The 67965-nt window shown below is 44.9% G+C and overlaps 1 protein-coding gene across 3 annotated transcripts; it reads right to left on the bottom strand.

Annotated features, from left to right (window-relative positions):
• Positions 1 to 9912: 9912 nt before the first annotated feature.
• PELI1 (pellino E3 ubiquitin protein ligase 1) lies at positions 9913 to 53732 on the bottom strand. Of its 3 annotated transcripts, XM_082757920.1 has the most exons (8): positions 53599 to 53732; positions 41096 to 41260; positions 18722 to 18866; positions 17520 to 17649; positions 15838 to 15939; positions 13643 to 13840; positions 13347 to 13535; positions 9913 to 12381 (listed from the first exon to the last, which is right to left on the bottom strand). In XM_082757920.1, the coding sequence occupies exons 2-8, from the start codon at positions 41148 to 41150 to the stop codon at positions 11815 to 11817; spliced, it is 1386 nt and encodes a 461-aa protein (XP_082614046.1). In that variant the 5' UTR covers positions 41151 to 41260; positions 53599 to 53732; the 3' UTR covers positions 9913 to 11814. The 3 variants fall into 3 exon arrangements, with proteins under 3 accessions (XP_082614046.1, XP_082614047.1, XP_082614048.1); XM_082757921.1 differs by lacking the exon at positions 41096 to 41260 and having other exon boundaries at positions 53599 to 53729; XM_082757922.1 differs by lacking the exons at positions 41096 to 41260; positions 53599 to 53732 and adding an exon at positions 27874 to 28024.
• Between the last annotated feature and the right edge of the window lie 14233 nt (positions 53733 to 67965).

Raw genomic sequence — 67965 nt, 5'->3', positions numbered from 1 at the left:
CAGCTGTTGTGCCACTTCTTTATTTATCTAGGACAACGTTTCCCTTCCAACTCATATCAGAGTTCAAGATCAAAGTCATTAAAAATCCACGCTAATTCCTTTTCTCACCTTGACAACAACACGTAGCAGAAAACACCTCGTATTTTGCGGGTAGCATGTCAAAATCAAAGCGCCATTTTTCAGCGCTTGATTTAATAAGCTGTTAGCGCCATATTAAAGAGCACCTCTGTGAAGCGACCTACAGCAGCTGGCTCAATCAACTGTGGTGTGGGCGAGGCCTCAAATTACTTCATCTGTTGGTGACTGTTCAAAAGAGCCTCAGATATGCTCTGTGGATTCACCCAGCCCTGAAAAGCAAAGAGAGAAGCGATCAGTGCTCCTCTGTCCTGCCTCCTTTTATTCCCTGCTCTGAGAGCCCCAGAACAGGAACGCTTACTGGGACAGGGCTTTTTTTTTTGAGAAGGCCACGGGCGGTTTTCTGCCACACCAAGCTCTCTGATACCCTCTAGACCATAAATTTCTTCTGACCGAGTGCCAACTCCCCTGTCCACATTGTCTCTATACCTACCTGACTGGGACACATCAATCCTAGGGGGCTGTTTCTCCAGGACAAGGAAGAGCTGCAAAGATGTCTTGTTCTGCAAGGTAATTCGTGGTGCAAACATAAAAGAACATAGATTTACCCCTGCTTAGGCTCTGCCTTCAATTTCTACTATTTATCCTGCTTCTGTTCTCACAAAATATGTTAATGTCATCCAGATGCTTATTAACACATTTCATCCTAACAACCAGAGACAGGAAATACAGGCCAGATGAGGAAAAGAACAGCTCAAACAATAGTTAGGAGAGATCAGAGGAATTCAGAGTCAGCAGGGCCAAGTAAAATTTACTTTGGAGCCTTCAAGAAGCTACTCAAATGGTTGTAAGCCAATGGCTTTATAAACTCTGAGGGACAGGGAGCCCATTATCAATATCCAGGGGGACATCCAAACACGGCACCACGGGCTTACAAAAACAAGTCACATCGGACCATTCCTCTCTTTGATAAGACAGCTGGCCTGGCAGCTAGGAAAGGGAAGTCACAGATGTGCCATATCTCCCCTTGAATAATGCTGGCTCATGCAGCCACCAAAGGAAACAGTCTAGACAACATTACTACGAGCCCAACAGACGAGTGAGTTGTTTATGCTCAAGGTGTAACGCTCATCACATCGTCCTGCCCTAGCTCGCTGTGCCCCTGACAGCCACCACCATGCCTGTCCTGGGCCCTGCCATGTGCCCAAAGAGGCAGAAGGCTGTATTTCTGCACGGGAGAGGTGGGAGATGCAGGGAGAAAGAGTTAATTTCACACAGGAAATCACTGTCAGTGAGGAAATGACCCCAGTTCCATATGTTAGATTCAAGGTCTCAGCATTCACAATCGTCTTTTCCTTAAAAGCCATGCGCGCCACCCACCCCCCAGTTCAGCTTTTAATGAAAGAAACACGAAAAATACCCTTCCACCAAGCTCCCCAGCCCGCAGAGACTGTTGCAGACTGCTTCTTCCCTCTGTCCCTCGGAGGAGTCTTTTCATCCTTTTGAAAGCTGCCCTCTTCCTTCCCAGCTCTGTAGAGAAATCTGGCTAAATAGAAATCTCGAGGCCATTATACTGCAGTTCTCCCATCTTCCTGCCTGCATTCATTATTAATAGCTCGCCATTAAATTTTAATAAATCGAATATCAGAGGTTTAAGGCTTCTTAGGCACCTTTCCTCCCCTTCTCCTTCCAGGTCCATTTGTTGGATGAGTTCATTCGGTGCCACGCAGGGGAGGCTGCCGGTCGATGGCAGGCAGACCTCTCGCAGAAAGTTGTGATGTCTTTATTTCCAAACTCCGCACGACTGCTTACAACACAAAAGCTTTTGCTTTGGGTTGCTTTTTTTTTTTTTTTTTTCTTTCTTCTTTTAAAAACAAACTACAAGAAAACCCCCAAACAGCAGGTAAGGCTTTGGTTTCAACTTGCTTTTCAGCCTACCTTATTAGAGCAGGAGCTGACAAACTCCAGCTTTGTTCATTAAGGAGTTGGTTTCTCGGGGAAGACAGGAGCAGCGTGGCTGTGTGAGACTGCTGCTCCACGTCAGAGAGATCCTAACGCAGGATCCGTCCCCTGGAGAGGGGTGAATCGTGGATGCTTCAGGAGAGGCACAGAAAACAAACACAGCTGATGGTTAAGGAGAAGTCCACGTAAGGAGGGAGCTTCTACGTGGTGTTTTTCAGGGTGAAACTTGCTCTGTCCCCATCCCAGGAGCGCACAGCCTGGGTGCAGCAGTGACATGGAAAGCAGCACTACTATTTATTTACTCCGAGTTGGTTTGGTGTGGGTAACCCTGCCACCTTGTCCTTAAAACCCCAAAGGAGGACACTGTAAGAGATCTGGATTGCTTTGGAGTTTGGGACTCAGGGAAGCCAAACTGAATGCCTCTCAGTGGGCAGAAATGCACTGAAACAAAAAATTGGGATGTTTGTCCCCACAGGAAGGAGTTTTCTGAGGGACATGCAGCATGCAGGATATGGGCAGGGACCTTCTCGCTTCACTTAGCGAGTCGAGGGCCTCAGGGGGGATGTGCTGAAGTTGAAGACAGAGTTCAGGAAACAGAAGCAAGAACCAGGACAGTCTGGCAAGCACAACCTATGAGGAAAGATCAAAGGACTCCTTTAGCGTAGAGAAGAAAAGGCTGAGAAGAGACATGCTAACAGCTTTCAAATACGTAAAAAGGCTGCTAGAAGCAGAGAGCAAAACCCCACTGCCTCCATGTCCTCTGGGGAGGGAACCAGCAAAACGTGCTAAATCTCACCTTCTGGGGAGATCTAGGCTCAAGATGAGGCGCAATTTCTCGCTGCAGGGATAGCTGAGCTGCGAAACAAAACACCTGGAGAGGCTGTGGGGTCTCCCCTACTGCAGATTTTGGACGTGTAAGTCAGATGAACACTTGGCAAGCAGAACATGGGTAGGGCTGACCCCGCCATGGGGCTGACTAACACAGGAGAGGACTTCCACGGATTCTTTGTTAGGTTGCGAACAAAGCTTTTAAAAACGTCTGAAGCAAAGAAGCTTGCATCTGAAATTCTGGAAAGAATGTGTTGGTGCAATCTGGGAGCCCTTGCTGGTTTCCTTTCCCCTCTCCCCCTTGGAGCACTAGGGAAATTCCAGCGAATGGATGAGCTGGTTCTCAACAGAGCGCCAGGACTATAATTTTAGAGTAGCTCAGCTGACATCCATAGCGAGCAGAATAAAGCCAGTCAGAGCTCGTCCGTAAAGGACAATAACAGAGTGCCAGTCAGCGTGTCACAGTGTCTTTTTTTTTGTTTTGAAAGAAAAACTCACATCTGGCAAACCTGCTTTCCTTCTCCGAGGTGACAAGAGTGGCAGAGAAGAGGCAGCGGTACTGGAATTTTGTGAGACATCTGACTCAGGACGGAGCGACGTCGCGATGAACAGATTAACACCTCCACCATCAGCGGAGCCCACATCAGATGGATCGGCGCTGCCAGGAAGGGGACAGCATCGCCTGGGAGGCGCCGGGACCTGGCACCTTTTGCATCGCAGCGACTCCCACAGTCGCTCGTCTCTCCCCACGTCAGAAAAGGTTTTGCCCTGCCCCAGCTGTGGCCTGGGGAAGCCGGTGTCTGACATCCCGCGTTTACACTTCTGTAATCTGAATCGGTCCCTAAATTGCACTCTGATTCAGAGTGTTTGGGGCCAGCGGAGCCTAAGCCTCTTGCGTGATACTCTTCAACGTGTTTTCACCACAGAAACATAAATACAGCCTGGCTTTATTAACTATTAGCCTATAAAGATAAAAATATATCAAAATGCAGACACGCACGGCCTATAAATATATTCATGCTGTCATGAGGAACGCTAATCCCAGGCCTCCACGGCATGAAAAACACTCCACTGTATAAATACGGCGCATTTGGCAATATTATTTTAATGACACAGGGGCTGTGGTGTTTTTCCTTGGGGCCTGGCAGGGCACGGCCCCTCGCCAGCCCCTTTTGCGGAGGCGTTTGCCCCAGCTTTTGGCGACGGCTTCCCCGGGCCGGCAGCTGCCAGGAGCTGCCCGTGTGCGACGTGAGCGCTGATTCATCAACGCCCCAAGGCGCTCGCGCACACCTTCTGCTTCCCCTGCTCCAGAACAGGCGGCGTGAGATTTCCAAGCGATAAGGAGTGACGCTGGCAGGAGTGCTGAGTAACACTGAAAGCACCGGGAGCCGTGGTGGAGCCGAGGGCTTCGCTTCGGCATCACTCGCCCTGCCTCTCTCAGGAAAGCTGCTCTGAATCCACTTTTAACACGAGTTAAGTCAGAAAGTGCTAAACACCCGTGCTCAGCGCTGTTATTTGTCACTTAAAAGAGCTTCTGTTTCATTTTGCTCCTCCTTAGAAGCAAACCAAGCTTAATGAAATGAGGCTGGGGCCCTGGCAGCTTTGCTCTGCAGAGCCTGGGTGCAGCTTGCCCAGCCTTGCCGTGACCACGGGCTGCGGGGAAGGGGCAGCAGCTGGGAGGTGCTGTGTCCCTGCAGCCCACCTCGCACATCCTTTGCCCTCCAGCAGCGCTGGTGGCACGGGCTCAGCGCGCCGTGGGACACACGGACACGTCCCCATCCCTCCCTGCAAGCAGACAGCTGAGACCCAACCTCTCAACCCCCTGAAATTCGGGGCCTTTCGCCTGCTTTGAACATCACATTTTACATGATTGCCCAGGCAAAATGAAAGCGGGCACGTCTTCATCTCAGTCCTACGGAGGTTTTGAAAATGCCAGCCACCATGCCAACTGGAAGCACAGGCCAGGAAGAAAGAGGCCAATTAAAAGCCAGGTTGTGTCCGTTTTGCTCAGGGCTAACAGAACAGATGATAGCATTGCTGGAAGCTGCGTTTGCTTTTAATTGTCCTCGTTCCACTGAATAACTAATTCTCTCCTCCTCCCACACAACAGAAAAAAAAAAAAAAAGCATGTTTTTTGGAAAAGATGAGTTGACTCAATTCCTCTCCTACAGCGCATGACAGCAAGCTGCAGTTTTTAGCTTTGCATCTAGGCAAGCTTAGAATATTGCTGCATGCATTTGTTTTGTTTCAAATCTTCTGGGATCAGCTAAAAATATTATTTTGGAGAGATGAGAGAATGGAAGCACATCAGGCTTCGCGTTCATTCAGCTCTCAGACTTCAGCCAACCAAACAGAACGGCACAGGTAGGAGCCAGCTGTGAGGTGGTCACATTAGAAGGTTATTTTAAAGGTGTCAGAGGCCTGAGATGTGTTAGGTGCTGGGACAGACCCTGTGAGGTCTGAGCAGGAAAGAAGCAGATCCCCTCGGCCCAGAGAGGCAACAGCAGCTCCCCACGAGACATCCTTCAGGTGGCTGTTTCCCAGGAGCACAGCAAAACGATCGCTCTTACCTTATCCTTTGCCAGCTCCCGTTTCCAGCATTATCCAGGAGAGACTGAAGGGAAACCCTGTCTGGGCTGAAGAAGAGATAACGAAAACCAAAAACACAAAGCACGTTTTGCAGAGCCCAAATCTGGCCGAGGCTGTTTAGCGCATTAAAAGAAATCTTGTACTTCAATTAAAAAATTATAACCACAGTGACTGCGAACTTGTAAGACGAAGCAGCTGCGGAGAAAAGTGTAACTGAATTTTTCTTTAGCTGAAGCAGAAACAAATGCAAGGACAAAGACAATGTCTTATAAATAAGATAAGCAGGCGGGATGATCTTGGGAATTGCTCGTAAAGAATACACACAAGGAAGCTTTTCCCCAGGTGATTTAACTCTGTACTGCGCTTTCATCCACTGTCTGAATAAGTGAATTATTTCCTCTCTCCCCTCCCTGTGCTGCTCATGCTTAATGCAAGCACGCTCCCAGGGAATCCCTAGGAGTAAGTCGTGTGCTGTGCAAGTGCTTTGGAGTGAAGCCTTTTAATGAAACCTTTCCACTAGGAAGAGGAAAAATAGACAATCCTGGTGCGCGGACAAGTTACGACTCCAAAGGGTTCAACTCGTCGTGTTTCTGAGGACGGCAGCCCTCCAGTAGCGATCGCAGCGCAGAGCTGGTGCTGTATACGCAGCCACGGCAGAGGAAGGAAATCAGAGCAGATTAATAATTCACTCCTGCCTCAGAGCTGTTTAGTTTCCACAGAAGTGACACTAAATCAGCAAAAGCATTCAAAATAAAAACATCACAGCATCGCAGGCGTTGCCAGCTCACGAAGGAGGTTGCCTCTGCCAGCAGCAAAGCGCCTCGCCGCCTGCTCCGTGAGCTCCTTCGCGCCCACGCAGAGGCTGCGAGGGGGCTCAGGCCCTGCCTTCCCCTCTGCGTGGTGGCACCGGCCCCTGGCAGGGAGGGCAGAAGTTTGCTGGTGCCTTCACTGCCTCTGCTCGCAGCCCCCTGCCTTGCCCCAGACTCGCCCTTGGCAGGTAAAAAGGAGGGGACAGAAATTGGGGTGCTGCTGGTGCCCGTCTGCAAGGACGGCTGGGCATGCTGGGGGGGAATTATGAGCGGTGCGTACAAGGTGGATGGGAAATGGTTATTCACTGCAGCCTGTCATACGAGGAACTGGGTTTTAAGCAAAGTGATCATGCTATGAGGTCTAAAACAAACAGAAGGCACTCCGTAGCGTGCAGCTGAGCCACTGGACTCCTTGCCACAAGAGCTGCAGGCCCTGGGAGCCTGCATGAGCCGAGATGTCCTGAGCTGCTTTTCCAACCCACACGTTGAGGCCCATTCCCCTGCTCTCCCTGGACTCACCTGACTTTTGTTCCCGTTCTCCCTCCACTTTTTAACCCCATTTGTGGTTTCCCAGTGCTCCCCTCCACCAGACCCCTCCCCAGCTGCCCGCCACCGTCTATTTTTGCCCTGTGATTCCTCCCCCCACACACCCTGTGACCGTTCCCCCGCTGCTCTGCGTGGCAGCAGCCGAGATGCTCAGCTCAGCGATCCCGGGGGCGGCTGGGGCCAGGGAGTGGGCAGGGAGCTGCTGGCTGCCAGCGCTGGCACCTCGCCTCCGGTTACTCATCTCCCCCCAGCTCAGCCTCAGGTGATACAGCCTGAGCTGGTGCCGCAGCTGATCCCACACAAGCTCGTGCCCAGAAAGCCGAGCAGGCTTCTGCTGCGAAGTCACCTGCTCTAAAGGACCGCATCACAGCACCGCGGGGAGAGCAGGCAGCAGCTCCCACGGGGACCCAGGCAGGGACGTGAACATTCAGGCATGGGATTAGGGTACAAATGCGCATCCCCAGCCGCCTCCGAGAGCTTTGCTGCTACCCAGCTCGTCCAGAGCACCGGGTTGCTTCTCGTGCAATGAGCACAGGCAGCGTTTCCCTGGCTCAGCTCGAGTGGCTGGGTCTGTTTCCATGGGATACCGCCTCCGAAGCTGGTTCCACGCGCTGCTGTTCGCGGCAAGGGCAAGGAACCAGGGCCCGAGCTCCTGCTGCCACCTGGGAAGGGCAGCAGGAAGGGGCAGGCTCGCTGCTGACTCCAGCAGACATCTCCCCGAAGAGCCCCCAGCACTCGCTGCTCCTGCAGATCTTTCGCAGGATGCAGGGCTGCGTGTCTAAGTGATCTCCTCCAGCCACAAAAGAGCCTTCAAAGCCGCATTTCCAGGGTGATCACGGCCCTTATGTTAAAGCCAAGTGCTACAATTAAAACTAGAGAACTTTCACCATTTTTTTTTGTTTTGTTTTTATAACAGAAAATGAAGCAGGGATTGCACAAGCTAAGACTACGGCCAGGAAATCTGCCAGGAAATTCAACAGCAGCCGCGCTTAATCCATTTTGAAAGACGGAGTGCAGGCAGATAACTGCAGGCATCCCAATAGCTTCTTATTGCAAACACTATTGCTAGAATGGGACCTGGAAAGCATCTCTCTGTTTGGAAAGGGAGAAAGCACGCCACAGGAGGGTCACGACAAGATTTGCAGAGCACTTTCAAGTGCAGCAGGACCGCCAGGGTGACTTCACATCGTGAAACCCTTTGGGAGGCAGGCCTCATTCCTGCAGGTATAACAAGCCTGGCGCAGACGGGATTAGAAAGCCTCCTCCCCAGCCCACACCACGTGTCTCGGCCACACCACGCACCCGTTGTGCTGCTCGAAACTGGTGGCTGAGTCAGCCGAGGGAACAGCTCTCCGGAGGTGCCCAACTACGCGCAGCCTTCCCAGGGAAAGCCCCCAGCCACCTCCCAGCCACCGTGCTTCTCCCTGCCCTGAGTCAACGCGCCGAGGGCTGCCCCGCTTCTGCTTTGGAAACAAAAGGCCTTCCGTGGCCAGCTGCTGCACCAAGCTGCTGCCTTTTACCATATATTAAATCCACGCAACTTCCTACAGCTGAAAGCAAACCAGCTCCTTAGGTAACCCACGTTACACAGCGCACAGAGAACTGCGCAGAGCACAGTGCAGCTGCACAAACCAACTGCAGAGCTACTTGCCGCTTTCCAGTTGCGCTTCTGCAGATTTCCACAAAGCTCCAAGGCCGGAGAAAGGCCTGCATTCACCTCCTTTCCACGGGCATTCCTCCACCAGCGCCACACAGCTGCAGTGATCGCCCAGGGAACAGTCGCATCCCATTTGCCAGTTGCATCGTCGACGCCTCTTCCCATTTGAGCACATCTCTGAAAGCGGGTTAAGGCCACAGATTTCATTTGGGGCTGGTTATTGAGTACAAGGGCCTGGTTTTGGCTAAGCAAGCAGAGTTGTAATCATCTCACAGCCAGCAGCGGCTCATCCCCTCGCACTTCTCTCAGCTCCACATCTGTCCAGAACAAAAGGCCTTAAAGTTCAAGGTGATTTAGTCAGTTGTTTGCGTTAAAGGGATGATTTTACTTCTAATCTGGCATTCATTTTGGAGTTTATAGAGCATGAGACCTTCTGTTTAAATTGTTTATTAAAGAACAGAAGCCCAGAGGGGAGCCCCAATAGGGAAGCACGGTCAAAGCCACTGCTTTTAGTTAGCTTGCATGTTTTATGGAAATTGTTCCTCAGCCTACTCAACCGCTGCTGTCCTGCTTTCGGCAGTGGGGTTTCCGTGTCTCGGGCTTCTGAACGCCCGCGTTCTGCCCATTTAAAGACAGAATTAACCAGCCCACCTCGGGTCAGGGAAAACATACAACAGGCAGCGTGTGGCAGAGCACAGGGCTCTGGGTAGCGACACCTTAGCATAATGCTACCCAGAGGAACAGCTGGCTCTGCTGAGACCACGCTGTTTTCTGTAGTCTCCCTTTTTTAGGGAAGGGGTGAAGTATAATGGAAGCATGAAAACATCTCAACAGGGTGCAGGCTTAGTGATGGTTGTGTGTTGGGCACAAGCTGCCCTTCTTTCCTTCTCCAGCTGAAGGTTTGTGTTCCCAACCACCACAGCACCGCTGGCTCCATGCTGTGCCTCCAACTCAGGCTGCGTACGCTGCTTTTGGTGCTTACTACAGTCCAATTCTCAACCTGTTTTCACCGTTCATCTCTACATTACTCATCCTGCTTTGTTGCTTTCATCATTTCCTTTCCTGGCTTTTCACATCCCTACATTCAGCAAGATCACAAGCAGAGAAGATGTGTCAATCTGATTGTGTGGACGATGAAATCAAGAGCTCCTGAAGTTTTGTAAGAGTCCAGCCATCTGGCTGAAGTTTTTGCTTACATTTCACTAATTGCAACCTACCCAGGGAAAAGATCATTTAATGACATCCATTTGAAAAACTGCTTTTTGCCTTTGCCAGTGTAGAGTTGAACAGAAAACACGGTATAATGGTCACATCCAATGAGCAGGACAACATACGAACTCTTCAGTTAATTTTTGTGAACTTAATCCACGTGTGCAGAACACACCTCAAGTGATGGGAGAGTCATCTCCAGCCACCTCTCTCATCTCTTGGAAACAAAGCAACAGACAATCCCAGAATCTCTATTTTTGAAAAGTGTTTACTCACATAGTTTGAATAAATTAATTTGCAAATAAAAATTAAACTACAGTATAATATAGTTTGAATAAAATGATTAGAACAACTACAATACAGGGGTTTCTTGCTGCATAAGTTTCATTACTTAATGCATATAATCTGGAAAATGTCAAAATCAGTTATATTTCTATGAAAAGGGAGTAACAGCAGTTACTTGTACATGACAGCTAACTGAAATTATAATACAGATTTCCTGACACATGCATTTCCTGAGTGAACCAAACAATATATATAATTTCTTTTTTAAAAATGGAGAAACAATTGACAGTCAAAGCAAATAATTCATGACATCTAAGCAACATAGGTCTCTTTTTAAACCAAGAAGTTTAGAACAGCTTTGAAAAGGAAAATTAAAGCTACGCTATAAAGTACAGAAATCTGCTACTGTCAATTATACAGTACATATTAAAAAAAAGTATGAAGCTGGCCCAAAAAAAGCTCAACTCAATCCTAAAAAAAAAAAAAAAAAGTCAGATTGTGTATTTGCCATGAAGCACGGTGGGTTAGCAGCAAAGCTGGATGTAGTGCACTGGCCTTTTCTGGTGGATACAGAAGGGAAAGGAAGGGCAGGGAAAGGAGAGCCAGAGACCACCAGCCAGAGCCTGCCACCCCGAGTCCAGCCTAGGCCCAGCTCCAGCTCTTCCCTAACAGATTGCCAATTGTGTCAAGTGCATGGAGGTGCCAGGATGCAGGGGCGCATCCAGGAGGTACCGGGCTTCTGCTTTGTTCCAGAGGAGGCCGAGGTGAGCGTCTGCACCCAGCTCCTTCCTCGGAGCAGCGTAAAGGCAAGCACGTGAAGCCTGTGGCTCCCCCGTGCCAGTGTGCAGCAGGCCAGATGAAGGCAGGAGGTGTGACTGACAAGCCTTGCAAAGCTGTGAAATCGCCCTGGCCGGTCCACAAACCGCTCGCCACACACACGGCACGGGCACATCCACCTCTCCCCGCCTCCCCAACCAGCAAGGAACAAGGCGAGCCTCATCTTTCTGGTTTGTTAATGGTTAAACATCGGAAAACCCTCACAAATGTCACTAATGCTAAATAAAGATGTGTTAGCATGAAGGGAGGAAAAAACCCTTAATCTAGACTAAGTTGCATATTCAAAGAGTCTGGTAAATATCTTCTTCATAACCAGATCGTAAGTACAGTCCTACCAAAAAGACATTTTAAGAAGTCCTTCTTAGCTACCTTTCACATGGTTAAAGCACACCTTTATGCCATCATAATTTGCATTAGCTTTGTTTAAAAAGCATTTTAACTATTCTAAGAACTCAGTACTGTAGATTAAAAAAGATTTTTCTACCATTTCCATCTCACATCCTTCTCCATCCAGAGCTACTCTACACATCCAATTGCTGGATGTAACACACTATGACCATGCTACTCTACACATCCTACATATTTTCAATAATAAAGATAAATAGAAAAGAGTTAATATACACATTATATTTTACAATGTTTGCATCCAAGCTGTAAACTAATGTTTTTTTTTGAACTATTTACCCTCCATATACAAAAAGAAACAACTTTCAAACACTGTGGGCATGTGATTCAAAACCATTGAACGGAAGGCATTTAAATTCACTCTGTAACACTTCTTTCAGCTCTTCAGAAGCAGTTATTAACTAAAGAAGCAGGACTTCTCCCCTCCTACCCCTGTCTCTTCCATTTCCAGACTTTTCTCAATAGAGAGGGATTTAGCTGTCATAACAAAAAACCAAAAAATTCTTCATCGTAATGCAAACCAGCAAAGCCCAGAGAATACGAAAAACAGTTGGTTTAAAAATCAGAATCGCTTAGCTTATTAGATTACTGCAGTCCTCGGTTACACGTGTGTTAGTCGAGAGGTCCTTGGAAAATGAGTCTGATGTAGCCTTGCTCACCAGCCAGCTGATGCGCGCAGAACGGACAGGCTGCATGAAAAGTGTGAGTACCATGAGGAAGAGGAATTTGGGACCAATAAGCAGTTGTCTTTTCTGAGCACACGTGTCCACACGGGCTGAAGGCGTGCGTTGGAGGTCCTGCATCCACATAAAACCCAGCTTCACATCCAAGCCACAGAGGCACGTAGGGGCCGACAGAGCGGCACATGGGACACTCGCGATCCTTGCCGTCTCTCTCCTCTTTGTTGCCCCAGTTGTGATAGCCGTGGACATGGCCACAGTTCAGGTACACCCACGGCTGCTTTTCGTCTACAACATCCTTTCTCTTCATGCTGGGAAACGCCAAGGTGTTAAACCCCACAGGACACTGGGGCCTCGCCGCGTTTATTTCCTGCCTCAGCGCCTCCAGGTGCTTGACAGTGGGAGTGCGTGAAAGGCCCTCGGCGGTGCGCCACAGCAACGTTGCTCCACACAGGTCGATTAGAGAGCCATCCTGGAGCTGGTTCGTTTCATTTTCAACCTTGTGATGGACAGAGGAAGAGAAAGAGGGGCCACCTGACATTATCTGAAGAGTAACATATGGCACTTTCATAATACAAATTTGCCTGGAAGATCCAGTTTCAAGCAACTACCAAGTGTGCCGTAGAAGACAGCCACAGAACCCAGTGCTTCCTCTTTTAAATAAAACTTCTGAGGAGATTGACATAAGAAAGATTAAGACCATGAAAAGATCCCATCCAACCTTAATTTCTCTTCTCAGCTCCTTCCCTATAACGCTGCCAGATATGCTACGTGAAATGCATCAAGGAAGAATGGCACAGCACAAGGCCTGTTGAGTTCCCCTTCGTACTGTAGAGTATTTTATTCACACACACACCCCTCTACACAAGGCTTTCTTCTCCTGAAGAGAAATGAGCTCCTGGCATTCCTAGCTAACTGCACCAGTACACAAGTATTCCTGCTGTGTTTCCTTTTGCTAAGAGACCCCAAGTCATACCAAAATGAATCATCTCAAAGCGTCACCAGTGCTTTGGAAACAAAAGGAAGGGGAAAACTCAGGATATCAACAGAGAGATGGATATCCAGGTGTATAGGCAGGTGTTAATAAAACTAGTTATTCTTTTAAAAAAGTAAAAGTGGGAGAACTTTAAAAGCATAAACTCAAAAGGTAGAATCAGGAAAACGTTCTTTAAATCATCCACGTAACTATCACATCTTTCAGAAGAGCATACTAGACTGGCAACTCAATTTAGGAGAGCAGCCCAGATCTGCAGTTAAATGCTACGGAGACAACCTGTCAGTTATTCAGGTTGAGCAAGAACCTTTCATCTACAAACACAGATACTTAAGTCGGTGCAGCTAATTACAGAGGTGACAAATGCACTGAATGAGGCAGATTCTGGCCTCTGTTTATGCCCAAGCTGTATCACTGGTGGCTGTAGCCATTTTAAACATGGTACATAAAACGTTGGTCCTCACTCTTACCATTTTTCCCCTCTGCTGAGCCGATCTGGTTTCACGGAGGCTGAACACGTTCCCACACACAGATATCTCTCTCCACACCCCTGGCTTGGAGTCCTCTGTAAATCCATTACGGGGATGCATAACAAGAACTCCATTTGTGGTTAGTCCATCCATTTGCCCATCCGACGTCTTCCACTTCGCAGCCTTCTCCTAAGAAGAATGACAACAATGACAAGTTCTAATTTTGCTCAAGTAGAGATACAAATTAGTTGTAAAACAAGCCTGCATCGATCTGGGAGAACAAAGAGTTCCCTTACCCCAAGGAAGATGTTCTTCGAGGAGTCAAATCCTGCAGCATATATTCTTGCAGTAAAAGGAGGGTTACGTTCACATATGATTCTGCAGGCAAACCTTGATATAGTGCTCTGCACAGACTGCGTATCTGAATTACTCTGACTTCCAGGAACCGTATCTGTCACAACAAAGTCTATAGGACTCTCTGTTGATCGACCAATCTGCAAAAAGGGATGCAAAATATGTTTAGAAGTTTGCCTCTGGGTCTAGCAATGTTCAAGCCTAAAGCATTTAAAAATGATCAAGAAAACATCATGACATTCCAGTCTGAAGCATTTCCCTCCACCAATCTAAATTTAGTTTTCTAAAGCCTAATCTGAATTGATGAGTTATTCCACCTCCATGTGATCAAAGTTATTCTGAAGGCTGAGTACAGCCAAGCAAAGGAAGGAGAAATGAAAAGATGTAATTAAGTCAATTTGGAGAAGATTTCCCATTGAAGGTCTTCTCATCAGAAAGGTTAGAACGAGGTCAGCTGGACTGGCTGCAGCAGTGCCAAAACAGCTGGGAACAGCAGTTAGATGGGAAAAAAAGTGGTATTCAGTCACTTTGCATGCCCAGAATATTCTGAGCAACACCAGACTAGGGAAAGACTGTCCAGAGAGAGATTACATGAGCTGACTTTCCAGCTCCAGTGGGGCACCAAGAAACAGCACATCTGTCAGGACAGACCAGGTACAAGATGCTTGCAGCAGGGGTGAGGGTGGTGTTACATTGATACGCACAACACACAAAAAATCCAGTTGTAAGCAGATGTTGCATTCTGTTCTTTGAAATAACAAGCTGCAAAATAGCTGTGCCTTCTTTTCTGGTTGTATGGAAAAGAACGAGCTTTGCAGTCCCGTGCAACTCCACTGGTTCTAATGAAGTTGCATGCATTTGACTGCTTTTCCAATCATCTTGACTTTCTCTTTACAAAATAAGAATTTAAATCCCTGTCCCAAACATCCTCACAGCCAGGTTTAAAGCACACTTGTATATTTTTACCTTTCACTCATTTCCAGAGGTCTCAATAAGCTCTTAAAACTTAGATGTTTTAACATATTAAGACTGACTAACTGCTAGGAAGAAGAACCAGGGCCCGAGGTGGTTTTTGGTGAAGGCTAGAGAGCTCTCATGAGACTGAAACTGCTTTGTCAGAATATGTTGTTCTGTTTTCTTTTTTTCTTAGGCAGGATAACCCATCAGTACACATGGATTGCCACTGGCAGTTTTAGAGCAGCATACATGCCATAGCTTGCCTGAAGAGAGAACACTTACACAAGCAATAGCTTACGCTGCAGTTAGTTTGTTACAGCCCTTTTGCTCTGCTGTAGATATCTGCAGTTGCACAGCAGCTTCCTCGCCACATACCAACACCTCCTAGCTCCTGAAATCCTGCCATGTCGTCACAGCTAAATGCTGTGACAGCAAAATTCCTTTCCATAAATTAGGTATAATGAAAAAAATCAATGCAGCATCAGTCCAGGAATCAGAAGAAAGAAAACACAAGAAAACCCATAACAAAACCCTTCCTTTTGAGAAAAACAGGAAATAATAAGTACAAGATATGAGTGAACATCACAGCTGTACATGTATTTGTGGTTCCTTTGCTAACATACAGGAACTCCAGCAAAGTTCTTCTGAAGTGACAGCACATCTGAACTGGGCCTCCTCTCTCAGTATTACCAACACCTTTAACCTATTTCTGGGTTTGCTTAAAGGAGTCAGAGGGTCATATCAGCTATGTTAAAAGCTTTTCTATATTTTCACATTGCATTTCTTCTACCCTGTCTCCTACTGGCTGATCCCAAATCCCTTCATAAATGCTGGAAGCAAAGCTCCAAATACTTCAGAGAACTGTGTACTTTAGTCCCTCCTTGCAAAATGAATAATAGAGACAGGTTCAGAGACTTGCAGTCAAAGACAAAACCATAATCCTGTACATTAGTCACAAAAACAACTTTCGTCTGACCAAATAAGCCTAGGAAGAGATGCACAGATATGCAGCTTTGTTCATGTGACGGCCTTGGGAACAAACAGAATTAAACATCTCCGAAAAGTGAAGTGCAGAAAGTGACACGTGAACTTCTGCATCTGAGAAAAGTGTGTTCAGAGAATGTCTCATTAGAAACCACCACCAGCGCAAATACTTTCGGATGTCAGTTACTTCACATACCTGGAACATATCCGTGTTGCTGTCATGGGTATATTCAACTACTACTGTCTGGGCCCGAGACAAAGTGTAAGAGATGCTGTGTTGGTCCTTATTACTTATTGCCTATGGGAAAAAAACACAAATTATTGAACCAGTGAACAACAGATTTACTCAACACAGCAGCGAAGCAGACAGCATAACCAGGCTCTTGTTCTGCTCAATGAACACATTAAGTCAGATGCTCATTAGTGACACACCTGTAGTTAAACTTCACCAAAACCAGTCCTGGCCATTAAAAAAAAGCTGCACGATTGATTCAGCAACAGACCGAACTGGTCTCTTTACCGCACGCTGCAACAAAGTACACGTAACCAAGGCAGATGATTAGTCATGCTTGGTATTAAAGCACAGCTGGCCTTGACACAAAGAATAAAACAACCCAGGGCAAAGGCTAAAACTGATTGGAACACCTTCGTAGCCTTCTCAGCCTGAACTTCTCAACAGCAAAATGACAACAAAAACTTAGGGACTTCATTCTAAAGGAAAGATCTGAGTACATACCCAAATCACTGATTAATAAGCTACGTGGACAAAAATGTAACGAGCAGTGCTGGTAAACAGGGTAATAGGGAGAAACTCAGCACAGGTTGCACAAGTTGCAGCAAAGTTAATCTCAATTTTCATTCTAGAGACTTATGCCGTGCCTCACATGCGAAACTAAATCCACCTGCTAGGAACTGAACAAAAAACCCTTTATGAAGTGCTTCTAAATAGCACTTATTATTTGAATACGATAAAGAATTAACAAAAGTTAGTGTTCTTTTCACAGATGTCCTATAGGTATAATGTTAAGTACATAATGCTAGAGTAGCTTCAGTCAACAAAATGCACGATTTGAAAATATTTATGTCGTTTCCTGAGTTTAGAAATCAATGTTCCTATGTGTCTGAGTATTTAGAGTCAAACACTTAACAGTACTGTATTTGTTGAAGGGCCTAGACATTTTTGAATTCCATTGGTTTTAGTAGAAGTGACCCACTTCTTACTGAATATTATTGCACACACATGAATCGCTACAATACAGAAGTATTTCATAGTAATACCTTACCTACAATAGCCTTAGCTTTGACATGAAATACAACTCAGCTTCAAGATTTAAACCCTTCCTTCATTGCTTCTTACTGGGAACCCTGAATTTGATTACAAACCATTCAAAACATGCCGTGCCAAACCCACCTGTACTCATCTCTGGGGAACTCCTACCCACTGGGCTGAGTAGCAAGTGCAGGCAGCTTTGATAAAACTATTTCAAAGTCAGCTTCAAGTGAAGCAAGCTTAGTCCTAAAGCATGAATGAATGTGAAAACAGGAAGTCTAGAACAGATGTTTGTAGCAAATTTGGAAGGAAAAAAAAGTGTTTTACATGACTAACCTGTACCCTTGAAAATCTATGTTTCACAAAATAAACATTTTGTTTTCTGGACATGACAAGGGCTGGGCACTGGATTTGTTTTGCTGAATGGTTTCTTGCTAACCCTGACTGTTACCAAAAATCCTTGAATAAATATGAACAATTCTTTTCACAGCCAGAACTTGTGCTTTTTATATAACTTCATCTCAGCATAACAGCATTGATTTCACTGCACCTGCACTTTTTAGACAGCACCAAGAGAAGTAAGACTGAACTACACAAATCAAGCTTACCTTTGCTGCTTGAGGGGTACAGGCAATATGCACAGTGCTAGGTTTCACCCCATTTGCCTTGGGCCTTTTAAATAAAGCAAACCTACTTTTTCTTCTTCCTCTATCTCCATTTGGGAGAGACCCATTGTACCTATCAAAAAGGACAGAAAAAGAATAAAGTCCATCTTCCTGTGTTACCTAGCTTCTCACAAGGTACAGACCCCCCCATGAAAAAAAATTCTAAGTACAAAGCCTTCGTAATCAGTACAATATTGAAAAGTTACATACTTCCTATTGGTTGCATCTATTGAAATGTAATAATTGGTAAACAATTTTGAAACATGCCCACAGAACTACAGCATATACGCCCAAAGCTTGCAGAGCAAGGAATACTATCTAGATTAATCTCAAAGCTACTATCAACAAGCAGAAGAGACTTGGGCTACAAAGAAGAAAACAAGTAAGGTTATACACTTATCTGTAGTTTTATCTCTAAATTGTGTGTTCACACTGTAAATGAAAGACCATAAATACTCACCAAACCTGGTGGAGAACTACCATTTCAGAGAATTGTAGTTGAAATGAAAACCCAGAAAAAACAGATATGCTGTCCTCTGAGACTTCAATTTAATCCATCAGAAAACCCCCGGACTCTCACTTTGAACATGTCAACATAAACAGACCAGCCAGAAAATCTGCTTTCTTAGCATTTTCTGTTTGAACTTTGGTATTAGAGTCAGCTACCACGTTCTTAAACACTATCATACTAGTCATCTGCCTAGGCCCAACCTGGAGGAAATTCACAAAGTGGCTCCCTTTGTCACGAAACAATTACCTGGGATGAACACAAGAGTTGAAAATAAACTTACATCTGACTCTGCTGTTTACAGCCCTACCTCCGTGCTCACAAAAAGGTACGCAGACAGCAGTGCAGTTTTCCAGTGTATCACATTACGTGTGTCACCTGGTTGCTGCTGAAAAAGATAACCATGCTCCGTCCTCCTCCCTCAGCCAGGCAGTCTAGCCCCTTCCTTAAATAAGACCAGCTACCAAAGAAAAGCTGAACAACTCACTTTCAGCTGTATGCTTGCAAGATACAATGCAAAAGGAGTTCAAATGAGAGCATGGCCACCTCTCACAGCAACCTGCAGTTTAACTGCTCTAAGCGCACTCTGAAATTCTACCTTCATTCTCACTGCCAACACACACACACAAGCACTTACCCTAATACGATCAATTCACCATACTTCACTGGTGCTTTTGATGGATGATTTTCTTGATCAGGAGAAAACATGAGCTTAGCTAATGACTTCTTCTCAAATTTCAGGTCTCTGATCAAGAGTTGTGGCACGCTTTTTTCATTATTTCCTGTAAAAACAAAGTGACATGTAAGAGGCACTGAAATACATCAATTATACAAACCTGCACGTTTATCTTTTCTTCTTCCTGACCTGACAGAGTAGATAGAATATTTTCTACCTGGTGCTTTTCTAAATTTTGGTTTTACTTGAAATAATTTTAAACAGATCACACATATAAAGGCACATAAGTTCTGGCTGAATTGCCAGCAACAACTACAAGAGCACACAAAAAATACAAGTACATTTAGAAAATTCCTATACAGCCTTGATAAAACATCCAGTTTTCCTTCATGCTAGTTTTTACTATAAATGGTATATAGCTTCTCTTATCATCGTTCGTTCATCTATCAAAAAATAGAGCCTGACGGGTATTAAATTTAAAGAAAAAACAAGACTAGCACATTATAACCAAAGAGGTAGAAGTTTTCACAGAATGTATGTGATTCAGAGCTTTCCAAAAATGGTCTGGATCCGCAGGTTGGAGGAATTTGTATGACAACTGTATATCGAGTGCACTGTACAAGTCTGGGCCATGCCATGTGATCTCTGTTTAACCAGACAGAAGTGATACAAGCAGCTGTTTGAACCAGATGTCCTGTAGGAATTGCCAGTAATTCTTACTGAGAATGGTCTTTCGGAATGCAACTTTTGGTCCTCCTTTTGCTCCGAGGAGCAGTTTCCACTAGTATTCTGTATAGCTTCTCATTAGTAACACTTCCAGATTCTGACCCACCCAACCCATTTCCGACCTTCCTGCAGCACCTACCCAATTCAGCACATGCTTCGTAAAGAACAAAGCTGATGCCAGCCTGTTTGAGCTTGCCTTTAACAGAAACAAGGCCGTTCCCTTGGTTCTTCCAGATAAGTTTTCATACTGACTCAGAAAACCATTCAGCTTTTTAGTTCTGTACTTTCAGTACCGATTGTTAATATTCTGCCTTCTGCTCAAATAAACATTTTTGGCCCACATAACATTTCTTGTAATCTGTCATCGACTTTGATCACAAATACAATGTAGTATCTCTGTTTACTTCTACCTAGAAATAGATATTAAGCGGAAAAGACATCACTGTGCAGATTTTATCTACCCCTCATATATACCCTTACAGAGAAAAGGATGCAGCAGTCTGACATCCTGCTCACATTTGCTCAGAAGCTGGTACAAAAATACTTTTACTGACCTGATCCCTACCCTCTCAGTTCTCTTTGTTTCACCACAGAGAAGCTTGGCCCTCAACAACCCTTCTCAATCCATCAGATTCTTATTCAGCATGGATATGTTGATCCACACCTGCAGTCAGCTGACAATGTTATCTTCATATGTTCCTTCATGCCTTCTTGCTGCCCCATGTATTTAGGAGAGCTTCATGCAAATACACTTGAGGACATCTTACTGTCCTTCAAACTTTAGCTGTGATGACCATACAACACAGCCAGGGGACTGAACTGAAACCTTTCTTTTCATCCTTCATTCTTCTCTCCATTTTTTTTTCTGCTTTGCTCTCAAGTCTCAATACTACGGATTTTTAAAGTTGCCTGAAATAAGAAAGTAAGCAAAGACTGTCCTTCTGTTTGGCACATGTGATGTTATCATAAGCATGTCCTGATTGCTTGTTTTTACCTGTTCCAGGTAAAGCCCAAAGTTTTGCCCCTAAAAGCATAAAATTGAAAAACAAACAAAAATTAAAAAAAAAAAATTTGGCCTTAAAACTTCTATTCATGCCTGTAGACATAACACCATGAAGTAGAGATTGTCCCATTTGATTTCTTTGTTAAGGTGCACGAAGGTTGTTCTTTAAATTGGCATTCAAAGAATGATAAAAACTGCTATGAAATCTGTACCACCACCTATGAGGAAATTGCATGGGAGTAGTAAATACCATTACATTGTAAAAGATTTGAGTAACACCCACCCTACACTATGACGTTTGAAATAAGAGCTAATCGGTTCACTCAGAGAAGGGGGGAAGGCAAGCATCAAAAATAACTAAGCTTTGCCATTAGTACAAAAAAGGCTTGGCATAACTTCCCCTCTCATCATCCAAGTGAATGTTGTCACGGAAAGCTAAAAAAAAATAGGATAGAAAAATACATCTAGTCAGCTTCTGATCCTCTTCAAAACTAATTACACATGAACAATTAAGGGAGACTCTACTTTAAAGCATCACCTGAACAGGTGGCCAGCAACCTCTTAAGAGATGACTGAGCAGAAACCAAAAAAGAAGCCAACAGTTTCATGTGACAGACTTCAGCAGTACATGTTAACTAGAAAGTCTTAATACAAGAAAAAGTGTCCCCCATCTACTGCTCAGCTCCTCTGTAATACTTTTGTTGCTGTTGTTAAATAAATCCAGACAAGTTTATTTTGGGAGCAGCACACATGATGCAAGCCCACTTCTTATTTGACTTAATGAAGGTTCAAGAAATAGAAGTCTAGAGCTACCACTCGTAAAACAGCTTGCTTCTACGTTTTCAGAAGCATGGCTTTAATGTCTGAACTTGATTTTTTTAAACACATCTCAGAACCTTTATGAGATGCACACATCACTTTTACAACCATTAACACCCAGAAGCTTCAGTTCAAGCACGTATCAAATTCAGAGCCCCTAAAAAATGCAGTGTTGTACGTGCTTTTTCTCACACATTATGATCTCCCTAATGTACCATACCCAAAAGGAAGAGACTTCTTTTTCCCCCCCTCAAAGGAAATAAATGCTGATCGTATTCTTCCAACAAGGTTCCAAAGACTACTCCGAGCAAAACTTCACGTCTGAAAATAAAACTTACTGGAGAGGAGTCTTCTAGGCCATGGATAACATCCCCATTGCTGAAACAGAGTGGGCAAGCAGATCTTTTAAAGCTGGATGTAGTATGTAAGAACTTATGGAAGGAAATACTGAGTGGTTCTTCCCTATCAACTCAGAGTTACAGAATGGGCCTTTTCTTGTTACAGAATGACCTGCCTGATTTTTATTTCTAGCGTACTACAGTAGAATTCTTCCAAGTGTGAGGAAAGGCTGATAAAATATATTAAAAAGTCAACTAGGTGCTGTAGAGCCAGCGTACAACCGAGCAACTGGCCACTTGAACCGAACACTTCTAAGTCAGCTTTTTGCCACGACCATTCCTTTTGCAGGAGCATCTCAGGCCATCAGTGGATTGGGCTTCATGGATGTAGTCTCAGAACAACAGACTATTCTGAAATACTCTAGACAGAGTATTCTGAAAGTCCTTCCATACCCTTAAACACTGATGAGGAATAAGGTGCTAACTACAAGATCCCACCCCATCCTATATTCTTTCAAAATCGCATAACCGGTAGCAAAAAAATTTCACCTCAAGATCTCTGCTTCGGCTACAAAGAGGAGACTAAAGCCTGAAAACCCCTCTCTGTGAACAGTCCTGTATTATATAACTGAGCAGATCTTGTGAGTAAAGCAACTGGCACACAGAGAAAACTGTTTCAGAAAGGCATTACTCGAGTTGGTAAGAGGTGCTGCTCATTGAGCACAACTTTGCTGTTAGCACAAAAACACAATGGGTACCAGTTAGCGTCTTGCAGTCTCAAAATAAGAAACTGGAAAAGGAAGAAGTCATGAACAATACTGTTTTGTTCTTACAACTGGTTCCTCTGGAGCCAGGAGAAAGATCATGGAAGGTAACTTGCACAATACCCTCATGTGTAACTGTTTCGAGGGAGCGGAAAGAGATGACATTTAAACTGAAGAACTATTTTAAATTCTATTTAGGAATGAAAACCCGGTTTCCTACAAGCCTTCTTGTTCTTAAATACTCAGTTGAGTCACGGAAGGCAAAGATTGCGATGGCAGAAAGAAAGCTCCAGATTTCTGAGTAGATTCGTGTAGGATTGCCCCCTCTCCTGTCACATTCGCACACTAGTCAGAATCCGGAGGCAGACGATTCTCTGGGAAGACCTAGCAAGCCATGTGTTGCTGCAGCATGTAATAATGAATGGACTCACTCACGGAGCACTGCAAATCTGACATGCTTTCAGTCGCTTCATGACATACATTAGCTCTAGTCAAACCCAACATCAGGATCTGACCTATTTGTCTTCCTTCACTTCCTATCCGCCAAGGTTTAAGTCTTTGAGGACATAAAAACAGTGTTTCCATGCTTCACGGCAAATGTAAGTTTAAGAGGCTGGGCGCTTTCACTAACATACTATTTCCAGTGGGGGACCCAGAGATATAATGAATTTTGGCTGAATTATCAGCTTTAGTTTAGCAGCCATCCTCAATTGTTGCACTGTCTTTCCTGATCATGAGACTACATTCACGACAAGTCTTTACTGGCTCCTATAGAAAGGCTTCAGGTCTTGTTTGCACTGGGGCACAGCACCTAGTGAATAAGCTTGCTATTTAGAAGACTAAGTGCAGCTTTCAGAATTGAAGCGAGAATAGCAGTATCTTAATGGTTAAAATAGGGCAGGGGGAGGGGAGAACATAAATTCAATGAGCCCAAGCAGAGATTCATTAAACACTCTGCTGTGAGCTAAAAATACTAGAATAAAAGTCTCTTTGTAATAAATTACCATCATTTTCTAAACACAGAGCCAGCATTATAGGCTGTTAGCAACTGTAGCTAGTGCCAGACTAGCCCTTTTCTAAAATACTGCATTAAAAAAACACTTTCACTGTATAAAAAGAAGTCCTCTGTCAATGAGTAAATTAAAATAAAAATATGCTGATTCAGATGCAGAAAAGGGATATTTTTCCATTTTTATAATATTACTTTATGTTCTATATCTACATATTCTAGGGTTTGGATTTTTATTTATTTTTTTGCTTACAGAAATAAAGCACAAGATAGCTTGCCTACCGACGTTTTTATACAGTTTGCTATTTGCAGTTCTCCATTTACAACCCTTGCAACATCTCGTCTCTTCACTCAGCAATTCTGCTTTAAGTCAGGGAGGATATGGACAAAATAGACCCCAGCTCTTCTCACAGGTATGCAGGGACAGAATAGGGCAACAAACAAGCTGCAACACAGAAAATCCTGATTAGCTCTTAGGGGAAAAAATCCAGAGCAGCTGTGGGATCTCCATTCCTGGAGATGTTCAGACCTCAGCTGCACGTAGCCCTGAACACCCTGATCTAAGCCTGTCCCAGTGAGCAGAGGGACTGGACCAGGCAGCCTCCCAACCCAAATTATTCTAGGACTAGAATTCATTTTCAGGAAGCCCAACACCATTTTAGGAATAAACTGAAATACATACCTGAGGTGCACTTTTGATCAGCTAGATGTACATCATGAGCTTTATTTAGATGTGAAGCACCACACTGTTCTTCAAAAGAAGACTTCACATTGAATAGTGCCATTACCTGACTAAACACAATTAGCACCCAAGTTCATCAGCATCCATTTACACGTTTAAGTTCTTTAGCATTCGTACCAATTTCACTAGGCAATCTTGTGACTGCAAGATTGGAAAGCAAACCCTTCTGAGCACATACACAATATTTAAGTACTGCATACTCTCTCCTATGGTTACATCTTATTCCTTCAGAGATGAAATCTTCACTTTCAGATTTAAAGGACTAGAATATCAAAGTTAAGGTAACCACGAGCCAAAAATCTGTGTGGAATACTAGTCTCTCAAGATGAAGGTATTTGCAAGTGTGGAAGAAGGGAGAAGCAATAAACAAGCAGAGAGAAGTTAAAAATAAATGTAATTCCCAGCAGACTACCTCCTTGCTTGATTAGAAGTCCTGATCAAGCTCAGGTTGCTGGATTTAGGAACACGGTAAACATGAGCACAGCAGTTTACAGCACTGCACACATATGAAGTACCTGGAGTGGCAGCACGTTGTGGAAGATGGACTGTCATGTAAGACCCACTCAAAGATATTCTTTCTCAGTCTTGAAACGTTGGTACCTTCACAGGTTGTCATGTTTCAAAGTGCCTGCTTTCTGCGGGGATGTACTTGTCATTTGCATTAGTGTCACTCGGTTGATACTGATAATGTTACTGCTGATCCACACTGGTGTAAGCAACAAGGAATCAGCTCCTTGCATCACCGCGGTTTTGAAGGCAAAGATTGGGAAATCACTTTCTTCTACTTGATGGTTAAACCAGCACTGGAAAGTTATTCTCCTTTAACTGTCTTCCTTCTGAAAGCTTCTTCTGTTAAAATGGTTTTACTGGAGTGATTGCCTGGGAGAACATGCAAGTCACAGAAGAGTGTTGCGTGTTTTCATCTTTCACCCAGTTTCTAGTTAAAAATAAGCTCATGTTTCCTTCACACACATACCTGGAACTTTAGGTTCAGCATGTTTTTATCTTTCACTTTTGAGATTAGTCAGATTCTGTCTACAGCTTACATCCTTCACCGCAGATGCATGGGAAAGGTATAGCAAAACAGCTGTTAAGTATTCAAGTCGTGCCGTCCCTTCAGATCAGTAGTGCTACTTTTCCTCCTCTACAGGAGGATAATTAATTTTCCCCTCCTTTCTAGAAAAGGGAATTATTTCAGCATCTAAAAAAGTACAGAATTAGCCTTGGGAATGTGGAAATTTATCTCAGCTTTTAGGTTTTGTATGGCTTATTCTTTCCTTAGTCTATACTGTTTGCCTTTTCTTTTATAACCTCTGAATAAGCTTAGTCATCTGCTATATACACGAGAGTGTCTTATGATATGAAAGTACTGAAAATAAGACAACAAGGCCAAACTCTGAAATGAGCAGCCTCTCCCTCACAGGATACCAAGCACAAAACAATGCAAACAACTATCTGCTGCTGTGCCTTGAGAACATCTGTAAGATCCCAATAGAGGGGTTTTTCATTCTCAAACAGAATGAAAGCATCTTTTTATTGGGGACATCTGCCATTGGTAGGCTGGTAAGCCTGGAAACATATCATGCAAGAATCTTAGCAGGAAAAAAAAAAGCATGTTGCCTATAAACACTTCCACAGGGGCATTAACTTGATGCGCATGAGCAAGTCTACTGCTTTGCACCAAGACTACAGCTAACCTTTTCCAGTGTAAGAAGTAGCAGTTTTAGTTGGGTTGGCATCCAGCGTGCTGCTTCAAGTCCGGTTTCAGTCGCAGAAGCAAATCTGAGCAGCTCTTAGCAATTTTATGAAGCTTGGGAACAATGCCGTGAGGACAAGCATCTTTGTTCAGGAAAACAGTTTAGAGGAAGACTTATAATAGAAGTGCCTACATGAAAACTTGTACTTTATGGCAGTACTCAAAAATAGCATTCCTTTTCAGAAGATGGAAAATCCTTCTACGCACAGGGCTTGATTCCAATCAGAATTCTGCTGCCTTCACTTCTGTAATTCTGAATTGCCATTGATGGGATCAGAGCAGGGCCAGGCATATTAAAACTGAAAGAGTTATGTAACAGCTAATGATCCACCCTAGCAGATTGACAAAAATCAATTCTGAAAATATTCTCTTTTTTAAAAAAAAAAAGAAATCCAACATTTTCAGTTACGAAAAGTAACAGCTGATCCTCCCCTGAGGAAACCACGATATCCTCCTACAGATTATAAATGATGTAATTCAGACTGTGTGTGGGAAGCCGAAAACATTTGTCTTTTAGCACAGGGTGGCTATTTTAAAGCTGTCACTGCAATATTATCCATAACCTTAATTAGCTGAGAAAAAAGTTCTTCACCAGTTAAACTGCCACATTTCCACGCACACTTACCACCCATGCCCACCAAGTCAGCTTTCAGATATATCAGTGACAAAACGTACAACCTCATACAAGGTAAAGGAAAGTTTAAAAGCAACCAATAAGCTTTAAAAAAAAAAAAACAAACAACCTGCAGCACTAGAGCAAGTAACTACAGTTTGCATTTGTTGAATTAGCTAAACTACGAGGCCAGTGGAAGTAATTCAAACAAGCTACTTATGAAGATTAATTTGCAACTTTATATGCCAGTTTTTGGTTGTATTTGCACTGAGACTGTTACTACAAACTATTTAAGAGCTTTTATTTCATACTCAAATTTTCAACTAAAGATTATTTATGGCTTCATAATTACGGCTTATATAAAAAAGTATAACAGGCATACTGATAACAACATTATCTGTTCATTAAACATGGCACTACCTTTTTATATCTTTATGGAGTGCCTTGTGAAAGCAGAATCAGGAAAACAAACTTGTACAATGGTGGTACAAAGTGGCAAAAGGAAGGTCTAATTTTCTGACAGAGAACTCTGCAGTCACGATCCTTTTAAATTATACTCTTGCTGCCTTCAGACAAATTACACGGTATTACCTCAAAAATAAGCAATCCCAACATTCACTGCAATTCAGTGAGAGAATCACAACTTCCATATACAGATGGAGAGTATATACCAAAATACAGGCATTTTATTTTTAAAAGGGCCATTACACAAATAGATGGAGCTTTTTATGCTTTGATTACCGAGCACAGGGAAATCTGCTGTATGATGCACCTGAAGTAGAATACATAGCTGAGAACCCTGTACTTGCAGGAAACCACAATGACTTCTTGTTCTGCAGACCTGAACATTACCGTTTTGTTTTCTGAGCTTCTGACTTCCTGACGAGGCAGTTTATGTACCAAAGTATCAACTGAACAGATGTCTCTATTACGCTCAAGCTTTTTCACACAGTGTCTTATATCATCTTGCACAAATAAGAGTTATAATTACATTTAAACCGCTTTTGGTTCAGACAACAGTAATATTTAACAGCTCTGTGAGAAATTCCCCTCGGTATGATTTATTAGATAACACCGACAGTTTCAAGGCATCTTGCTCCGCACACTAAAAATGAGAAGCGACTGACTTCTTGTGAACAAGATGCATTTAGTACATTGTGCACTTTAAATGTCTCTTCTTGTTTGAGGTGGGAAAGCAGCCTGCAAACATGCTGCCTGTTCTCAGATTTCCCTTCAGCCATATCACTGAACTTCTTAAAAAATATCGTGGCTGAGAAGGCTTTTATAAAGACTGAAACAGTGCAACACTAGAACGTAAAAACGATGGCATGCAGAGCACTTACCAGTATCTTTCTGTTCTCTCAGTATTTCTACACTGTAGAGAAAAGCCTTCAGTCTTGTTTAAGAGACACAAAATCCACCAACTCCTTTAAATCCCAGCAACTGCCAGACTGAGTGCCTCTGCCGTGTGCTTTTACTTAAGCAGTGGGGAACGCATTCTGACTAACCGGGGGCTGGCTCTGCCTTACGTAAGCTAGGTAAACACCACCACACTGCACACCATTGGCTGAAGTCACAGCCTGCATCCTGCTTGCTGTGCCATAAATTCATCAATCTCTGGCCCCAAAAAGGGAAAAAGGAAGTAGAGGGTGTGTTAAAAGCTATCCTGCAGCCCAGATCCCCAGCAGTTCTTCGGTTTAGGCTCACAGAGAGACACTGTTCTATTTCCTTGTCAGCTCCTCTTACATAACTGTACCCATGCAGGCTATACCTTTTTTTTCTTTTTATTTAAATCATCACTTATTAGCCCAGCTAGCCTTTCTCACCTCCCACACAAAAAGTGATTTCTTAATGCAGTAAGAATTAAAACTGCAGAAAGCCTTCAGGTATTGCTAGCCCTGTTTTCACTAATACTGTAGAGCTGGACACAACACACCTGCAGACACCACCTGAGTAGAGCTGCTTTTAGATACTGGAATCACTTGGCCAGAGATGCTACAGCATCTTATTTCTACAGGATGCACATTTGGAAAGGTAACTCTGCATGTGCCAGGCGAGGTTCTCATTTTGTATTCCCCTACAGCTGAAATAATCTAACCCACTGGCCTGATGCAGTTGTTTAAATGCCTGAGCCATAAAATGGTGATCGAGTTACCACAGTGTCCAAGTTACCGCCTTGTGGAACTGATCATGCAAATGTTTGTCTGCTGCAAGCGAGATACAATGCAGTAGCTTAACATTTACATCAGGTCTCACACTGCAATTGTAATGGGCCAAGCAGTCGCACATGGTTTCCCTGGCTCAAGTGACACACGCTCAGACTGACATCCGACATCCCCAAATTCTGCACTTGGCTGTACAGCTGCCATTTCTGCTGCTCTTTCCTGCAGATAGCACTGCTTGCCACCTCAGCTTTACAAGCACAGCTTCCTGGCTTGGTTTCCTTGATCTGGTTCAGAGTGAGGCTGTCCATGCTTTTAAAAGTGGTTTTACCTGCTCAGTTGTTTTTCGGCCGGATCTGTTTCCCAACTGGGCTCGCAGCATGGCTGTGCAAACAGCTGTACCAGCAGAACTGAAGGCTCCTGATTACACAGGAGCACTCAAAGCTAAGCACTGGCAAACTGGCTTCTTGTTCATAATGCTGTAACACAGCATAAGTTGCGACTCCACATCAGTAAGCTTCACTGCTGAGAATGAGGTTAATGCTTACCTTTTTTTCCTCTCTCCTCAAACTGTACTCCACAGCTAATCTTCTCCAAAGTAATACTGTCAGGCTGTGCTGTTACATCACCTCGTCACCTGAAAGACTGAACTACAGAACTCCTTGCCATAGGATATTCTTGATCATAAAACTGCATAGAGGCTAAAAGACACTTACCACTCACCCTGTCATAGTTTACTAAGCACACTTTGCTCCACAGAAGTGACTGAGCTGCATCCACTAAGCACTGAGGAGCACTTTGGAGAAGCACTGATGTGCAAATTCCATCATTCCACTCCTCGCCACCATGCTACTCAATATCGATCTGAAATGGTATGGTCATTATCACAGCTGTCAGATTACTCAGCTGAGAAGGTGGTTAGAAAAAAAGATACCAAACCAACATACACAAACCCCAACTATTTTAACCCAAATCATTTTTTAAATCTGTTTGTGGGTTTATTCTCTAAACCTGCTGCACCAAAGCTAGTGAGATCAGAACCTTCCGAATGAACCTCATCAAGCCACATCTTGAGACTCAAGTTTGGCCCTCCTCCCTGCCAAAATCAACACCCTCACTCTGCTATCACACAAGCCTCACTTTTCCACTGATTGGTATGGCACCTTTCAGTGTGGTGGAAGAGTTGCCTAATCCCTCTTCCCCCATCACCTTCAAGTCTTCTACATTTTGCCCTCTGGCCTATACAAGGTTAATAGTTTTAATTTTGTCTTAATCAGGACTTGAAAAGGAAAAAAAGTAAGCATCAGGACTGTGTTAGTATCACTTAACATACAGGTACAGCAATAAAAGTACAAAAGGTGCTCTGTATCGGTGTATATCCCGAGTTGGAAGGGACCCACAAGGATCAAGTCAAACTCCTGGCTCTCTGTGCACAGGAGCACCCCAAACTGGCACAGTGCTAAGTGACATTGGCATTGACACTCTGCGGCTGCAATACTTTTCTCACAGCAGTCGTAACGCTCGAGTTGCACTGTTTAAAAAGCGTTCAGTCTAGAAAGCAAATTTAAGATTAATTGGCTTCTAAGAGTTTCTTCTTCTAAGAGCTTTGTTTTATTTCTTTGTTTTACAGCTGTTTAGAACCCAGGTCAATAAGCCTGTGGATTGCTGTGTTCTGCAGTCACATAAGAAGTTGCAGAATGAGCAGCTGCTTGGATGTACCATGCCCCCATCTAAAAGCAGAGTTTATTTGGGTTTACTTTAGACCTAGCACACGAAGTGGCTGCATCAGATGAAATACTATTTCCCTGCCTGTGCTTATCCACAGCCATGTCCTACTCTGTTCTTGACTTTAATTAAGAGGAAGGTTTAAGGATTTCTACTCCACATAAGAAGGGCGGTCTGCCTCAAGGAGTAGAAGCAAATGCCTTGAGTGTGCTCTCCCTAGGCAAGCTACCTGACTTTTCCCTGATCAGAGATGCTGTCAACCCTGCTAGACTAAAACAATGAAATCTGTAGCCCAAGATATCGCTGCTAATTTCAAGAAGTGATGCTTAGCTGCAGGGGAGGTTCTTTCCTTGAAGTTGTTAAAGAAATAAAGGGCTGTATCGTCATGTTCTTCTATCTGACTCACAAGCAGATGCTGTACAGTTTGATATAATTACGTGATTCCACATGACATTCAAAACGAGCTTTTAAGAGGAATGCATTTCTAGCTGTATCAGTTAAAAAGACAGACTCACGGATATGGACAAAGGGTGATGTTATATCCTCTTCTGTGTGGACAGCTGAGAAATTCAAGTGGCAAATTCCTCATCCTAGAGTTCCCCTGATGAGTATGCTAATGCTAAGCTTCAAGAGACATTTTAAAGATGTGCCTGTTGATAATTTTATTTAATGAAACAGGCAGGGAATGGAATAAAGACCCAAACACAGGATAAGTGTTTAAAACCACTGCGCATAGGGTGTGGTAGAAGAGACTAAAGAACATGAATAGCAAAACCTTAGAAGAACAGGATCTGTAATAGTCCCAAGGGGAAATACACTCAATGCTGAATGCCAAACATGCACTGTACGCCACCTTGACTCCATTTCCCACCAGGTCAGTGGCAGAACTCTGATCAAAGCCAATGATACCCAGGAAAAGGCAAATCTCATGCATCAGGAAGTGCTGATTCTATTATGGGGTTCCCAGAGGTCTATCTAGCCCAGGGTGCACACGGGGAGAAGAAAGGATGGCAGATTACCGACTTGCCAGCCCCATTAATCTTTCATTGTGTTACATCGCGTGTAATCTCTGCGCAAGGAGTTCCCATGTTATACAGTTAATAAAGTCATACTACAGTGTTTTAAGGAGATTATGGGGGGAAAGCAGCCTGAAGCCAAGAACATGCTAATTAGAGTATACAATAGAAATGTTAATCGAGTCATCTGCAGGAAGAGGAGGAGGGAAGGAAATGACCTAATTCCCTGCACCACTGTGTGGTGCCTAATAGCAAGAAGAAAATTCTTGTAAGGGCCAAGCAAACAAAAGGTCCATTGTTGTAGTTAGAGCTTTCAGAGAAGAATGCTTTGCTGTATCTCAAGTTGCTGTAACATGAAGAGTAGATGGTACAACTTCATGAACTCTTCTACACTGACCACTTCTGGAAGGGGTTGGAGAAGCTAACTCGATTTGCAGGACAGCCGAGTAAAAGAACAAAGCAGACTCTCAATTTCTTAAGGCACAGCAAACTTTCCTTCAAAAGGTTTCGCCAACTCTACAACATCTGTCATCCAACAACCATGGCAAGCCTTAGGCAACTGTGGAGCAATTCATCACTGAAGCTGCACTAGCCTAGTCACAGAGAGGCAACAACTCATCATACTGCAGCAAGGTATTTCCCATGACTCGAGTCATCCTTTGCCATTAAATGAGCCTAACGAGCACTTCTTACCATGTCCTATTCCACTCTTAGATCTCTGAATGTGTTGTCCTGCGGTACGCCAGGGAAGTCCTTCTTTGGTTCAAGGACAGCCTGTTGCCATTGATGTGCATCCCACCTGGCAGACTGAAAACACAACTGGCCCTCTGAGTGCAGGCTGGTTTCTGCTTTAGTAGGCACGAGGCTTTTGGCACTGGATTAACTCAGTATTTTCAAACTCCTATTGAGAAGAGACCCCACCAAAAAAAGAGCATGCAAAATCACTCGTCTTTGGACCGCGAAAGAAGCTCATAGTAAACCTTACTAGAAGCTGAAGGAATCTCAGACAAGACTAAAAAAGTATCTACACGACAGCAGGACTATTGATACTCAATAGAACTAGTCAAGAATTAATCCTGGATCTAATTCTAAAGTGATTCTAGATGGAGCAATATGATGCTGCTTAGGAACATGGTTTAGTGGGTGACAGTAGTAGTAGGGTGATGGTTGGACCAGATGATGTTGGAGGTCTTTTCCAACCTTAATGATTCTATGATGTAAGATATAAAAATAGAAGTTACCTTGAAAAGTCTCCAGTGATATTAACAACAATACCTGTTTGATATTCAAAATAAAAGAATCAAAAGGCTTTTAAATGCAGGTCACCTTCAAACAAGCCACCTATGTTACAGGTTTGACACCTTTGCCCTTCTGTCGTGCACCAGAATTAGAATGCTCCTTACATGTTTCCAGAAGGCTGAGTCAACTTCTTATAGAGAACTCCACAGAATCAAAGAGCACTCCAGGATCTTAGGAGGTCATTTAGTCCAACCTCCTGCTCAGAGCAGGAGTTGGCTTACCAGATGTCACGTTATTACTGCAAGAGACTCAGCTTTAGGCATGAAGAGGCCTCTCAAGACATGCCTTCCCTTAGGAAATAGGGAAGGTACATTGAATGCTGGAGAACTGCAAACGACAAGCAGTTTTTCAGATCGACCTGGAGCTTCTTGTTTGTTGATAGCCTTCCTATGACAGTTTGTTTCAACGTTTACTTAAAACAAAATGATTAGCAAGAATTACTGCAGAGAGCTTGCTGTACACACACTGGAGATCGTTTGGGCCGATTAAGACTTTGAAAGGTTAAGACACAGCATCCCCTGTGTTTCACAACAGCTTCACAAACACATTGCCCCCTTTAATAGTGCAGCAATGGCATTACAGAACTGTATTGACAGCAATCATTGTCAATTTCTGAGTATCTTATTTGGGCATTCTCTTTAGATAGTCCTATGTCTGGCTTCCCAAGAATGGTCTGAGGAGGCATAAGAAGTGCTGGATTCCCAAAAAACAGGACTGGAAAGATAAGTAAGGCATCATCTGAATAAAACTAATTTTCCCAAAAGGTCAATCTGATGTAAGCCATCTACTAAGTCAGAAACATGCAGATGCAGTTGCACTGGGCTTCTTTCCAAGACAGCAAGCTTGAATTTCTCAGGTGCCTGGACACAGCTATTGTCAAAGTACTTTTTTTGTTGTTGATGATTTTTTTTTTTTTTAGTTTAAGTCTTCCAGGAACATTTCTGGATCTTGAAAACACAACAAGTCACATGCCATATCTGCAAGTTCAATTAACATACGCCATGCTCAAGTACTTCCTCAAAGAATTTTTCAGCTGTAGTTTTAAGTTCTTTGAAGAGCAGAGCTCAGATTCGCTGAGCTTCAGGTATTATGGTTTCCCTAAATTAAGGAACAGAGGCCCAATTCAAATTCATTTCCAAGTCATATTTTTCCTGCTTGCAAAACTTTTAAGGTACCTGCTAGTAGAACTAGCTGAACCTGCAATACCTGAAAGTTTTCATTCCCACAAAGTTAGATTGCCTGACCAGGGACTTCTTCAGAGAAAGTTCACAGACTTGCTAGAAGTGTTAACACATCTTTGCTTCACTTTTAGAAAGAAAAGACATTTCACGTAGATTAAAAAAAAAAGAAAAGGACAGAAAGAGGAAATGTAAGCATTCACTTACATAAATTCAGCTACAGCATGCTGTCTCTCCACATTCACTAGGAAAAAAAGATCTTAAAGGACAAAATTTAAAAACTACTCAATATAGTTTTTATTGAACTCCCCCATCACACAAATGGATATCTTAAAATAAGGGAAGTTCCTTTTCACTTAGGGAGGCTGTGAAACACAAAAGCCAAGTTCATCCAATAGCGTTTCCCTCTGCTTTATCCTAAATTCCTTACCACCCTGTGACTACACTCACCATTTCAACTGTAGTTCATCTGCAATTCCAGTTTAAAAAAAAACAACAAAAAACTGTGGATAACCTCCACCTGGCTCTCCTAAACCTTGCATGTGAATTTTCCAAGTCTGTAGTTCATGCATGAATATTCGGCAAATCACAGCTAATAAATGTACCATCTTACTGTATTCCTCCTCCTCTTAAATTCAAACCTTGGACAGTCTTTATGTAAGGTACAAAACCTGGTCCTTTCTAAAGGTATCACCTCCAGCATTTACATATAAAAGCAGATGACCTACATACCTCTGGAGAGATGTCAGAGGTCTGCCTACTCTTTGCAAGCCTAGTGTCAGTTTTTTACAGTGGCCCAACAGGATATCTATGGGGCTACAATATAAGTAAACGGCTGATTTGGCTCCTCAGTTTCCCATATTTCTGGCATTCAAGCATGGCTTTGCTGTACCTGAGCCCAAACAACAAAGATTACTTTAAGCAACAATCCAGAAAATAAGAATTGATTACTTTGCATGTGTGATAAATTCCTGATAAAGCTATATGCTGCTGTCTCCCAATATATTAAAAGCTGTCTCTTGATGTATACATTTAACTAGTTTTTATGCTAATACACTGCTATACAAACAAAAAAACAAACTTTTTGTACACTTAGATTTCCACGTTATTATTCTTTCACAGCCAGCAAGTCAAACAGATGAAGTTCAAATACCTTCTCCACCTCCTCATGTTTCCTTAGATCACTTATCCGTTCCCACTTTGTTACTGCTCAGAGGAAAAAAAATATCCCATGCTATTTGATTATCTTTTTTTTTCTTCTCCTTTATAATCCCATGGGCAATGCATGATTTAACATATCTAAAGAAGAGCAATACTCTACTTCCTACACTTCTAATCCAATTTGGATAAGAGGTTTTCTGCTTATAAAAATAAACAGGCAGTTGCACTTGAGAGGATGCAACAGCCATCCATTTACCTCTGTATGGGCACTAACATCTAAAAACACAAAGGTCATTCTCAAAAAGTATTGAAGTCAGTGCTAGGGATGCCCTCCCTAACTTTTACTTGGACAGAGGGGAGAAATGAACACAATCTTCAAGCTTTTTCCTGAAATTTCAACAGAAAATGAAGAAAATACTACTACAGTAACGTTAGCATGGAGGGAATAACATCACAAATCAGTAAAACACAGCCATTGAAGTACTACGTATGGTCATTTCAAATAAAAGTTTTGGTGTTATTGCATGTATTTTCACCAAAAAAAGCCAAGGGTAGAGTATCTCAACCAAGGAGACTTAGATCAGAAGCCATACTTTTATAATCACACAAGCAAATTTGGCCTGACAATATAGTCCAGTTTTAACAAAATCAAGAGCTAAGGAAATTATGATTAATATTTGATAGACAGTTGAAAGTTTTCAAGGTATCACTAGGTTCAATTTAAAATTTGTTATCTATACAGAAAAATTTTACCTTCAGATAAAAGAAACTATCCAGCTGGATATTGCAACTGTTTTCTTTAAGTTCATAGTCTTCAGTTACAACCAGAGGTACTCTGAAGATATTTAAGTGTGTGAGTCACAACATCCATTTTTCAAAAGCAGTAACAGGTATTTCTGTACCATGACAGTGTCCCCGCTTCCTTCCCCCAAAATACCATGTTCTCCAGAATCTGTGTTACTCTTTGTTGCCTTTGAGCCTGCATCACTGAGGAAAACAAAAATTTAACATCCAAAGACAAAAGACTTTAAATAGTCTTTTAAATAGCGCAGGGATAGTGAGTCACCATGGTCGAGCACTTCTCCAGCAGTCGTCAGTGTGCAGCCACTGCTACACCGCATTAAAATATTCAGCAGGCAGCTTCACGGCCTGCCCTTGCATTTACGATGATGGTAAGTCACACCACTCACCCTAATGAAATACTAGGAGTCAGATTGCTGTCTTGCTAATGTAAGCCTACCAGGAAGCAAGGAAAGTGTTCCTGAAGACAAAAAAGCTCTTCCTTGATCCACTGAAGTTAAGAGAACTCCGTCTGAATGCAGACCTTCAATATATAGCCTAAAGATTGACAAAATTGAACCTAGAGACATGAGCTCAGTATATTTCTTATCATTTAAGGCAGGTTTACGTATTTCCCACAAAATGTTTTAAAGCAACACAACTCAGCAAGTTCTTCTGAGAAACCACATGCTTAAAGCTGTGTTCTAGCTAGGGCTCTGGTCCTCTGGTGCAGCCCCCTCAGGACTGACATTGTTTATGAGCTTTCCTTCCAATTGCTAACAGCTGTGCATAGTGAGCACATCGGTGCCTCCTTCACATGCATTCAAAGGTTTGTAGGAGTCCTGCTCATATTCAGTTTGTGACTTGTTGTTGTTAGTGCCTCTCCTGCTTCAGGACATCTCGTGGCATCCATCCGCAGAGAAGAAAAGCGTCGTGCAGCAGAGGAAGGAAGAGGCCAAGCAGCCAAGTTCACACACATTAAGAAGTCACTACCCAACCTTAGCTAAGACGCCTGACCACATTCAAGCTCCTAGACCAATGCAAATCCCAAATCAGGAATACATTTAGGCAAGCCCATTCAAGCAATGAACTATTCAACAGACACAGCAAATAAAGCAGAGACCTACTAATATGGCAAAGCCAGTGTAACCCATTTGACACTAAAAAACAGAATGAGTTCATAAAATTTTGGGCAAGTGGGACAAAGGCTAGTAGTCTGCTGAGCTGCGATGACTAACCAGCTGCTGCCTTAGCAGCATGCATTGCCTCCATACACCTTAGTGACAGTTGTTTTATTTAGATTTAAAAAAAAAAAACAAAAAAAACACTGAGCACACTCAGCCTGGCTTTGGCAACCTCAAAACTAGTTGTAAGAGTAATATACATTCTCTAAAGAAAAGACCAGACGTTCATTGGCTTCACAGCCACTGCCGTACTTTAAACTCTGAAGTCATTCTGCACATTCAGCATTTTGCTGATGGAAGTGTGTGAATTACATGTCCCCCGAATAAACTCTGAACTCTACAAACACAGAGTGCTGTCATAAGCTTACCTCCTCTGGCCTTGTTTATATTACATAGTCCTCGTCTGTAAGCATGCCATGCTGATCTCATTTTGGTCCTAGCAGTCACCAAACAACTCTGAAATATTCTCTATGCTAAGGAACATTACAGAACCTACATAAATATCAGCTCCAATCATTTTATTAATTTGAAGTGAAGTATTTTTCTTTTAGCAGTGACCTCCAAGCTGAGTTTTTTCCTGTTTGTAAGAAAGGCATTTCATTTTAATTGAAGAAAGGTAAAAAAAACAAAACCCAATAAAAATGGGCAAATACAAGAAAATACTATTTCCTAACAACTTTTTGCTTAAAAAAAAAAAAAAATAGGTTTTTCTCTTCAAAGTATGGTTTTATATCAGTAACATCAGATACACAGCTATTTAATTTTCAGTACTTTTAAAATCTAACAAAGTTAAAGTATCTATATCATTAGAAATGAGAAACAGATAAAGACTTATTCAAAGTGGCTTTGTTTTGTTTCTAAGTACTTAAGAGGAAGATCCAAACATTATTCCAAAGAGCATGAGCCCAACTGTTTACACAAAGCTTCGGTCACGAAACTTGTCCAGCTAGAACAGGCAGCTATAGCCTGATGCGAGAGTGAAGCACCGATTCTGGGAGCGACTGCACATTCCTAGTTTTGCTACTGAAAGATGGTTTTACAGCTTCTGATATTAAAACTAGACGTGCTCATATTTGCAGGATTGGGATTTTTAAAAATTCTGACTGTCGGATTAATTGTGTGTTTACACTTGTACTTCTTTTAAGAATAGGACCGAATCAAACATCGAGGGGCGCAAGTTCAGGAAATGCTGGGTTTATACCCAGATCTCTCAAGTCACTCTGCCACGTTCAGGGAAAGGAAAAGGTTAATACAATCAGAGAAAGTGTGACAACCCTCCCAACAGCCTCACACTACTTACTGATTATTTTATTTTTTTTAATTAACGTTTAAATATTTGGGTTTCCCAAAAGTTAGAGCATGTTGCTTATTCCTTAACTTCTGATACAGAAGCCTACCTGAAGTATAAATTGGATAAAAATTGCAAAACAGTACAACTATAACTATATATACTGAATACTTATATTTATCTGAAAAAATAAAGGTCCAGAATGCAAAAAATAAGCAAAGGTAGCAGAGGACCTAACACAAAGGGGCGTCAAAACAGTCGTAATTCCCACTGAAGCGGCAGCCAGCAGAAATCAAAGATCACAAGAAAAATATTCTTGTTAACCAGAAACAATGTGGAATCTCTTACCAACCAGAAACTCACAGAATAATTTGAAACAGCTCCAATACACAGAAGACAGCATCTTTTGACAAAACTTCAGCCTTTTGAATAACTGCTTGCAAACTCAACATGCTCTATAGATGGTTTTTACTGGGGCACAAATGAAAACTTTCTAATTAAATATAAAATAAAAAATAAAAGATGTGCAGCCTATACATTTAGCCCACTCTGGAGTATCACAGCAAGATCCTTTTCCTTAAATGGCTTTTTAAAGCATGCCAAAACTGTTAGTTAAAAGGATAATCTAAATAAAGTCATTGTTAAAAGAGTAAAACTACATCATACCATGGCTGGAACAGCTAAGGAACTGGTCAGAGAGGAAAGATTATTTCCTGGCACAGTAACGTAGCAACAGACTGAGTTCTTTCTCTTTTTATTATATTAAGCCTTCACAATGTTTGACAAAAATAAAACTGAGGTTTGTAGCTCATCTGTTTAACAGATGATCAATTGTACAGAGCAGCAGGACTTTGTTTCTAGGCATACTCTGCTGAAAAAAAAAATCAAAAGCAAACTGAGCAAGGAAAAAGGAACTGGAGTCTTAATTCTGTTCTTGTCCACCTAGCAGGTCTCCTAACCAAACCTGATACCTGAGCCCAATTATGTAGGTGCAAGTAAGGATTCAACTCCATTGAAGCCAACTGAATTAACCAGCGTAAGCAAGATCACTATCAGCCTACCTAAGCAAGACTGTACTGGAGCAGATCTGGGCTGGACGTGTAATTTAATTCACCACTCTGATTTTGGATAAGCCCCAGACATTCAGAATAATTACAGTGCAGTCAGAGACAACGCTCAGTGTCAGTTACCGTATTTAAGTTGTGTACTGTTTGCCCGAAGAGATGAAGCACTCAAATACCACGTACCTTTGAGCTTCCTAAGTCCTCAGCTTCACTAACAACTGTGTTCTGCAGCTCTTAAGGAATTACATGCTTGCTAAGAGTTTGTAACAACTATCTTGGCTTATACACAAGTACTTGAACATTGTAAATCCTCTCTGACCCATTCTATCTCATTAGATAAAATTTCTTTGCTAATAGATGAGACTTTTGAGTTGATAAAACAAAGCTCTACTTGCTACAGTATTTTTAAAGCTCTAGACCATACTGTGTTATCTGACAAGTCTCACTTTGAAATACAGTGGCACTGTTCAGTAATTTTGAAATAAAAAATCACTTGGGATAAAAACTTGACAGAAAACAGAGGCACAGTGGAATCCACAGCTGATATGAAACTAGAAGAAATATGCAGTATGAATTCAAGTCAAACTCACTGGGAAAAAAAAATGAGGTTGAGTTTTCTATGCTTAAAATGTTTCAGGCTGTTAACCACCAATACTGACTGCTCATAACCAGTTTTAGGACTCTGGCAGTTTAAACAAAAATAGCAGCCATTGAAGTAATGATACCTTTGATCATGAAAAACATCGTTATGATTAGCATCTCATGCCTATTGGCTCCAATCCCCCAAGATATATAACTGTAAACATTTTCAAAGTTATATGCCAAAAGTCTTCGTACTACTAATCATACCCATTGGATTTGAGCTTGTATTCTCATTTTCTCTAGACTTAATTTTGTATCAAAGGTGGTCCAAGCAAGGAAAAGTTGATGTTCTTGCAACCCTCCCTTATTATTTTGGTGCAAGCAATAACGAGGAGGCAGCAGCAGTTGTCCTCACACAAGAGGGCTAAGAAAAAAGAATAAGCCAAGCACATTCATGGACAAAGCTACAAAAGCAAAGCAAGCATTTTAAGCCTACCACATCAGAAGGGTAGAGAGTCAGTCTAATGACAAAGTTGCCTGAACCTCATCTCCCTGAACCTCTTGGGAATTTAATCGCAGGAGTTTTCTTTCTCTTGGGTTAGCGAGAAAAGTCACCTCGCTGAAAAATGCTGGTCAGCAGATCTGGAGCAAAGAAGGGTGCGGGGCTGCACAACTCGGATCTCGGGAGTGGGGTTGTGTGCACACATGGGGTGGGGAGATGAGGGGGAGAAGCAAGAGATCACTCTCAGTGGGTACTGCAATATTACACTGGCTCAGAGCCTCTGGAAACAACCTTCAGTAGAAATTCAACATCGGGGCAAGAGAAAATATGGTTTGGTCCAGCTTATCAGTCATGTCTCTAATAACATCTGCAGTTGCTGTGGAGAGATGCTGTCTGATGAAGCAGTCTCTCTCCAGCTGCTTTAAAAATACAGTGTTTAAAGAACCAATACAGTTATGGACAGTAACAGCAAGACAATACTAATAGATTGTATTGTGCTACACTAATACTAATAGTTTGTATGGTTTTATGTTTTTTTGTTTCTTACGTATTTTCATCTAGAGAAGTTCAAGTGCAAGAAGAAACGTTTGTTCTCTTAGAACAATCGTGCAGATGTAAACTCACCGTGTCCAAGAACCGCGAGATTGTAACCGCACTTCCACTTGGATTTACGATACATAATCAAAAGCCACGCTCGCAGAGGGAAAATGACCTGTTGATGATGGTGGCTGTCAACAATGGGTTCAGATCAGTTAGCTGCTAGTGTAGACAGGACAACATTTTTCAACACTGTGAGAGAAAGTGAGAGCGAGACCATATGGTTAAGCCCCATCCACATTAGCACCAAACGGCTAGCATCACCAATTGAGAACTGTCAGTGGGAGAGGCAGAGGTGGGAAAGCTACCTGTTGCTCACAGCCACTGTAACGAAGTTGGTTTCGTAGAGACTTACCAATGTTGACAATTCTTCTGTTAATAGCATGCCTTTGAGCAGAGCATACGCTGTGTCCAATTGATATTCCTAGTACACAGCAACTCAAACAGTTGTTCAAAATCATTCAGTGGATTCAGATACCAGTCAGTCTCTAAAAGCATGCTTAAGACTTAATGAAACTTAAAAAAAACACACCACATTCCAGAATTATACTGGGTATGTCTAAGTTACACATTTACAGAAGATTGACAGTTGCAGGTAAATATTAGATAAGAATTGTCAGCAGACAGCCTGGCTGTATGCTGTTCAATACCATGCCGAATAAAAGGATGAAAGAGCTGGCTTTAGCTTCAAACTGCTTTGAGTGGGGGAGCAAGGGGATCTGGACTCAATGATCTCCAGAGTTCCCTTTCAAAATAACTTCTATTCATTCAGAAACCTGGCTGCTAGTACTTAGGCCTAAGCTTTGCATGCACAGACAGAAGCGTTGCATCACACAACTATTATTTATCACCTGTTCTCCTGACCTGCAGGAATGCCTGCACTTGCTTACCACTAACAAAAAGCAGGATCTCATTCTGAGGTTAAACAATTTCAAGGCAGAATAAAATACCACTGCCTGCAAAAGCAGCGAGTCCTCCTCGCTGCCCTGCGTTTAGACAACGGCCATGGTATGGTCTCCCCAGGTTCAGACCCAGATCCACTCCTCAATTTGATTCATTACATGGCATCTGCAAACACAGAACAGGAAGGGAGAACTTCGTAGAGCTGCCTGGGTGTTCATTTCCAGAAAAAGAGCAAAATTAATGCGTTTGTTGTTGTTTTTTTTTTTGTTTAAATGCATGGACTAATTAATAGTGAGATGACAGGAAATAGGGCTTGTTCTTCAGCAGTACTTGAAAGCTGTGTTTAATCTTGAAAAAACAAGGAAACATAGCCACTCCTGTTCTTAACCTTGGAGTTGATTTTTGTTTTCTTTATACGCACCCTTCTATTCAATTTATTTTGTTCCTTCATGTAACAAAAGCTATGTTCATCAGCAAAAGACGGCTTAGTACAGCACAAATCTTATTAGCATGCATACTGAGTTAATACTTGGCTTATATGAAGGACTTTTAAAAATTAAGCTTGAAAGCAAGCACAGTAACTGCAATAAACTAAAAACTTCTGATTCTGTCCCTGCTACTAAGGACAAATTGCAACAACCCTTTACTCTGTCTTTAACAGGTTTAGGCATTTCTACATTTTTCTGTAGAACAATTCTTCTAATAGTTTTTGCTGTGCTTGGGGGTCTAGGGCCAGGGACAAATTGAGAGACATGAGGAAAACGAGCACTGTCAGCTTACTCAGTTCTGATGCAGGATGCAGCACCTACTGCCCCTATGAGAAGGGACACCAAGGTAATAAAACTACCAAAACATTTTTGGGAAGCAGAAAAGAGGCACAATTTGTCCACTAACATTAATGCAAGTTACTTCCACAGGCAGTTGCTATAACAAAACTAGCAGCTGGGTTATACTAATGTTAACACATCTCAGGGTCCAGTTGCAAAACCTCTTCTAGCAATAATTCTTCCTAACTGGTCTGTGGTTGCATGTTGGGAAAGCGTCTTCTAGAGCTGCTTGGCAAAGCAGAAATGCAACAGGTCACAGCAGAGCCCCCAGCACACATGTGCTGGGGTGCAGTGAGAAGACAGAAGACCACCGAAAATACAGTCTCTGAAGACTGCGGGATGGTATTTTGAAGATTATCAAAGCTACAGGAATGCTTCCAAGAGTGAAGCTCCATCCTTAAGATGAAGCAAAATCTGACTTGCAAACTATGCCTGAGGACTGGACAACTGAAATTGGACATAAAACTACTCTCAATCTTTACACGTAAGAGTTAGGCCTAACAAAACACACCAGCTGTTGTGGTTAAGCCTACAATGAAGGCTAACTGGTAATTCCCATGCTCTTCAACTACAATAGGTACTATTACAGGCAAACATAGCACTTCTTGGGATTTTAAGTCTCTCTGCACCAAGAGACCTCTCCCTCTGTTCCCCACTTTGATACAAGTCTTTGAAGACCTGAGCAATTTTTGCTCCAGCAGCACTAGCAGAGGGTGCAGTTGCAAAGCAGAAAGCAGAGCAGACCTGCATTTAATCAAAGGAGACAAAAAAAACCTACTAGGAGGGGGAGGGGGGAAAAGCAGGCTCCATTGAGTGCCATGCTCTTCCACATCAACATAATGGAAGGGAATCCTGCTCTACACTCTTAGGGCGACGAGCCACCTGGCCAGAAGCCACACTTATGCACAGCTACTTGGCCCCGAGGGCTGAAAATAAAAGATGAACAGCCAAAATATGAAGCCAGCAGACAAAGCTGTCAGGCAGGGATCAGCAGACCTGATGACTGTGGCATTATGTACAAACCAAAGCATGCTGGTTGGGTGTTTTGCACTGTGCCCTATTCTTTCCCCCCGTTATTTCCTTCCTCTCTTTGTCAACCTACCGTAACTTCTACTTGTGCTGTTTCTCTCCCCTACCCCTCTACCTCTTCTCTTTTTTTTGTCTCTTCAGAGTTGAATGTCTTACAGACCTGTACTTGTACGGTGTACAAGGACTGCAAAATGGTAGCCCACAATTCTTGGTACTGTATGATCGAAGATTAGCTGACAGCAACAGTCCTTCCCCATCTCAGATTTTTATCAAGTTCAAGTTTCTTGAAAAACAGTTGATGGACTTTGTTTATAACAGCACCCTTAGTCACAGCACAGCAGTCACTGCTAAAGTCAGGAGTTCACAAATAATTCAGTGTGCTGATTTAACTTCTATAAATGGAGAGTTTGGCCACTGCAGAGTTGTCTGATCTATAGCTCTCACTCACATAAACAGTCCCTAGCCACACAAATAAACACTGTCAAGATCCTTTCCCAAATTCCTTAAGGGAAAAGAAATTAAACTGATAGCAGATTGGATGGAACAGTTCTAAGAAAAATCAATAATGGTAGCTGTAAAATCTAAAATTAAAGTAAGCCTGTTTTTGATGCTTTCAGTACACACAGTACATTAAATTTGGCATAAGCCCAATGGAACATGAAGTACTTGTGGACAATGTCTGCCAAGAGCTAGAAATATAGCACTTAGTCTTTAAAGAACAAACAGAGAGCCTCAGACCATTTCTACTTCATGCATCTGAAAAAAAATTAAATCAAGGTGCTCTTTCCAAGGGAACATTTGTATTAAATCTAATTGCCATACTTTGAGAAATACTGAATCGAGCATATGCCGATTGGCAGAGTGTCATTTCATAATCCTTCCCATTGTGACAAAGGTTACAAACAGATGTTATACCTCTCCGCACCAGAAATCACTGTGCTTTCCCCCTAAGCACCAGGCTTGTGGCTCAGGCAAGTTCTGTACCTGCTCCTCGGTCACACCAACACATACATCTCAGCTGACACAGTGGAGGCAGAAGAAATGGAACACGTGAACTTCAGAAATTTATGCTGCACTATCAGTTTATTCACCCAGCTTCACATTTGTTGGTATTTCATTAGCTTACATACCTCAGAGCAATGCAAGATTTGATTAGTAACCGAATGCTCATTAGCATTCCTATAGCAGCCTCCAAACATCAGCAAATTAAGCACCAACACACCTGTGAGCTTCTTACCTTTATTAAAATAAAAGCAAAACCAAGCTTAGCTTCCATCTGGGGCTCTGGAGACATCATCCTTGCATGTAGATTCCTTCCCCCCCACCTCCCAACCGTGTAACAGAGCAAAACAAGAGATGTTTCTCATGCCATCTCATGCTACACGTAAGCCAAGCACGATCTGGATCTTTAGAACTGCTATTTATTACCGAATGAAGTTTTGAAATGCACGCTGACAAAAGGCCCAGATAAATCTGATTGTTGCTGCTCCTTATTAATAGCTATAAAATAGCAGCAGGCCTACAGTACTTGCTGTTGTGGATGCTAAGAGACCGAAAGATGCCAGACACTCGCCACACATCGTTAGTTGACACAATAAGGAAGCTCCTCACTTCTCCCTTCAACTGGTCCCTCTGAGCTTTAAGGTGAAGGTTTACTCTCTCCTTATCTTTTGGATCTGGCTCCTATCTCTGTTCCCGTAATGCTTCCAACACCTTTCCTCTACAGGTAGGAGTTTCCACTGCTGACTATGCATAGCTCATAAAGCAGTGAAATAGGCACAGTTATTTAAATGAGGAAAAAGCACACACACTGGCCTAGGAATTCAAAAGCAGTTGCTGTACCTAAGCCATGGAAGCCCTCACGTCTCAATATGGCACCGTGGCCTTTCTCAGCCAACAGCAACACGTACAAGGACACACACTGCTCAGAAAGCCCCCGGCCAAAGCCACAACACTGACTGTAAAAACACGCACACGTGCACAAAGAAGCTAAGTGGTTAAAAATAACAAAGCTGCCCGTGCGTTTATCTGCTTGCGAGATCAAGTTGAGTTCCTCAGCTTCAGCAGGTGGCTGACCACTCAACAGAACCACACGTCGGTTCTTTTTTAAAAAGAAAGGAAGGAACCCCAGCTGCTACCCTTACCATAAAACTGCAGCCCTCTGCAGCAACCCGAAGCAGTTTTCAGAAACCTTAACCAGCAGCCACCAGGTCAGGCAGCACCAAAAGGGAAAGTTCTGCTTTAATGACATTTCTCATCCACCACATACAGCACCGAATGAACGCTTTAACAATTGATGTGGGCTATCAGCAGCATAGCAATTACCTTATTAAGGAAAGATCAAAGAACAAAGATTCTTGCATGACGGATCCACCTACCACAGGAATCAAGAGGAGATGACTTGGCCATGAAAGTCATCTAAGCACAAAGGAGGGATCAACTGTCTTTGTACAGTAACATTGTCGTGTAACTTGCATTCAGCCTCATCTCCAATCCCAGGGCACCAAATGCACAGCTACGTGATTGCTGAGGAGATGCAGGGGCAGCAGATGGGACCAGAAGTGCACTCCTTATCTAAAGTATCTATCATCACAAATTTGCCTACACATTATCAAAAGGGAAAGGAAAAAGAACAAATGAAACACTTAAGGGCCTGCTTGGGAGCCTTCTGGTTCTCTGCACTACGCATCTGAAAGAATGAAGAAAAACATTTACATCTTTTCCCTGTTAAGAAGCAGTTTTTACGGACTGTCCCTGTAAGTTTTGGGGAATTTGAGCTGGATCTCTCCCAGCCCTGCACTGCCAGTACATTAAACAAATACTCCCCCCAACGCACACAGATGCTGAAGTTAGGTGTTAACAAGATGACATGTTTTCCAGCTTGACTGTTATCTTCTCCTCTGCAACTATCCCATTTTTGATCATCACTACTAATGTAGAGTAGAAGCCATTCATGGACAACCAATGCACTCCCTCCATTTGTGAGCATCACACAGCTTTTTGCAGAGCTCTGAATATGGACGGTATTCCCAAACCCCACACTGAATTACCGTAAGGGTTTGATCGTGAAGATGGAAATAGCAGTATTGACTGAACAGTCAATAACTCTGGTTTCCCATAGGTGAGGAACTCCTCTGGTACTGTCACACAACTTTGGCATCATTAGTGATGTTGTATTGTCTTCTCTAAACTCAAAACAGACCACTAGCACTGCAGAAGACAGCCAGACCCAAGAGCAGGTATGCATCCCACTTGAAACATTAACTAAGGCTTGAGGCCCCTGTACACTCTTACCTTAAAACAGAAGTTTAAAGTCATCTTCCACTGGCCTTGAAATACAGCAGTGATCTAAATACAGCGATTCAAATACCTAGGCACATTTATTTTCTTCCATGCTAAGCACGCCTCAGAGTATTTAAAGTGGCTCAGGGAAAAAGCAAACCAAAGCCAAACAAAGAAAAAAAAATATATTAGTGGGAAATGGTGGAACTGACATATTTTTAGAATTAGCAGCTTATCCCAAGAGGTGCATTACAGAAGGAAAATGAGCAACAAGTTCTTTAAAAGGAAGTGAATTACTTTATAGCAAGGTTCCATGTGTGATGCATTTTGGATTTTTTCCCCTAACCTCATACCAAATAAATAGTTCAGCTACACGATATGACAAAAGAACCATTACTTATTTTCCCAGTTGAACCTTGTGTTAAACCACGACTGAGACAATATTTATTCTTGTAAAAGTATTGTAGTGAATTACAGTTGCTTCAGGTAAGTGAAAAGGATATCAAGGCAGCATCAGTAAACATCACAAAAAAATCTCAGTATACACATTAATGCTTAAGAGAAGAGGAGCCTTGAGATTTCTTTACAGAAGTTCTTCAGAAACTACTTTTATCATTTAACATCAATAATTTGTCTTAGGACAAAGCAAACAGAAGTATTACTCAAGTTGGCATGTTTTTAAAATCACGTCTTGGCTATTTAATACTACTCAGCCATTGAGAGCGGAAGGAACCAGCGGTAGGGAAAGCGGGCACTTGGAGGTGGATTTTTAACTGGCAGAGCAGTATGATCTGAACACAAGAAAAAAACGACCAACACGTGCCATCCTCAGCCTAATTTTGCCACTAGTTTAATGTTGTCTTATAGCAAAGGACCTGAAGGTTAAGGGGGCCATGTGCACAGGCTACATGGACACAAATTCCCAGCTCTAAGCAAGCCCACAGCTCCACCTAAGTGCTCTGTACGCTGCCCCAGTCCCCGTGGGTCACTCCTCAGGCAGAGGACCAGCCGAATGGAAATGTTTCAAGCTAGATCTAAGCCAGAGATTACAGCCCAGCTAACCTGACCCAAAGAACAATGAAAACATTGATGCTGTTGACCCAGGTTATAGGGTTACCATGCTAGAGGGCAAGCTGGCAGAAGGCAGGGAGGAACTCCCAACAGCTGCTGCTTCCCAGTTGCTCGCTACTCTACTCAAACCTGATCCAGGTTTGCTCTCACTGTGCCTCCAGAAAACTCTTGCAGGCCTTGAGCTCCACCAACATTAATGGCAACTCTGACATTTTTTTTCCTTTAAGAAATATTGTAAATCTCTTCAGATTTGAACTCTGTCACCAACCTTGCCTGTGAAATAAAATATCTATCCCAGCTCACAAAAGAGTATTTTTAACTGTTTGCAATTAAGAACCAAAGTGCAGAAACATTACTTAGTTGAAATACAAATAGCTTACTCCATCCAAGCATATATATCAACTGGCAAAGGAGGCAATAATCCATTGATGGAGGTCTACTTAAAGACAATGCTGGCTAGGCAGGTTTTTTTTCTTCTTTTCTGCCTCAAGTCCTAACTCCAATGAACTGTTACCCGAAGAATCTTACTCAACAAACTTGCTCCAATCCCATCCTTTGCAAGCAACTACAAAGCATTTTTGATGTATCCAATTTGCCCAAAACCTCAATCAGTACACAACACCACATTCTCTAGTAGCTATTCCAATTATCCTATTAAAAAAAAAAAAAAAAAAAAAAAAAACACAAAACAACACAACACTGCAGATCCCTTCTGATTTGAATCTAACTTCAGCTTTTTCTTGGCTTCCTTGCTGTTCATTGCTGTGCTACACCATAGACTTGCCTACAACACAGAGCCTCTGCCACTACAGCAACTGCTACAGAATCGCAAATGGAAATGCAGCATTTAGCAACAAAAGCTTTTCTGCCAAAACCACCATGGTTATCTCCCCGAATACTGAATATGTAAACTAACAAGCTCACAAAAACGCTGTCAGTAGAAGCTTGCCTACATCTGGGTCCTTGATTAACTTTTGTCAATTAGAAGGTGTAATTGCCCCCAACAAATACATGCCCACCCCGGCTAGTATACCCAGACCAGAACCTCTCTGGCCTAAATATTTCCACACTGCTAAAAACCTTCTCCCAAAAGAAATGCTTTTCCCCTTGTGAAAACACATTTTTGCAATTAATCTGCTGCAAACAGTGTCAGCATAGAAAAACATCTGGTTGACATAGCTGTATAGCCAACATCAAGGGAGATCAAGAGCATTCAGAGCCAGCATGACACAGATCCAAAGTCTTCCGTAACATACTTTTCTTCTTCACAAGCAGAGTATTACAATGTGAGTGTGAATTGAGCAAATCCTCTTCCCAAAAGGAATATAACAAGACCAGAGTAAGAGGTTTCGACTGCTCCCACTCTGCCAACTGCCATACACCTTCAGTTAGAAGAGTAAGATCAGAGAACATTTCCACTCCCGAAACAGCAGCCAGAAACACACCACAAGGTTCAGTCCATTCTCCTCATGAGATTTGAGCCTAAAACTTAGCTTTTATATCAGTACATACCACGGGTGGCAGTCAAGTCAATATGATTGAATTCAGCAGCACAGATTAAGAAACAAGGTCAGCAGATTAACTTTTATTACCTATTCATGAACCAAACCACGTTCCTACGTGGCAGGGACCTGAGGATACCATCAATCTTTAACCAAATGCTCCCACCGGGCACTACGTTCAGCCTGAACCAAACCGACGACAAGCTCTCACTTGAGCCCAATCCTTAAAAAGCACTCCACAGGATTTGCCTCGTGTGCCAGGCAGGAGCTGTTGCCGAAAGAAGACTGGTATTGATGGCCACCTACCTTCTGCACAGCTCAACAGAATTGTCCTAAAAAGCCACTTCGAGGTGGCCTAAACAGCTTGTCACAGCAGACACCACTGAAATTTTTACACGGGTTCACAGCTACAAGGTTATTGCAGAAAGGTCACTTCAAGCTGCTAGCCACGTTTGCTGCTCCCAGGCGCATGACAAGGGTCAGCGCAAGAAGTCCACGGCACAGCGCTCACGTAGGTAGCCAACAAGCCGAGCACTCACCTGGGCAAAGCGCTGAAGCACCTCCTCCATCCCGCGAGTAATACCTGCTTTCAAATCAGTATAAACATAGGATACTTGGATAAGAACATACCCACAGTGCAAGGCTGTAATTTCTCTGCAGATCACATTATTGTCAGGGGTTTTTACTGCTTTTAGAGCAGAGCAGCAACAGGGTAAAGCTTGCTTTTTTTGTAGTTTAAGGATGTTTCTAGCACACCAAATACTGTATTGGTTTTAAACTCGAAGGCAATTTTTTTTTTGAATAGATCCATTCAAACAACATTTTGAACAAGAAACATGTACAATCACTTGTGACAATTATCATTATCCATGATGGCACTGCCTCAGCAGCACCTGGAGAAGGAGCAGGAATGGAAACCCACCCCACAAACTGTCCGAGACCCCTGGGGAAACACAGAAGCACTTTGTCTTCACCCAGCTGATGCAATCTGTGGGGATTCAGCACCTCACAGAGCCAGAACTAAAATGCTCTTTTACCTTCCTCACCATGAATCTTTCCATCCAGGCCAGACCAACTGTGCCTGATTAGGGATGCAATATTAATTTCAGTAGGACTACGGGACTACAGCAGGAGTGTGAGATTTCCTGGTGCTTCTTGTAACCAGAAGATTGAAAGGAAACAGAAACTAAATCAGATGGAAGCAAGCTCAGTTTCAGTGGAAAAAAGTATCTCAGCAGTATTTAGCAGTGCTTGACCTACTTCCTACACCATCTCTTTGCTGTCACTTCCTTTGACAGTTTGTCAGCACACTTGTGAATCTGAAGATTAAGGAATGAACGTCTGGAAGCAAAAGAGCTGTGAACTTCTACCTCTTAATGCCACCTACAGTCAGAACTTTTATGATCTAATCGGCAAGACGAGCAGTGACCAGCTAGCAACAAGTACTTCCAATTAATAGCATCCTGCAAGAGTTCCAGATCAACCGTGCAATTTAGCTTACAAGCACATGCTTAAAAGTGACGTTCATTTTTCATGAAACACCTTCTTTCTTCCTCTTTTAGCTCATGGCATGGAGTAGCATCTACAAATGGTTCCAGGTTCTATGTTTTCCTGTATTCTAGAGATTCTAGGACGACATTATATACAAAAATACACTCACAATTAGTTCCTTACAAACAAATAGGAGTTTAAACACCACTGGCTCTGCGCAGATGATGCTCTATTTTGCATCTACAAACACAGTCCCTAGCTATAAATCCCAAAGTGAAAGAATCCTGTTTTCCATGCCTCATTTCTTAACACAAACCAATAGCAATACCAAAACGCACAATGGTTGTAGCAGGCAGACTTCATGCTAACACCAAGTTCTGTTCCACTTGAAATACGAGTAGTTACTGCAAACTCTGATTTCAGACACAAACAATAACATAGCAACCTCCTGCATTAAGAAACACATTTCAGAGTTTAGCAAGAACCGAAACACTCATTAGGCACACTTCACAAGACTGTACTCAGCTAAATGCTGGCGCTCCTACAAGTTTAGTTCATTAGAAACAAGAGGCATTTAAACTGAAGGTATGCTGCAGATGCCTAAATACAACTAAAACGTATTCCTAAAGCTTCCTGCCCGGCCACTAATACAAAACGGGTAGGAACTTCAAAAATTGGTTAAAACCACTACTGACGGGGCACTACAAGGGCCTCGTTTTCCAGCTATGAGCACTCAGTTTCCTACAAACCAGGCTTTTTCCTGGGGGGAGGAGGCAGGGCAGAGGAGAAGGGGAAGCGTCCGGTGCAGACCTCTGAACTTTGCCACCACATTACTCACTTTGAAATCGCTGGCCTAAAACACACAAAGCCCGTACGGCCCCACACAACACATGCAAATGAGAATCTGGCCGGCCTCGCTGGGAAAGTCTTTGTCTCAACTAACCCAGCAGCGCCTTTCAACATAAAGTGACAGAAGATGCATCATCAACAGGTCATCCGGCTTCTTTTTTTTTTTTTTTTCCTCTATAAAATACGAAAAACTGCTAAACAGAAACCGGAAAGAGCCTTCTTCCCCGCGTCTCCCCCCGTGCAGCTTCAAAATGGCAAAAATAAAGCCACCGTGCTTGGGATGTGGAGCCCAAGGCTCGGTCTAGCTCGGTCTTTTGTAACCCTGCTCACCAAGCGGGGTGTTGTAAAGTCAGAGGAGTCCCAAGAAAAACACAAGAGCAGCTTTTGAGGGGTACAGCCAGGAGCAGGAGCGCTACTTGGTGCTTGCACGTATTCTAGAAGCTACATCGTGCGGAGGTCAAACTGCGGCTTTGGAGGGGGTTGAGAACACAAAAGATGAGCTTTCAGTATAAAAACTGCTTTAAGATATCGTTATCCCTTTTAGGGCTGGGGGGGATAGCCAAAAGCACAGCCGCTCCTCCTCTGCCCTGGCCTTTTAAGATCCTCTCCATGGTTTCGGCACGCAGCACAGCATCGCCCCGTGCTATCGGCTCTGCCTGAAACCGTATTATTTAACTGAGTGAAAAAGAGTGAAAAAAGGAAAAAGAACAAAAAAAAAAAAAAAAAAAAAAGAAACACAAATGACCAAAGTTGTGCCGGATCCCTGGCTGCCCACAAAAGAACCAGGGGGGAAAACAGGGCGAGGGGATGGGAGAAACCCCGCGCGTCCCCCGGAGAGGAGCTTCCAATTAAGAAAAAAAAACAACAAAACACCCAAACAAAAGCTACCTCTGATCCATCGCCGATCCGGATCCTTCCAGAGGAAGCCGACATGGGGTCGTTTGTCGCGACAGGGCAGGGAATTTGGGGGTAAAAGCCGCGGGCTGCCCCCGTGCCCGCACAAAACCCCCTTTGTTGTGCTGCTGCCGAGCACAGGGCCCCCTGCCCCTCGGCTAAAAGCACCCCAAACCCCCCCCGAACACCCCAAAACCCCGTTTTTCAGCCCGCCCGGAGGGCGAATATTTACGTTTTTAATTTATTTATTTTTTCCCGTTTATTATTTTTTTGTTAATCCCCCCCCCAAAGCCGATGGCTCCTGCCCGCTGCGTGACAAAGAGCTTCCCCCCCCCACACACCCCCCTCCTTTAAAATTTGTTCCTCCCCGGGGACAAATTTGTCGCGAATAGGGAAAAAGAGAGGAAAAAAAAAAAAAAAAAAAAGGTAACAAACTCACAAGAAGCACGGAAATTAAAGATTTTTTTTTTTTTCTCTAAATCAACCCACGCTGCAGGCGTACAGCGGAGCACAAAGCGATGGGGGAAAGGGGGGGGAGGAAGGGGGATGAGGGGGGAGGCGGGCAGGCCCCGAGCCCCCCACACGCACACACACAGCTCCCCGCGATCGCGAGGAGGTGGTCTCTGTCGCGACAGAGCGAGCGCGGGGGCGGGCTGTGTCGCGACAGGCGCGCTAGACTCACCGCAGGAAGGAAAAGGGGAGGCAGGCGGCAGGAGGTCTCCGGGGCTCCCGGGGTCTCTCTCTCGGCGGTCGGAAAGGGGAAAAAAAGGAGAAAGAAAGGAGGCGGGGAGAGGCGAGGCGAAGGGAGGGGAGCCGAGCGGAGCGGAGCGCCGCCACCCGCCGCGCCAACGGCCGCTCTGCCTCAGCGGCCGCCGCGCGCTCCTGCCCCCAACGGCCGCGGGAGGGGCGGAGGGGAGGGGAGGGCGGGCGGGGGCGGGGCCTGCGGGGCGGGGGGGCGGGGCTTGGCCCCGCGGCGTGCTGGGAGTTGTAGTTCCTGCCGGGCTGGGGCTGCTGGGCTCTGTGTGTGTGTGTATAAATGTATATATACATGTATATAAATGTACATATATGTATATATACATTTATGCGTGCCTGCCGGTGTGTGTGGCTTGCAGGGGTGTGGGTTCATGCTTTAATGTTGACATGTCTCTATATATCATAGGTATAGAGGTGTGTGCATTACATGGGGTGCGTGTGTTGGTGCTGGGTGTAAAGGGGGAGGTATATTCTACATTGCTATTTATATTATATTATATTATATTATATTATATTATATTATATTATATTATATTATATTATATTATATTATATTATATTATATTATATTATATTATATTATATTGTATCGTATTGTATCGTATTGTATCGTATTGTATCGTATCGTATCGTATCGTATTGTATCATATTATATTGTATCATATTATATCGTATTATATTGCATCATATTATATTGTATTATATTATATCGTATTATATTGCATCATATTATATCGTATTATATCGTATTATTCTTACATTCTAACATTCAAATATTCTAATATTCTAATATTCTATTATTCTATTGTTCTATTTTTTATTATTCTGTTATTATTTCTATTATATTCCCGCTTCTACTCTTACTACTACTACTATTATTATTATTGTTATGGACATGGTGCTTAGGGACATGGTTTACTGGGTGACATCGGTAGCAGGGGGATGGTTGGACCAGATGATCTGGGAAGGCTTTTCCAACCCTAATGATTCTGTGATTCTATTATTATTATTACTACTACTACTACTATTACTACTTCTAATATTACTGCTAATACTATTAGTGTTGTTGTCATTATTTACATTATATATTTTACGTTATTATTATATTACTACGATTATTGCTTCTAATATTTCTACTAATACTATTATTGGTGGTGTTGTTGTCTACATTATGTATTTTACATTTTATTTTTATTATTATTATATTACTACTATTACCACTTCTGATATTACTACTAATACTATGATTGGTGGTGTTATTACCATATTACTACTATTACTTTTTCTATTATTACTACCAATACTATTACTGTTGTTATTATCACAAGGCACAAATGGGCTCCCAGGGCTCCGGACTGGGGGTGGTGGGGGCCCCATTTGGGGCCAAACACATCCCGATGAGACAAAGCAGCGAGTGCTGCCTCCGCCTCCCAGATCAGTGCCCAAATCCCACAGAAATCAGGAGGGTTTGAGCGGTATTACCCCTTTATCTACCCAAATCTGGCTGTGCAGGTCTTGTACGGGGCAGAGCTGAAGGGTTGGGGTGACACCTGGGCATTACGAAGCAGAGAACATCCCAGCTGCAAGGCCCCTCTCGTAGCAATGGGAAGAACAACTGCATTACCTGGTGTTAATTCTCCGGTGTTAGGTGCTTCAGGGCACCGAAAACCTGCAGGGGCCAGCCTGGGAACAGCTCCCTCCCTGCTCCCTTCCCCGGGGGGAGGAAGAGGAAGGAGAGGCAGGAGATGCTGTGATGGAGGGCGAGCACGAGGCAGCTCGCGGTGCTGCGTGCGGTGCATCGCTCACCCCATCGTGACAGCGTGGATAGGTCTCATTACATCCCATAATAGATCTCATTACCGTCCGATAATAGCTCTCATCACCATCCAATTTACTCGGGGAAACTGAGGCACGCAGCGGTGAATGCTGTGCCTCGGGCAGAGGCTCAGCTGGGTTTCGGGTCCCGTGCTCACCTTACTAAGCCACGTCGGCACTATTGGGGTGGAGCTGGCAGCAGCAGCACCCACGGGGGATGATGAAGAAAGCCCTGGGGGGAGAGGACGGGCTCAGAGCTGGGGAGCCAAAACAAGCAGATAGTGACCCAAAAACACGCGAACCTGGCTGGGGAACAGAGGGGTTCCCCCTTTTCATGCCCGCTCCCCCCAGGCAGAGCATCCCCTCTGCCGACCTGCCTTGCCGCAGCCGATTTTTCCCCTCCCTGCCCTGAAACCTGGAGCAGCTCTGAGATCATCTCTGATCTTTAAACAACTATTTTCTGTTTTCTGCCAGCCACGCGCTGTTCCAGCCTTCGTGTCGAACAGGTTTTCTGAGTCATACGCGAACGACACCGACACATGGTCCCCTCCAATGTTCCCGTCAGAGCACGGATGGTCCTGTGATCTCTGCGGCGATGGAGGAAGAAACAGTAGAGGCTCTCGGCCAGGTTTTTATGATGCTGCATATGGCTTCGACGGTGACAGCTCATCCTCACCACGCTGGGAAAGGGAGATGTTCCTGGAGCCACCTCTGCCATGCTCAGCATCTCCTTGTGCTCTTGCATGGGGGGGGGGGGCTGTGGTGAAAATGGGTGCAAAGAGACCTCAGTGAGCTTCCTTACAGTGGAGGGGAGACCCAGCTAACAGCTCAGGGATCCCTTGTGGATCTCCTCATCCAGACTGGCCATTTGAGGTGATTCAGGACACCTGCACCACCTCTGTCAGCAGCCAGCGCTGCCAAGACCGTGGGCATGATGCGCTGCGGTACATGCCCGCGGCCGTAATCACCACAGTGCCACGGTCTGTCATTAAGTCCTGAGTCAGCCGCCAGCCACAGGAACATTTTCTCGATTGTGAGTCAAAGCCGAGTTCCTCGCGGGAAGGGTTAAGAGACTTGGTGCTGGCTGGCAGGTTGGAGTAGGTAAAATATAAGATGCAGCAGCAAAATCACCCAACGTGGGGGTTTTAGAGCAGAGTGTGCTCTTTCCTCTGCCCGGATGCAAACTCAGAGAGGACCCCACATCGAGTCCCAGCACCAACCCAAAACACCCCGAGGCTGGCAGCCGGTCCCCCCTTTGCCATGCCCAGCGAAGGGGACGCTGCTCACGCCTGCGCTGTGGCAGTGCAAGCGCTGCCCATCCGTCAGGCCCGCCGTCTGCGCGGATTAAATTACGCCCTTCCACCAGTTCTTTAAAATTTAATTTGCTTTAAGTTAATCAGCCAACCCTCTCTAAGCACAACTGCTGAAATGTGAGGTCGTGGAGTGCTCCGTGCCGGGGAGAGGTGGAGAGGAGAGGAGGGATGGAGCCAAGGTGCGCAGCGGGTTGCCAGGGGGCGAGCATCACTTCAACCCCACTGATGCAGGGTAATTAAAGGCTGGGGGCAGGAGGATCCTCAGTCCCTACAAAGAGAGGGCTTCCCTCCGAGGATGACCACAAAAGAAGACCTCAAGCGGCAAGTGGAGCCTCCTGCTGAGGGCCGATGGCACCTGCTGGCACACCCTGGTGTGCGCCTCGTTGCTTTTATCACACCTGGGTTCAGAAGGAAAGTTTGTTCAGCGCTGGCACCGACGCCCCTGCCCCTCTCTTGTGCTTCCCCAAAACCCAACCTGCATCTGCCGGACAGACAGACAACGGCAGCTGGAAAACAGATATAAGGGGCAGAGGAAAAATTAAGCCTCTTTGCCCAGAACATCTTCTGCAAGCAACAGGCTGTGGCACCACGGGGACAGATCCTCGCCCTCCGCTGCGTCACCCCTCCGCAGCAAGCCGGTGCTGCTGATTTACCACGGACACATCGGCCCATGCCACGTGCAACCACGGGTTAGTCGAAGAAACAAAGCAGCTTTTGAGTCCTGTAATCCCATGAAAACACACAAAACCACAGATGTCTATATATTTTTGTTTGCTTTCAATATAAGCAGCCAGAGCTCGTTTTTCTTTTTCTTTTTTTTTTTTTTTTTTTTTTTTTTTCCCTGCATGTTATGGAAAAAATCCTGTGCTTTCTGCCTGGGAGCTCACGTGCCAGAAGGCTTGTTACAGCTATGATCTAAGCCACATGAGCTGAGCTGGCTGCGTGGTAACAGAGCACTAGCCCTTCCTTGGCTTTCCCCTTTGAAAAATATGCTTACTGTGGTGTCCTCTGGCCGGCAGACACACGGAGAGGATAAAGGGAAGGAGACCACTCCGGGCTCTGGCAAAACAAGGCTTGTTTGGTGGGTCCTCAAGGGAGATTTTCAGCTAGCACCTGACCAAAAGCTCCCCAAATTGCATTGTCCCAGCACGGCCACTGCCCCCAGTGCTTCCACCCCCTTGGAGGATGCCAGCAGCGAGACCCCTGCCTGGGGCTGGACCCACCAGGTCTCCCCTGGGGACCTCCAGACAAGGCTTAGGCACCACCAATTACATGCTGGTGTGTTTGGGGAAGGCACTGGAAAGCTCCAGCTCTTGATTTTTCTTTAGCCCAGCCAGCTGCCTTGGCCCTTTCCTCGAGGTCTGCTTCTGGATGCTGGTTTTTGCTTCCTTTTTGTTGTTTTATTACATTTTTTTTGGAGTCCATCTCTCAATGAACTTCATTTGCTATGGTCTCGTCCTCTCACCAGGGAAAACTCCCCTTCCGCAGCCCCTCGCCGTTTTATGGCTTTACTCCTTACCTGGTACTGAGCAAAGGGGAGGAGGAATTGAACCACCACTCGGCTGCGCGCCCCGTGAGTCACTCAGATACTGAGGTGTGGTATCAACGCCCGCCGCTGGGGCAGCTCCACCCTGGCTTCTCTGCCTCTGCAGTGGGAACCAGGCAGCTTTTTGGGGCTGGCTGCTGGAGCTGTGTCTGGGTAGGGATGATCACGCGAGGAAGAGGGGCCGCCCATCCAAAAATGTCACTTGGGATGCTTTGGGATGGAGCACACGGAGCCATCTGATGGTGCACATACAAAATCTGCAGAAGTAACACGAGCAAAGTGTTGGAGAAGCCCAAACGAGGATTTTTTTCTGGCTCCATGCTTGTAGCACAGCCAGGCTGTGACCTCTGCGAGGGCAGGGAACGGAGGCGCGGCATCCACACCTGGATCCGGATTTTCCCCACGTAGCAACAGTTGTTATGTAGTGATAATACTCGGCAATTTTCCAGGCACTTGAGAAGTATTAATTAATCTGCACAGCAGCCTGGTCAGGTAGGCAGCTAGATAGCTTCACCTGTGCTTTACGGCTCGGGGAGACGAGATGAAGAACCGCAGCGACTCGTCCAAGGACTGGGAGGCAGAGGAGGGATGCGAGATAGGGACGGCAAAGCCAAATCGATGGAAACCCCTCTGGAGAGGAGGCGTGTGGCAATGTTTTTGCACTCCAGAAGCTGTACGGAGCTGGGAGGTTTTTCCTAGCTGGGGATTGAGTTTGGTGGTGCAGGCTGCAGGGCTGAAGATGGGGTTTATGCTTGCTCTTCTTCCTCAGAAAGCCTTGCTGCTCGCTGCTCCTGGCAAGCCAGCTGAAGCATGCACACGCCCCACCTGAAGGAAAACACAGGGAAATAAAACAAACCAGTTGGGAGAGCTGCTGCATCAGGACAAGGGGGCTGCTGCAAAGGGAAAGCAGCAGGTTGGCATCCAGGTGTGCAGGAGAACCTGTGAAGGAATCGCCTGGTTTGCCACCCCGCAAAGCAACACCTCCCGTCGGAGGCACCGTGCTGCTGCATTTCACAGCTCAGTTTAATTAGCCTAATCACTTCAACGACGGCTCCTGACATTCACCTTCATTAGCCACCGGCAGCCGTGCTCAGCTGCCTTGACTTCAGAGCTATCGGTGTCTGCTTTAAATAACCCACGTGTAAAATCAGTGGGGAGACAGCGTGTCTGGGCTCTCCTCTGGCACAGCCTGCACGGGGCTGGCTGGGAATGCAGGGCCAACGCCAAAAATGCAGCTTAGCCCGGACAGAGGGTGGGCATGCCCTTCTTGGGGGCATCTCAGAGATGGGAGAGCTTCTCTCTTGGGTGCCGAGGGTGGGCATCTTGGAAGCAGGGTGCACGAGAGCTGGGAGGGCAAAAGGCAAGGCGGGAGGATGAGTGGTGCCACAGCCTGTTCCCAAAGCTGCGTGGCTGCAGTTTGTCCCTCTGCATCTCAGGCATCCCCGTTACGACCCCAGAGGAACTGGAGGCAGTGATGGTTTCATATCCGTAACAAGCAATTTTTGCCCCAGTGCTGACAGTGCTCCAAAAGCCTTTCTTTGCAATATTTCTTTACAAAGCCATCCGTTTGCAAATGAAGGCCTGCAATAAGTCTGCCCCTGCAGATTGTATTACTGACTTTTTACCAGTCCCTCATTAACCATTATGGCACGTGATGCTGATTTTAAAATAGAGGAAGACACACGTTTATAACTAAGAGTAAATAAAAATAATCCGGGGGTTAGGTAACTCTCATTGCATCTTTTGGATGCTGTGATCCGATGATTGATTCTTTAACAAAGTGAACCTCAGGAAGAAGTGAAACATCCGACTCTTATGAATGATGTGACTGAAGCATTCCTGCGCTCCGTTCAGTTTGGTAGTCAGCATTTTCCTGAATTCTGAGCCATTCTGTGCTGGTGCATGGGAAAGCCTAGCACAGCTGTGTTCCTGGTGGCAGAGGTGGCCAGGAACAGGACCTGAGCGCTTATCTCTGCCTTCAAACTCATGGCTTTGCATCGAGTTAAATTCTTCCACGTTGGCTCTGGCAGGCTGTAGCTCCTGTACTCGCTGGCTGTGCATCGAGAACACAGCTCCCTTTGCTCCAAAGCGACCTCGGGTTGCACCAGGATGCTGTTGGTGACCACACCAGAGGGCAAAAGCCACCCTAGAAAGGGAGACAGGACCCAGCATGGCAAACCAAGGAGGCACTCTGGTCCTTCTTCAGAGCGCAGCCAGCCTCCTGAGCTTGGTAAATGCCAGTTCAAAGGCAAGAGAAAACCCCCTCAAACCCCAAATGCTCCCTATGCCCCTACTGCCAGTGCCCTGCCCACCCTGCTGCAGCAACAGGCAGGGCTGCACCCATCCGTGCTGCGGGATGCGCCGTGTACCCCGTGTACCCAAGCCTTTAGAGTAAAACCAGTAAAAACCAGCAGCCATACTGGTTTTGCAGCTGCAGAGGCGGTGGCGAGCAGCGGGCACGTGCAGCTTTGCTCGCTTCTGGGCTCGGCTCCAGCACCCTCGTCCCCGTCCCCTTCCAGAAAGCGGGGAAAGGGGCGAAAAGGCGACGGATGCTGAAACCCCTGGTTTCTGTACGTCTGCCCGAATATGTCTGCGGGTTTTGATACAACGGACACACTATTTTTAGTTTCCTTTGGGGTGTGTTTGGGAGCAAGCCCTTAACTGTTGCTGTGCTGCTATAGAAACCGTATCCATGTACACGGACGTGTTTACAATGGCTTTAAACGCCATAAACTTCCAAGGGCAAAGTCGAGCAGCTTATTTCCATTAAAGTCACTGCCCTGCTGTGGCTTTCTCTTACTATCACGTTTATTAATTTGGGACCCTCCTCGGCTTTGAGCCGGTCCCATAAAGCTTTCATTGTGGGAAAGGCTCACCAGCAGCGGCCTAATTATAAAAATTAAATTAAAGAAAACAAACAAGAGCTTTAAGTTTAGGTTTCAGGAAGGGAAAAGGCTTTTCTTTCTTTTTTTTTTTTTTTTTCTTCTTTCTTATTTTAAGACTTCCTAAAGTTAACCTTCCCCGTCCTTGTTTATTGACCCGCCCCCAGAAGGACACAGGGGGGTGAGCTGGACCTTCTGGAGCACCAGCTCTATGCTGCTGCCTTTGCTGGAGCAGCACAAAGCTCTGCAAGTGCTTCATTAGCACTAAGCCAGGTTTCCCTGAAATACCCCAAATCTGTAGGAATGAGGCTGGCACAGAAGGAAAGGAAACAAACGGGGTTTCATGTTAGGAGCTTGCTCCTAACCTGATTTAACACCTCAAATGTAGGCACCGCCTACTTTCTCTCCTCCTTTTGCAAGTCTGCCTGTGCTTACCTGGTTATTATTTGTAATTTTGCCCCTGCCAGCATCGCTTGTTTATGTTTACCAGGTCATGCAACGTGGAGCAAAGTTGACAACCAGATAAGCAGCATCTGCAGTTACACCCAAGCAGGTGAGCAGAGGCCAGTGCTGGGTGGCCATGCTGGCAGGAGGCCCTCGATGCTGTCCCCACCGTGCTGTTCACGGGGCGGAGGCAGTCACGACTGTGATTCTCTGGTTGAAAAAACCAGAAGCCAAAATGCAGATCTCAGTGCCCACCAACACAGACTCCTCATCACCTACCCGGACACAGAACTATCCAGCTGCTGCGGCGTGAACGAGTTGGGTGCTCGTGCACAAAATGATTCGGTGCTCATGCATGAATTGTCAGGTGCTCATGCACGAGCAGAAAGGGCTCTTGCACAAATTAATCAGCTTACTCTAAGTACTGGCCCAGGAGTGGATGATTTGGGTGCTGATGCAGGTGCTGGCTGGGGCACCTGAGTGAAGTAATTGGGTGCTGGTGCATGCTCTGACAGGGCGCTCGTGCACCCACTGCTCACTCCCCCGTGTGTTACTGGGTGCTCACATGTGAAGTAGTCAGTGAGAGCTGCTATCCCTGAGGTTTGTGCCCAGTCCATGACTTTCCATGCCAAAGCTTGTCCTCACGAGCTGTTTGAACCCCCAGGCTGCAGGGGTTAATGTGATAATGATCTGAATGCAATGCTTATGATGAACTTCATACCAGATGAACATATATTGCTTGTGACCATCCTACAATCAGCGCCTTAGGTCATGCTGCTGGTGTTTCTCCAGCTGCTTCTGGTCCCCTAAGCTCCTGTGACCCTCATGGGCAGGTGAGGGAGAGGCAAGAGGGGGTTGAGGCATCAGATCTCGAGGGATGTTTTCCACGGGCACATGACTTCAGTAAAAACCACCATACATTTATAGTCAAATACAGAGACTTGTCGATGCCAGGGCCAGCTCTGGATCCCTTTAGTCACGCTAGTTAGCACCTCGCTTGGCAGATGTCAGTGCTGACACACGCAGAGTCACGCCGTGGCGCCTAGTGAGGAAAGGCGGAGGTGCTGAAGCAATGTCAAGAAGCTGGAAGGGGCCGGGCGCTGGGTACGTCCACTTTGGACCGGACAGCTCACACGCCGCTTCCTTCTGGAGCTCATCTTCCAGCCTGGACCTCGGCCAACACTTGGGTCTGAGGGGCTCGACACCCGAGCTGCCGCCGGTGTGACCTGAGGACACCAACCCCGGGTGGCTCCTCAGCTGTCCCTGGCTGAGGGCAGACGCTGTGGTGACACCCAGCAGCGTTGGGGCATGGGGTGTGCCAGGCTCGAGTCGCTGCTGGCCTTCAAAGCCCTAGAGCCCAAAACTCAGAAACCATCCTGCTGACCCAGAGACATCCCCAGTCGTCCAGACCTGGTCTGGGAGGTCGAGAGGCCTTGAGACTTGGCTGTTATGGAGAAGCTGCTGCCCTTCTAGAAGGTCGGGTGGGACGGCCTACAGCAGGCGGCCATCGGTGCCGCTCAGAGTTAGGGTGTGAGGGTGGAAACCCCTTGAGGTTTTGTGGTGCTGAATGTGCTGTTCAGCATGAGCTGAACTCTTCTCCGGGTAGTGCCTGGTCGTCGTTGTCGTCGCAGGGGGAAGCAGCCACCTGTGTGATGCAGCCTAGGGGTTTGTGTGTCCTGAGGAGAGGAATCGGCCCGCCCTACCGCGGGCACGAACACGGGGCCCGCATCTGAAAAACAGAATTATTGCAAAGCCGGAATCACAGAGCACAGCAGGAACGTGAAATTATCACCATGGAGAAGTAGCCTTCGGCACAGAGCATCCCAAAATAACTTGCTCTGTGGCTCTGAAAACAGTCCGGGGAAGCCGTAAACACGTCTCGTACACACGCTCTCATGGCAGAGTTGCCCTACCGAGGGGTGAGCTCCTCGCTGTGTGGGTTCCTCAGGGTGCTGCATGTCCTCAGCTCTCAGCAGCGTCTACAAAACATGCAGGAAGAGCATTCAGGTGTGCTCCTGAGAGACGCCACCGGGATCTTGTCCCCAAATTCACCCATTTCAGCACAGTGGGATTGAAGTCTCCACTGGGTGTCTTGCACGAGCCGCCCCATGACCCCGTGGAGCCATCGGCTGGAGCTGGGGGGCTGAGGACCACCCGGTGCACCACAGCAGGATGCAGCTCATCCCACGTCCTTGCCCCATGCCGAATGTGAAGATCAAGCTGCTGCAATGGGTGGAAACGGGGAGAAGTGCTCCAAATACTCGCACAAAAATAAAGATTATCACTCCTGGCTTCCTCGGCTCTACCCGTCATTTCACTGCAGAGGGGCCATGGTTGGTTTTTGTCCTTTCCCTTATAGATGGAATCCAAATGCACTTTGCAGTTGCTCTTAAACCTTGATTCAACCCATTAATTTATTTTGGTTTTGACCAACCTGGAGGCAGCAGGGGGAGGCGATGTGCCAGGCTCCTGCGGTGGGGAGAGCACCCACCACCCACACTGGGGCAACAAATGGGAGCTCAAACACAGCAAAACGAGCAGAAAATCCTCCTGAGGTGTTACGTGCCTTTCTCCCCCGTCCACACTCAGGACCTTGCCACAGAAGAGGCAAGCAGTCCGCGTGCACCTGCTGACCCAAACCTGCTTTTCCTTGACTTGAGGGGCCGAAGCCACCCGAGCGATGCTGATGGAGGCGAGGGAGGGAACGTGGCTGGCAGGTGCCAACACCATCCCTGTGCTCCCAGCACAATAACGTGCTGCCCTCGGGCTGCTTCAGGAATGCACTTAAGCACTTGTTAAACCTCCGGCGTATGCTTAAATCCCCGGGGTTTTCTTTCCTTAAGCCCCGTGCGCTTTCTCCACGTGCTGAGCCGGGTCGCTTGTGCGTGCAGCGAGATAACCTTGCTGCCACCACCATCCCTCACTGGAGATCGGGCTGCAGCAGGACGGATGCCATGCTATTTATTAGAGCAGGCTACTGATTTGCGGTGCAGGGTCAAGGAGAGGGGAAGCAGAAGGTAAAGAAGGTACAAATATCATATTTCTTAGCTACCGGAATAAAGGGGTGTGAGGAGCAGACAGACCTTGTGGAGAATACATGCCTACGGGGGAGTCATCTGCTCTTTTTTCTAAGTGCTTTCCTATTTCCTGATGAAGGATGGGAGCTCTTCGTTATCCTACATTATTCAGAAATTCATTTAGGGTGTCAGAGCACACCTAACCCACATTTCCCCACTGCCAACCCTCAGCATCCCCTCAGACCAAGGTTCGGTGGCTGAGCTGTGGATGTACCCTAGGAAATTACCTAAATCTTTTGGTGCTTCTTTTTTTCCGACCACGAAAGCCAATCCTAAAAGGCCACGGTCCAAGCAAGCCACCCACCTCATGCACCTATTTTCCCTGCCCCGAGATGCTGGGACTCATTTAAAGCCAAGCAAGCACCCAAGCACTGCTGGACCCAGGCCCAAATTTGCCAAGCACTGAGGTGAAATCAGGTAGCACATTTTTTAGAGTTTTTGGATGCAGTAGCAGGATGGGTGGTGTGAAAACCCTGCTAATGTGGTTCAAGAACAAGGGGAAAGCAGCTCCAGGGGCACGGCTGCGGTGGCCGTGGCTCACTTGGTGAGCTGGAGAAATAGGCCACTGGATTGAGGTAGGGAAAAAAAAAAAAGGCAGCAATGCAGGGGAAAAGCAAAACTGGGAGGTCTTGGTGTAAGGTTTCAAACAGCAGCAGTAGCTTTATAGGACACATCTACGGTGGTAATGTGAATATTTTGGCTGTGAGGAGCTGAGCAGGGAAACACGGCTGTATCTTTAAAGCAATCTGTGTCTGTTTAAAGAGGGAGAGAAAAAAAAAGGGCTTTGAAATCAGAGACTCAGAAAGTATAAGAAAAAAAAAAAAAAACACAAAACACTTCAAAACCACTGCGCTGTTTATGGGCATTGCATCGAACCTGGAGTAAAGATGCTTTTTGGAAACAAATCCATCCCCATACCTTTGTGTCCCCCCTTTACAGAGCAGGTACTGGGGCTTAGCAGAGGCTGTCCCTCAGTGTCACCGCAGCCAGGAGGCTGCAGAGCGCTCCCTGCTCGCCACGGGGAGGCTTTCATCCTTGTTTTGATACCTTTCCAGGGCTGGGCTTTTTTTAGTGTAATAGCTCATTTATTCATGTGTTCCTCATACATTTATTAATGACTGAGGAATCAGTTGTGCCATCCGCCGTAATTAAACGTATCAAATCAAATCTTGGCTGTTATTACAGATGAGGCAGGCAAGCTTTTCCTTTTCCTTTTTTTTTTTTTTTTTTTTTTTGCATCGAGCGTCGAAGAAATAACTATATTAAGATCTACTCCCAGTGAGATGCAAGAGGAGCACTCCTGAAACCGAAAGTTGCACTGCAGAAATACTTGGGAGATCAAAGGTTTTCTACCTTCCTTGAAGCTGTGCTGGAAACAAGCAGCTTTTTTCTTCTTCTTCTTCTTCTTTTTTTTTTTTTTTTTTACAAAATCCTGCATTTTATTTCAAGATCAGTGGGAGCTGATGCCTCATGTGTCTGTTCGCATTTGCTGGAGACTCAAATGAGTTTTTCTTAACCCTTTCTCGGTGTCTTCTGGGAAAACCCTTGAGGGGTGGGAGCTGTGGGCTCATCCTGCCTGAGATGGCCCCGAGGTGCTGGTGGAAGCTGTGGTGATATGACCCACATGGACACAATCCCTCCCCACACTGAGACCACGATGGTGGATGAGGGTTTTGGTGAGGAACCCCATAAAGTACCATGACATCTGTTGTACCCATGGGCGACCCCAAATCTAACCTAGAACAAGTGAAATCAGGCATTCATTCATCATTACGCATGGGCAGAGCTGGCATCGGGCACCCATTAAAGTCATAAAACCCAACACCCTCCAAGTCTCTGTCTGCCTCTCTACTTCCATTTGTCATTATTTCCTTCCAAACCAAGCTCTGGCCAAGTCAGAACCATGCCACAGCCTCCAGGTGGATGCAATGAGGGGAAAAACATTAAAAGGGAGGGCTGCCCCTGTCCCCATCCACCCAGGCTCCCCCTGGGATGGCTGCCCCCCAAAAACAGGCCGGGGGATTTGGTGTGTGATGGTGGAACCCATTTTACATGAAGCAGGTGTAGGAGAGGGGATAAATAAATGAAAGTTTCCTCCCGTACAAGCAAGCAGGGTGAGTCACATCGTGCTGGTGCTTTCATCGAGGCAGCTACAAGAGAGGAGAAGCTGTAGGTGCAGGTCCCAGCCCTGTCTAGACTCTGTAACACCTCCACAAAAGGAGGAGAACAGGCAAAGGAAGTGAAAGGACAGGCTCCTCTCCCTACGAGACAGGAATAGCGTCCCAGTAATTAAAACCTAATCAGGGACATCATTAAGTCGCAGTGTCCCAGCGCCTCCAAGCCGAGCCAGCACCTCCTGTTGACCTGCCTGGGTGGGAAGAAGCACTCCCCTTTGGTCTACATGGGGCACAGCCAAAAGGTGTTCTTGATGCTCTGCTAAAAGCAGGAGGCACCAAAAAACCCCACAGGAATGGTCCTAGCTGTCACCCAGGTCGGCACCAAGGTCCCATGAATTTCAGTGCGGGTGCTAAAGTGCCTGCGGGAACCTCCTGGAGAAGGTGGTGGTCCCCGACGTGGCAGCGAGAAAAAGAAGACGAGAACTAGAAATGGGGTGAAAGTCACTGTTTTAGCAACGTTGCTTAAAGTCAAGGAAAAAGCCAAGAACAACTCGGTGTGGCTTGGTAGGAGCAGCAGCTGTTCCTGCTTGCTCCACCAGAGCATCCGTGGCACCCACACCCAGCCGGCTGCACCAGTACAGGTCCTCTGAACCGGGGCTGTCTCCTGGATTTTTTCTCCCTATCTTCATCAGAAGCCTTTCACCGTGCTGCTCTGAAATAAAGGGTTTCTTGGAAAAAAGTCAACCCAAGCCTCCACTCCGGGTTTTGTTGTACTGCATGCCCTGAGGATGGCCCAGGCACCATAGGGATGCTGTGGCAGCCCCTTCTGGGGGTAAGGAGAAGAGGTAAGGTCCTGAAAATCTAGAGACACCCGTTGCTGCTTCAGATCACGATGCAGTGCAAAAATCAATCATTTTTCCTACAGCCCCAGCATGGTGAGGCTCTGCCTCAGCAGGACTTCCTCTGCGTAAAGCAGGGAGCCCCTTTGACCCGAGGGACTCGGCTTCCGACAGCGGAAACCAAGAAGGGGCAAAGTTCACCCAGGTCCCAACAAGCCTCTCCTCGAGCTTGCGTGGCTTCCCTGCAACAGGCCACGAGT

Source organism: Aythya marila (assembly GCF_965140915.1).
Source record: "Aythya marila genome assembly, chromosome: 3".
NCBI classification, from domain to species: Eukaryota; Metazoa; Chordata; class Aves; order Anseriformes; family Anatidae; genus Aythya; species Aythya marila.
Note: the sequence above shows the minus strand (reverse complement) of the source record. Positions and strands in the feature narration are given on the sequence as shown.

Coding starts and splice junctions, on each gene's coding strand:
- PELI1 (XM_082757920.1), bottom strand. CDS start 41,150: ATGTATCGTAAATCCAAGTGGAAGTGCGGTTACAATCTCGCGGTTCTT. Junction 15,940..17,519: donor GTACCCCTCAAGCAGCAAAG/GTAAGCTTGATT, acceptor TTTTTCCCATAG/GCAATAAGTAATAAGGACCA. Junction 13,841..15,837: donor GCAACACGGATATGTTCCAG/GTATGTGAAGTA, acceptor CCCTTTTTGCAG/ATTGGTCGATCAACAGAGAG.